The sequence below is a fragment of the Aspergillus homomorphus genome (genome assembly GCF_003184865.1).
Source record: "Aspergillus homomorphus CBS 101889 unplaced genomic scaffold BO97scaffold_49, whole genome shotgun sequence".
Classification (NCBI taxonomy): Eukaryota; Fungi; Ascomycota; class Eurotiomycetes; order Eurotiales; family Aspergillaceae; genus Aspergillus; species Aspergillus homomorphus.
Genome location: NW_020291935.1, coordinates 165,270 through 237,358, shown reverse-complemented (window position 1 = coordinate 237,358; position 72,089 = coordinate 165,270). Strand labels below are relative to the sequence as shown.

At 15.8% G+C, this 72,089-nt stretch overlaps 5 protein-coding genes across 5 annotated transcripts; 3 read left to right on the top strand and 2 right to left on the bottom strand.

The window, feature by feature from the left end:
- The first annotated feature begins 30,438 nt into the window (after window positions 1-30,438).
- Window positions 30,439-31,596, top strand: BO97DRAFT_408386 (uracil phosphoribosyltransferase). The gene is made up of 4 exons (XM_025695852.1): window positions 30,439-30,681; window positions 30,761-31,119; window positions 31,168-31,339; window positions 31,391-31,596. The coding sequence occupies exons 1-4, from the start codon at window positions 30,527-30,529 to the stop codon at window positions 31,440-31,442; spliced, it is 738 nt and encodes a 245-aa protein (XP_025547560.1). The 5' UTR covers window positions 30,439-30,526; the 3' UTR covers window positions 31,443-31,596.
- Window positions 31,407-32,275, bottom strand: BO97DRAFT_408385 (transcription elongation factor 1 family protein). The gene is made up of 4 exons (XM_025695851.1): window positions 32,181-32,275; window positions 32,072-32,116; window positions 31,880-32,018; window positions 31,407-31,817 (listed from the first exon to the last, which is right to left on the bottom strand). Exons 1-4 carry the CDS (start codon window positions 32,181-32,183, stop codon window positions 31,624-31,626), a joined length of 381 nt encoding a protein of 126 aa, XP_025547559.1. The 5' UTR covers window positions 32,184-32,275; the 3' UTR covers window positions 31,407-31,623.
- Window positions 32,276-32,945: 670 nt separating this feature from the next.
- Window positions 32,946-34,241, top strand: rps1 (40S ribosomal protein eS1). The gene is made up of 5 exons (XM_025695850.1): window positions 32,946-33,070; window positions 33,154-33,238; window positions 33,287-33,312; window positions 33,427-33,928; window positions 33,986-34,241. Exons 1-5 carry the CDS (start codon window positions 33,057-33,059, stop codon window positions 34,127-34,129), a joined length of 771 nt encoding a protein of 256 aa, XP_025547558.1. The 5' UTR covers window positions 32,946-33,056; the 3' UTR covers window positions 34,130-34,241.
- Window positions 34,242-34,518: 277 nt separating this feature from the next.
- Window positions 34,519-36,791, top strand: BO97DRAFT_480654 (purine-nucleoside phosphorylase; the record flags this gene model as incomplete). Its single annotated transcript, XM_025700766.1, has 10 exons — window positions 34,519-34,569; window positions 34,687-34,695; window positions 35,093-35,161; window positions 35,264-35,609; window positions 35,669-35,747; window positions 35,810-35,889; window positions 35,980-36,044; window positions 36,106-36,305; window positions 36,351-36,630; window positions 36,683-36,791. The coding sequence occupies 10 exons, from the start codon at window positions 34,519-34,521 to the stop codon at window positions 36,719-36,721; spliced, it is 1,218 nt and encodes a 405-aa protein (XP_025547557.1). The 3' UTR covers window positions 36,722-36,791.
- Window positions 36,773-37,906, bottom strand: BO97DRAFT_460794 (Fcf2 domain-containing protein; the record flags this gene model as incomplete). Its single annotated transcript, XM_025699352.1, has 3 exons — window positions 36,773-37,262; window positions 37,489-37,645; window positions 37,731-37,906. 3 exons carry the CDS (start codon window positions 37,904-37,906, stop codon window positions 36,888-36,890), a joined length of 708 nt encoding a protein of 235 aa, XP_025547556.1. The 3' UTR covers window positions 36,773-36,887.
- Between the last annotated feature and the right edge of the window lie 34,183 nt (window positions 37,907-72,089).

Genomic DNA, 72,089 nt, shown 5'->3' with positions numbered 1-72,089 from the left:
TCTAAGCATATCTTAATATTAGATTTTTTATACCAAATATATTATTTATCTATTATTATATTTATCTTTTTAATAGATATTAATACTTATTATAAGTATAGTATTATTAAATTAATTAAATATATAGGTAAAAGTTAACTAATAATTCTCTAAATATTTTTATACTAAGACCAAAATATATTATAAAATATTCTAAATATTTAATATATAAATTAGAGTGGTTAACAGCCAGGCCAGGTCAGGTTAAACAAAATTTTTATACCTGACTGCAGGTTAATGGTCAGGTATAAGAAATATATATTCCTGCCCAGATTAATTAACAGTTAACCTGCGGGTCAAATTCCTCAGCAATTAAGCCTATTAAAGAAGGCGGTAGGCTTAGACAGACTATTTCTGCCTAATCCTTGCCTGATTTGTGCCTAATCCTGCCTGATTCTGCCTGATTCAGGTATAACGGTTAACCGCGGTTAACCGTTATACCTGCAGTCAATCTGATTTTTATACCTTAACCTGACTGCCAGGTTAAGGTCAGGTTAAGGTTAAGGTATAACAGTCAGGTTAAGCCACTCTAATATAAATTATATTAATTCTGTTATATTAATATATTTAATAATATTCTTATTAATTTTAATTAATTTTAGTTGATTATATTAAAAATTATATTAATTAATATTCTTACTTAGCTTAATAGTATAAGTATATAATTTGATTGAATAATAAATATTAATATTTTATTTGATAATACTAGATCTCCTAGTAGTAGTAATAATAATTATTATATTTATAATTATTGTAATAATTATATAGATTCTCGGTATTTTAATATAGATGATAAAAATCTTTATTATATAAAGAATTTCAAGTTTAAAAAAATTATTAATTATTTTTTATTCTAATTCATTATTACATAAAACTAAAAAGTAAACCAATAAAATAATATATTATAAAAATATTAATATTTTTATTAACTATATTTATAATATTATTTAATACTTTAAAAAACTTAAAAATAAAATTAAATTTATAGGTTTATATATAATATCTTATTAATCTTATTAACCAAGAATAATATCTTATAATTAATATACTATTAAATGATTAATATATTATTAAATACTAAATAGTTTAATAAATTAACAAAATATCTCAAATAAAACTTTTATATTATAATAATAATATTAAGTATTTTGTTTTATAAAATAAATATTATATGAACTAGTAAATATATATGACAGGCACCGCAGGGCTGCTATAGCGGCCTGGCGGCTCCTACCTCATGGCTTCCGCCTTCCTTATTCGTATCGCGTATTTGACCTTCATGTATTTAAAGCCTGGATACGGCATACATAATCATCAATCAATCAATCAACCTTACCATAAGTTATACGTCTTCTGTCTCCAGACCCAACAATATATTAATTAATTCATTTAAAAAAAAGTTTATTATACTTATATTATTTATATAATTAATTTAGATCTAGAATTATCTGAATTTATATTTTTATATATAATTAACATATTTATATAAGAATATCAATATTACTAAGTTTATTAAATAATTTAATTGATAATAATATAACTAGAAAATCCTTATTTATACTATCTATTATAAAAAGTATTTTGAATTTAGATCTTAAAAATTTAGAAAGTTTTTTTTATTAAAAATCTCATAGACTTTTTAAAAAGTTTTAGATATATAATAAGAACTATATTAATAATTATTATTCTAAGTGTAGTAAAAACTCTAACTAATAATTATGTTAGAATCAATAAAGTAACCTGAGCCTGAATCAATAATTAAATAATTATTATTAATCTTAGTAGTAGTAATAATAATAATTTTATTTCTATATTCTATATTAATTGTAGAATATATAAACTCTCTAATAAATTATAAAAAATAATTTTTTATCTATTTTAAATAATTATTAATCTTAAAATAATAATAATAAATTTGAAGAGGATCGATAATATATACATTGTAGAATTGAATTCTTACAAAATCATAAATAAATTAACAAATATATATATAAATCTAATAATATAAACAAAAATTTATATTATATTTATATAAAATAAGAAGTATTATACTTAATACTCTGAATAATAACTAGAATAGTTATATAATTAATTATATAATTAATCTACATATGTTAACTATTCTAATTAACTATAAATTAAAGAATACATCTATAATTAATTTAATAATAATAATTACTTGAAAAACTATAATAATACTTATAATAAATATAATATATATATTATAAATACTAGTAATATATTATTATAAATACTAAAATTAAAACTACTTCTATATAGATCAAGGTTTTATTCATATAATAATGATAATATTTTCTTTATATTAAGTAATAAACTATATAAATATTTATAATATATTATCTAGTTATTCAAATCTATATTATTTAAAATTACTAATTCTTCTAAGACTTTATTTCTTAATATCATTAAATTTAACTATTATAAGAATACTAAAAATAATTATCTAAAAAATTATTATATATATAATATTCCACTACTATTATATATAATATACCACTACTATTATATATAATATACCACTACTATTATAGTTAATCTCAAAATTTTAAATCTTAGATACTAATATATAGTAATACTTATAATTCTATAATAATTACGAATATTAATTTTATTTATTTTCTTAGAACTGAAATATAATTTATATAAATATTATCAAATAAATCTAATATTAGTTCTTAGTACTACATAAATAAATATATAATAAATAATTTTTTTTAAAAAAAGGTTACTTAATCTAATTTTTTTAATATTTTTTATTTATAAATATTATTATAAATATATATATAATTAACATCTTATAATTTAATTTACTTATTTAAACTGATATAATTATAGATAATAATATTATTATTAATTATAAATATCAAGTAACTATTTTTTAAGAATACTAATATTCTATTTTCTTATATAAATTCATATATAATTTAACTATATTAGTATATTTATTTATATTATATAATTAATTATAGTATTATTATATTCAAAAGTTTATTTATTTATTAAGATATATATTAATTTTATTACAATCAATTATATATCTAAATTAAAAGAAAAACAGAAGTATTTAGATATAGTAATCAAATAGGTCAGGTAAGTTTTAAGTAGTTATATAATAACTTAGCTAAGTTTTAAGTTCTAGTTAACTAAAGCTTAATTTAATTTAAAGCTTAAGATTAGATAGTTCAGTTTACTTAATAAATTCTATAAAATTTTTGAAATAAATAAATGATCCTAATTAAGTCTAGCTTTAGCTTAAAATAAGTAACTTAATATATGTTTATTTATTTTAATATTTAGTTTAATATTAATAAATATCTTCTTTATTAAATATATATCTTTAATTCTAATTTAACTTAAGTTAATAACTAATCTAATTAGAAAGATTAAAGATTAATAAAATACTATTGAATATATATTTATATATTAAATCTAAATCTTTAATTAGTTTGTAAATATATTAAGAATTTGTAAAGTTATTAAAAAAGTATTAATTTTTTGATTTAATATATTATATAAATTTATTACTCTATATAACAGCTGTACAATATTATAATAAAATAGAAATATAATTAATTTATTTAATTTAAGAATACTTAGTTAAGTAAATTAAGAATTAACTAAAACTTATTTATTAAGTAGTTAAATAAGACTTAATTTACTTAATCAATAAGCTAAGCTGGGTAAGCCTTGAGTTATCAAGCTAGTTCTGCCATGTGTAGAAGTATTAATATATATATATATAATTAATATTTTGTTTATTTCTTTCTATAATTATTAGTTATTATACCTGAGTAAGATATTTATAAATAATAAGCATATTATAATATATATTATAAATAATTCTATTACTAAGTTTGATTATTTTATTAGCTATATTAAAGTACTATATTCTAAAAATGCTAAAATCAATAATAAATCTTATGTTTTAATATATTTCTAAAGTATTTGTATATACTACTAATCTAATACTTTTTAAGTAAAATCTATTAGATATTTATTATACTAAGATTATTTTTATTTATATATCTAATTTTATAGTCTAGTTTTTATAAGAATAATTTTAATTAATAATATTATTATCTTTACTAATTCTAAAACTATCTACTAATTAAAAAAGTATATTATATAATATATGGATTCTGCTAAATAATTCAAATATTAACATAATTAACATTTCTAAGAATTAATAGTTATAAATCCTTTTTAAAGAAAAATAAAAGAATTATATATTTAAGTCCTTAATATACTAAGTTTCAAAATATAATTAAAAATTAAGTAATAATATATTTAGTTCTTTATAAATATAATAAAAAATATTATATATTATAAATTTTTTCATTTTACCTAATATCTATAATATAATATATTATAATTAATATTTCTAAAGATTATACTATAATTAATATTCATATTATGAATAGAGATTATATTAAATTACTATTCCAGTCTATTTTTATGTAGAAAGAAATTTTTTGAATAATTTAAAACTCTTATTCTATCTTAGTTATTAATATTATTTATTTTTTAAATTAACAATTAATTTATTATAATTATTAAAACTATTTTATTAAGATTATATATTATAGTTAAAAAATATTTTATTAAGATTATATATTATAGTTAAAAAATATTTTATTAAAATTATATATTATAGTTAAAAAATATTTTATATCACTATTATAAAATATATTAATTTAGTATTATATATATAACATTAGATAAATCTTAAACCATCAAAATCTAAGAATTTTATTTTATTTATATTAATAATTCAATTATTACTTTTAAAAAATAAATAAATATTTTATTTATCTTATTACTATTCTTAGTCATCTTAAGAAAATAAACTAAAAATTTAACTTTATTAGAATTTTTATTATTTCTATTTATAATACTTCTAGATTAATATATTAATATACTTTATCCTGATATATCTAAAGACAAATATTAAATAATTAAAAACTTTTTTGATAAATTTAATTAAACTAGATTATTCTTTTTAATTTTACTAAATGATTATATTATTATATATAATATTATAAAATATATTAGTTTATAAAATACTTATATAAAGTATAAAACTTCTAATCTGATAAATTAATAATTATAGATTATAAGAATTAAATTTTTATTTAAAGTTAAAATTAGCTCGATATATATATATAAATAAATAATTTAAATAAAATTTTAGTTTTTAGTATATCAAAAGTATATTATATTATAATACTATAACTACTATAATAAATATTGAAAGTTTATAAAATTATTATTTAAAATTAGAATAGGATATACTTCTTTAAATCTATAAATCTATATTATAAATTCTTAATAATTTTATATTTTTTATTTATATTATTGAATAATATATAGACAGTATAATTTTAAAAATTATTAGAATAATTTTTAAATCAGAAATATCTTACAGTTCTGTAAACTTAAAGTTTTTTTAAGATATAGATTATTATATTATTCCTACTTTCTATTGTATATATAGACTATATAAGTATTATCAATATATTTAAATAAATTATATTTAATAATATGATTTACTTATATTTTATTACTCTAGTATATTTAATATTATTATTAATATATTTTCCTACTTATTTTAAGTTGAAGATATTTTTATACTATTTTAAAATACAATTCTAAAAATACTTTGATTTAGATTTACTAAATATCTAAATACTATAATCTATATATATTTTTAATTAAAGTTTTTCAAAGTAATAAATCTGTAATAGTTATATTTTTATTTTTAGATTTTAGAGATTATTAATCTTTTATAATTAAATTTCTAATTTAATTTCTTATATTTTATAAAAGATAATTCTTTTTATATAATTAAGAATTTATTAATATATTTAGTAATACTATTATAGATAAGAGTATTGATTTAATAAAATAATTATAAACATTTTTATTTTATTTTTTTATATCTAAAGTTTTATATGTTTTTTATTATAATTATAATTAATAAGACTATAAGAAGTATTTCTATAATTAAAATAATTATATTATTTAAAAAGAATATAAATTATTTTATAAATATATTTTTTGTTATTTTATATATATTAGAAATAAAGTTGAAAATTTTGAATTATATAATACTTTATAATTAATTATCCTTCTTATTATATTATTCTATATAATTCTTATAAACTTTATTATAACTTTTTTTATTAAAAAATAATTAAATATCTTTAATCATTAACAAATTTATAAAATCTACTAGTATTATTAAAGAATAATCTATTAAGAAAATAAATAAATCAAAAATTATTATTATATCTTTTTTTCAAAAACATAATTAAAGTACTCTGAAGATCTTTATTTTTGATTTTAATATTTATTTTAAAAACTTTGTCTAAAGATATTTTTTATATTTTTTTTAATATTTTATTCTACTGTTTTATATTCTTAAATAGATAATTAATTAAAATATATAATTAAATTATTAGAAAAATAGTATACTATATTATAGTATATTATAGATTATAATCTTTTATTATTTATTTATTTATTTTAGTACTTAATTCTGTTTTAAATATTATAATAAATAAATTATTTCATTAATTAATTCTTAATATAGATCTTTAACAGCTCTGGTATCTTATTAAAAATAATTTATATTATATTTGATTATTTCAAGATAAATTTATTATGATTGCTAAAAGTATTAATATATCTAAAAATGTATGATTTTAGAATATTTAAATTTTAGAATTATTCTTTTTTTATGTTCTTCAGATATTTTAATAAATAAAAAAATACTCTAAATATTTTTAAAAATATTTATTAATGAAGCTAATATTGATTAAGATTTTTATTATACTTTTATATTAAGAAAATCCTTACATTTATAGTTATTTATATAAAGAAGATATATAATATATAATATAAATCTAAATTTTTCTATATTAATAATTATATATATATATATAAAACATATATTACTTCTATCATTAAAAGTATCAAGATTAAATTAATATAATAATATATTAAATTTTTATTATTATTAAAGTTATTTGAAGTTTTCAAATATTATATATATTATCTTAATCTTATTAAATTAGAAATCATTTATTTTATTATTTTAATTATATATAACTCAAGTTTATTTCTATAGAAATAGATCTTTATAATTATATATTATTTTAATTCTTTTATTTTATTAATAAAAAAACTTTTAATAAAAAGTATTATAAAATCTTTATTATTTTAGAAAGATTATTTATTTCATATAAATATACGAGAAAGCTTATTTTTAAATATTTTATTTATTAATCTAGATATAATCTTATTATTAATATTAAAATTTATAAAAGATATAATATAGAAGATAATCTAATATATAAATTCAAAAAGAATAATTATAATAATTATAATATATTATTTTCTTATATCTATATTTCTTTTTTTATCTTATAAATGTAAATTTTATTTGTTTATATCTTTATTATATAATTATTTATATATATAGTATTACTCTATAAGGATATTAAGTTTATTATACTACTATATATAGTATTACTCTATAAGGATATTAAGTTTATTATACTACTATATATAGTAAATCTTAGTTTAACTAAAGATTTTATTATTCTATTTTTCTATTATTTTTTGATATTATTCTAGTGGAGGGCTCTTTTAACCTCTAGACTTAAATTATTATTAGAATTTCTCCCTAGTTTAATCATTTTGTTTATTTACTTCTTGGCCTTTGCCATTAACTACTATAATAGATATTAGACTTGTTAGTAAACATAACTACTTTAATCTTAAAATAAATTTGCTTTTTAAAGATAATATTCATTAATTTATTTACAAAAAAGAAAACATGTAATGGATTTTCAAATTTATTTAAAATATTTAAAGTATTTAGATATTTAATATAATAAAAAATAAACTTTACTAAAGATTATAATTAATATAAAGCAATACTAAATATTAGTTTATATGGAGATTTACTAGTAGATATATTTATAAATTTAGATAATTTTTATAAGACATAAAGCCCTACTCAGCCTAATTTAGCTTAGTAAACCAGCTTAATAATTTTCCTTAATAAGCATAATAAATTACTTAACTTTATATTAATCTATTTTGAATGAGAAACTAGTTAAAATATTTCATTTTATCTAATTTCTTATATCAAATAGTTATAAATCTAGGAAATTTTAATTTATTTTTTCAAGACCTTTAAATTGCTCTAAGTTAAAGTATAAATTAGATTAATTTAGATAAAATAATTATATTTAATTAATATGTATTGATTAAAGTAGATTATTTATTATCAATGAAGATATATAAAATAAATAAATCTACATTTTTTTTAAAGTATTAATTATGTAATTTAATTTCATTTCTATTTTCTTCAATAAAATTTAATTTATAACAAATATTCTTTTAATCATACTAAATTAGAATGTTTTAATTATAACAGATTTTTTATTTCTTATCTAATTTCCTAAAAATAATCATATAAATATATAGTTAATATTATTTAATTTCTTAAAATTAAATAAGAATTTCAAAAATTCTAATTATTAAATCTATTAAATAATTAAAATTATTATTGAACCTAATAATAAGTTTAATTATTAGTCAAATAGTTAATAAGAAATATTTCCAGTAATTATTTAGTTTTATTGATATATTTTTTAGAGAAATTTATTTTTAAAGTTTTTAAATTGATACATATTTAATATTACCCCAAATGATTATATATGTAATGATCTAGAACTATTTATTCTTGATATGTTAGTTTAGAATAATCAAACTTAAATAAAAAATATTTTAATAATTATCTATAATTATTTATAATTATTTTCTATTTTATTTATTTCAACAAAATTTTAAATTCAAATTTATTAAAATTATTTATATTTCTACTCTTTATTTAAATATATATTTAATTGAAAAAATATAAAATTGATTATTTCTAATTAAAAGAATCTATATTATAGTTACTAAATAAAGAAAAGATCTATAAAATTAAATAAATTCAATATATGTTCTATATTCAATAAAAATAAGAATGATTAAGACTTTTAAAAGTTTTAATTTTATTTAATATAATGATTCAACTTTATTAATTAATCAAGGTTTTTAAAAAACATTTAATATCATATAGTTTAGTATGAAAATATTATTAGGAATTAGAATATTTAAATTTTAATATTTTATCTTATTTTTTAAATCAACTTAAAAGTATAGTATTTCTAGAATATCTATATTCTGCTATTTCTATAATACTATATTCATAACCGCTAAGAAAACTTTGGGTCAATTTATTAATCTCTTTATTTTTTTAATTTCTATATTATCTTATATTAATTTATAAAATCTATATATAGTTCTTCTTTATTTTTGTAATATATAATAGTATAGTCTAATTATCTAATATATTATTTTTGAATATTTAATTAATATTCTTTTAATTTTTCTAGTTTTCGGTATCTATTTCTATCTTTATTTATTAATTATTAAATATCTTTATGATATTTATCTTTTTTCTTATATTTTCTATTTTCTAATTATACTTTTTATTTTCTATCTAGTATACTTATTTTATAGATTATTTATTATTTCTAATTCTAATCTAGTATTTTAATTCTAGTCTTACATTTTATAACTTACTTTTATTTTTATTAAATAATCTATTTAATATATTATTATTTATATTAAACTAAAAGTTCTAATTACTTATTTTTTGATATTTTCTTTATATTAATTAATATATCTTTATACTACTTATTTTTCTTTTGATCTATTTTGTATATAAATCTTATTTTATATCTTATATTTTCTTATATTTTTTAATTAAATAATTTATCTTTAAATATACTAATTATTTAATAGATAAGCTGTCCAGATATTCTTTGGATTAATATATTAAGTTATTAAATATTATAATATTAATCCAAGTATTTATTTTCTCTAAAAATATATTAATAATAATATGACAGGTGCTACAGGGCTGCTACCTAGTGGCCTGGCAGCTCCTACCTTACAGCTTCTACCTTCCTCTTCTGTATTATATATTTAACCTTCACGTATTTAAAGACCTGAAGTGAAGTATACAGAATAGCTAATTAATTAATCTTATTAAGTCTTATATATTCTGTCTCCAGGATCCAATAAATAATATATAATATTTATATTTATTACCTCACTTCTATTACTTTTTTTATTTTAGTTATAGAAGAATAATCTATATCTATTATTTCAAAACTTTAATAAATCTATAGTTTGTAAACTATTTTATATTTTTATTAATTAGATTAAAGATAATATAATCGGTAAGTAAGTAGTGTGTAAGCTAGTAGCATGCTGCATTTTCTATATGAAGGAGCAATTTTCAATCCTTTATATCTCTACTAATTCTGGATATTATTCTATAAAATCTTATATATAGTTTTATATAACTATAAATTAGTACTTATATCAAGGATTTCTAATTTAAAGCTTAATAAGACTTAATACAGAGAAATATAGTATATTTATTATATTTTATTCTTTTTCTAAAATAACTTCTTTAAAAAAAGATATAGATATTTTTAAATAAAATTTATAGAAAATTAACTTACTTACTTCTATAATATATTTATTTAAAATTTTTAAGTATTCTTGTTCTTGAATTATATAAGTTTAAAATATCTAATTCTTCTCCTAGGCTGGATCCTCTGGATATTATATAATTTTTCTTAGATATTTTAATAATATAAATAATAATAATATTACTTAAAACTATACATGAAACAATTATAATTATAATTATAATTCTTAAAAGGTTAATTAGTATAATAAAAGTAATAATACTAAGAATAATATTTATATTATATATATAAAGACTTAAGTGTAAAGATATTAATTTTTTATTTTAATATAAATAATAATAAATTTATTAAGTAACTTAGTTATGATATTTATGATAAAAATATCTATATATATCTATTAACTATATCTATAACTTTATTAAATATTATAATAAAAAAATAATTAAAATAAATTTTTAAATCTACTAATATATAACAATCTTAATATAATTTATCTCTAGTTTTATTAATATAAAGAAAATTTAAATATTAAAGTAAATGTTAAAAATAATTAAATTAAAACATTATATAACCACTTTTATTTAAATATATCTTTGATAATATTAAAGCTTAATTATATATCTTATAAGTTTAATAATAAAAATATTAAGCTGATTAAAGAGTTTTTTAAAAATATAATATATTATATTTAAAATATATATATAAATAAAATAATTCTTATAATTAATTAATTAATTTATTTGTAGAATTAAATCAATAGTTATTTATATGTTACTTTAATTAAATTTATAAGGTAAAAAATTATTAATATATTGTTATATCTGTTTAATAAATAATGATAATAAAAAAAAACCTTATTTACTTTATTAATAAATATAATTATAATTGATAATATAATAATATCTCTTATAGATTTAATATTAATTTTTATAATTAAAATCAAGAATATAAATCTTTCTACTTCTGTAGAGATTATTAAGACATAGATTATATTAATAATTAGAAATAACTTTACTATTTACTAAAATTTTAAAAATATAATTAATAGAAATATTCATTTATCTTATATTCAATATATCTAAAGTGATTAATAATAATACAGCCTATGGTTATAAAGGTAAATATTATAAAATATAAATTTCTATTAATTATAAAACTATTACAGGTGCTGCAGGGCTACTATCTAGCAGCCTGGTAGCTTCTATTTTATAACTTCTATTTTCATCTTCTACATCAGAGATCTAATCTTTATATATTTAAAAGCCTAAAGTAAAGTATACAGAATAGTAAATTAATTAATCTTATTAAGTTATATATCTTCTGTCTCCAGGATCCAACAGTTCTAATATATTTTATTATTATTAAATTATCTATTTTTATGTATATAAACTAGTCTTATTGAGACTATGCTAATAGGATATTAGTTATTAATCTAATATTTAAAGAACATTATATTTATTAAATAATTTAAGAGAAATTTAATAATATTAGAAAATTTATTTATTTTATTTTATTTAAATAGATTTACTTAGATCTAGATTTATATTATAAAACTAGAATATAATGTTCTATTATTTAAACAGTAATCTAGAATATAATGTTCTATTATTTAAACAGTCATCTAGAATATAAATATATTTAATTATATTTTTTAGTTAAGTTTTTATACCTGTTAAAGAAATTATCAATTATTTATATTAAAAATCTTCTACTTTACTTAGGTCTTTCAAAAACTAAGATATATAATTTAAATTATATATATATATATATATATATTTTCTACTTATTTATAATAATTATTTAAATATAATTATTATTTAAATACTTAAATTTCTGGCGGGTTTAAATAAACTAAATATTTATAATAATTCTATTTTATAATATATCATTATCCTAGTATTATGAATATTATTCTAATATTCTTTTTAAAAAAAAGAGGTCTAATATATTCTAGAATATAATTTTCGAGATATTTTTATAAATATATTTATTATTATTTATATATATCTTGAAAATTATAATTAAAATCTCTAAAGACTTTAAATGATAAATTTATAATAACATTCTAATAATTCTTATATATTTAAAATTATTAAGATATTCATTTAATATATCATATAAATGAAAGAAAATATTATATATGAAAATATATACTTTTACTAATCATTCTGTATTTATTAATTTAATACATAATAATAGAATTTGAGTAATAAAATCAGTCTACTATAAACCTTTAAAAATATAAATATAAAAATAAAAAAGTATTTATATAATATTACATCTAAGAATATTTTTGATTAATATATATTATTATATTTCTACTAATAATTCATAAAACAAATTATGGAAATTAATTAATCATTATCTTTTATAATAAATATAATATTCTTTATAATTATAATAAATTAAATTTATTTAATCTTACATATATAAAAACAAATATATTTAAATTCATAAAAATTTTATATTTTATATAAAATATATATTGATAATTTAATTAAATTTACTATTATCTCATTAAAAATAATAAAATAAGATCTAGATATTTCTTAATTATATAGAAAGATAAGTGTATATTTTATATATTTAAAAATATTATTACTAAGCTGGATAGAAGTAGATAAATATTTAGAAGCTATAATTATATATATTAAAATTATTTATTTCAGGATAATCAAAATATAAATAAGTTACTACAGGTCTAATAATATCATAAATAATAATTAAAATATATGATATATTACTTTTAAGGAATTAATTTATTTCTCAATATTTAATTTTTTTTTCCTCTTCTATTAATATTCTTATTTTTTGTTTTTTAATAATTTTATAATACTAATCTTATAAGTCTTTATTATTTTCTTATATTTTTCTTTATTTTATCTCTTTTCTTATCTTATTAATAATTTTTTTATATTATTTCTTTTATCTAATTTTCTTAAACTAAATATTGTTCCTACTAATTGTAAATAAGAAAGAGAAATATCCAAAGAATTATATAAAATATATAATTACTATAATAGAAAAATATTATTATAGATTATATAAAAACATAGTAATCTAATTCTAATTAAATAATTTATTTCTTCTAAGTAAATTACTAAATTAAAGATTAGTATAATAATATATAAATTAAATAAATTATATACTATACCTAATATAGTTTTTCAATATTTATTTTTTAAAAAAGAGACTATAGATAACTTAATTCTTATGTAAATATATTATAAAATAAGCTAATAATTGTTTATATAATCAGATCCTAGCTTTCAAAAATATAGATATTATACTTACCTTACTAATCTAAATAATAAAAAACTATTACCTAAATTAAAAATAACAAACAAATATTAATTATAGTAAATATTCTCTTCTATATTAAAAATAACCTATTTTTAATAAGCAAGACTTTTTATACATACCGTATACACTACTACAGGAAATCTTAGTTATTATATATATTATTTTTATTTATATTAAGATTAATTTCACTATGAAGAATCTTAAAATATTGATATTCTACTAGTATAAATTTTAGATAAGTGATATATTATATATTATACTAGATATATTAAAAAGATATATTCTAGTATAAACTTGATAAATATTATAACTAATTTTCAGTGTACTAATCCTACTTCATATTTTGATTATAGGTATAATTATAATATATTTCAATAAGATTTATAATATAATATTTCTTATTATTTATAAACACATTAAGAGAGTCCTTATAATTTTAGATAAAAATAATTAATTATATTTTATTTATTATGAAATAAAAATTTTATCTTAATTTGATTCTTTTTAATATAATTATGAAATATAAAATTATATTTCTTTATAAAGAATATTCAAATTAGAAAATTAATCTAACATATTCATCAATAATAATTAAAGATTATGAAATGTTTGATTAGAAAAACACTTATAATTAATTATTTATTATATAAATTTCTTAATAAAAAGTATAATTAAAGCTAATTCTTTTCATAATTTAAGATAAAGATAGTTCTCTAATTAAAATTAATAAATACTAAAAAAACTAGATTAAATAAATCTAGAATATCTATCAAAATAATTAAATAAAAGATGATAAAATTTCAAATCAATAATTCTAGAATTCATATAATTCTACTCAATAAAATTCTTATAAATAATGAAATAATTATTTTTAGATTATTTAATAATCATAGAGTTGTTTTATATCTATATTTAAATAATTAATATTTTAAAATATCTAGAAGTACAATTATAAATATAATATTTTTTTATTACTTTTCAAAATAAGTCTAAGACTATCAATAAAATTTTGATCAATAGGAATATTCTAATGTTTTTATTAGTACTTATCTAAATGAATAGTTATTCTTAATTAGATAAAAATATGATTTTATTTTTCTTCATTCTTTTTAAAGATAAAATCAACTTCAATAAATAAATTATTTGTAAAGTAAAATATATAGAAATAAGAATAAAAAATATCTCAATAATTATTATTGTTTTTAATAAATATATATAGTAAAAATAAATAAGTAAAAAAATACATAAAAATAAGTTTTCATATAATTTCAATATATATTATATTTTTTAACTTCTAATTAAATCGTAATAGAATTAGAAATGAAAAAAATAAACTATATTCTAATATATATTTTAATTTTATATATTCTAAAGAAAATAATATATATACCTCTAAAAGTCAAATTTATAATAAATGAAAATATTCTAAATATTCTACTATAAGGATTATATATATAATAATAATGTAACTAATTATATTAATCTTATATATATTACTATTGAGAAATAGAATCTTATTATTAAATATAAATATAAAATAATATTTACATCGAATAATATCTATATCTAATGATATTTGATACTTTTATTTATTTATTTATATTTTTAAATCTAATAAGTTCCTAAATATTATACTAATAATTATATATATATAATTGATATAATAATTTCAAATAAAAAAAATAAATTGAAATATATTTATATTTTATACTTCAAAAATAGTAATAATGAGAATTAAATTTAATATTATATAACTATATCTAATCCTATATCTAAATACGAATTATTTTTTTATATTGATTAGTATTATTATTATCTATGAAATAAAGACCAAATTAATAATACTAATCATTTTCTTTATAAAGAAAATTACTTTATCATTAAATATAAATCTATATAAAATTCAAATTTTACTTTGTATAATTTACTAATTATACAGAAAAAAATAATTTAACTTTATATAAATTTTTTAATTAAATTCTTGTATTATTAAGATCTTTATATTTTAAATTAATTTATAAATTAATATAAATATATCTTGGAATAAAAATATTGTTTTTAATTATATCAATTAAAATATGTATTTTGACATCTCTAACAATTTTCTAATATTTATCTAAATTTAAATTAGGTAATAAATCAATAATCTAATTTGAATTTAAAAAGGAATTTAATTTTAAATATTTAAAAATTCTATTTAAAGTTAAGACTAGTATAATATTAATGAAAATTATAATTATTTTTTTAAATTTATTAATAATATAAGTCTTAATATTATAATTATTTCGTTAATATAATACTCTTATTTATTTAAATAATAAATAATACATCAGCCCTGATAATAGTATTATTTTATATAAAAATAAAAATATTAACTATAAATAAATATATTATTATATTTATAATTAATATAATAAAATATAATCTTGTATATAATAGGAATCATAATATAAATATTATAATATTAAAGAATATAGTTTATATTCTTTAATTAAATTATAATACTATATATTTTTTAAATTAATCTTTATGTAATTAATAAACTTATTGTATATATAACTAAATAACTCAGATAATAAGAATAATCTATACTTTACTTTCATATTTATTTTTGGATATTTATAGATATCTAGGGAATATAAGAAAAGAAATGTAAAAAGAAATACTAATATAAAAAATAATAATATTTTATATATACTATAGAAGTGTAGTCTTCTTTGAAAAGAGATTACTTAAAAGAATAGTAAGCTTCTTTGAAAATGTAATATACTAATAAATATTATATATAATTATTAAATAAAAGTATAATATATAATAAAAATTCTAATATAATTTAGAAACTAATCAAAATATTTTTTATAAATAATATATAAATTCTTTTGGATAATTTAAATACTAGATTAATTCATATTTCTAAAAAGAAATAAATAGAAATATTTCCTAGAAAAGATTGAAAAACTTATATTCTAAGATATTATATATATTATAATTCGAAAAAATTATAAAATTATTAAAGATATTATATAAATTGAAAGTAAATTTTATATAAACATATATTACTTCTACTAGTTATTTTATATTTATTATCTAATATATAATAATATATAATATTAAAATTTCAATAATAAAAAAGACCAGTCATAGATCTTAAAATTATAAATATAAAAATATTAAAAATATATGTTAATATTATTAGTAAAAGTATTTATTAAACTAATTTAAATCTATTTTTCTTTTGATAGAAGATATTAATATATTCTTTACTGATATTTTACTAGAAAAGACTATTCAAATTAATTAATGGTTATCTACTATTATAAATAGAAGATTATTTATGTTAAGTATAATAAATTTTATTTGCTTAATATTATATATAAAAATAAATTAACATAAGTTTATAAAAGTTTTATATTTTTTATAAAATTTATATTAATAATACTAGACAAGAGTATATATTATTTGAATATAATAAGTAAAAAATATTATATTATTGAATATTATATTTAGTATACCAATTCTCTATATAAAAGGAACTATTATATTTGAATTTATTTTTTTAATTAAGAATTATACTAGAGAATATTATTTAAAGATTATAGAACCTTTATTAAATAAAATTAAATTTAAGTTATTGAAATTTTTGAATTCTAATTAATAAATAAAAAGTTTCGATAATATTTTAATAAAACATACTAATTATATATTAATCTAGATAGAAAAGAAACTTTATAAAATAATATATTATCTAGATAAAAAATGTATTTATAAAAATATATTAAAGTTTTTACTATAAAAAATTCTACTTAATTCTATATCTAAGTTATTATTTAATTAAGATAAAATAAAAGTATTAGATTATAGAACTAGAAGCTTTTTATTTAATCTAGATTGTTTAGAAAATTCAATATATAGTATAAATAAAAGAATTTTTGTTTTAATTTATATGAATTATATAAATATAATTAATTTATTAATAAGGACTTTATTCAATTTGATTATATTAAAATAATTAAATCTTAGATTAACTAGAGGTTTATATGTATAATAATATAATTATTAATAATTTTTATCTATTTTATAAAAATACCTAATTTATTTCAAAAAACTTTAATCTAGATAAATATCTAAATTTAGATATTTATATAAAGATAATACTAATTGAATTGATATTAATATCAAAAAAGTTTATTTAGATTATATGTTAGTAAGATTTAGGAACCAAAATTATTTTAAAAATATTAAAATAAAATCTAAATATTTTTTAAGATAAGAAAAATAATCCTATATTTTATATATTTAAAGATATTATTATTTGGTTAAATAAAAAGTAAACAAATTTTTAAAAAGTATAATTATATATATTAGAAAAATACACTTTAAAATTATTTAAATTAATCTAGAATATCTAAAAAGACTAGAAATATAATAAATATATATAAATCTTTAAAAGTTGAATATTATATTGACAAAATATTTCTTATATAAATATATTATATATTATCTAATTTATTTAATAGATAAATATATTAATATAAATTATATAATAATTTATAATTTAGAATTATTTACATGATTTTATTCTATATTATAATAATAAATTTTATTCTTAAATTTCTAGAAGTTAACTAGTTAAACTAGATATAATAATTATTACTAATAAACTTTTAAGTTATGTTAGTATTGATTTAGAAAAGGTAATAGAAAGTAAATAATTAAGAATGGTGTTTTATGAATTATTTTATATAATTAAAGGATTTCTTATTAATTTATATTTAATTAAAATCTAAGACTCTTATCTAATTTCTTAGAAAGGATTTTAAGGGGTTTAGTATCTTAAATATTAATTAATATTATTCTACTATATACTACTTATAATCAAATAAATAACTTAAGTAATCAAAACAAAATTTGAATATTTATTTTTTAATGTTATTTCATATATATAAGTAAAATATTATTAATATTCATAAATAATTTCTTTAATAATATATTATTTAGTATCAAGTTATATTATTTATAATCTTTAATAAACTATTTTTTTAAAAATTAAATCATATATTCTTGTAATTAAATATAACAGAAATATATAGACTTATTATAATTAATATAGAATACTAGTATGATATTTAATATAAATTTTATTAAACTTTGAATTAAATATAAAATATATTTGACACTATTTAAAAATTATATTATATTAACATTTGAAATATATATTATTTTAAATGAGTTTTACTAATAATATACTAGTGTATTGAAAAGACTTAGATATATTTATTATTTAGTTTATAAATTTGAACTTTTTATAATATAATAAATATATAATATATCATTAATTATTTAATCAAAATTTATATGTAAAATTGGCGATTTTTTTATTATGAATATAAAAAAGTACCACTAGTTTAAAATAATTGATAAAAAATTAATTTTATTATTATAAAATAACTAATTAAAGAAAAATAATAATATATATTTTAGGAGATATCTAGTATATTATACTAGATATAAATCTTAAAAGATAATCTAGATATAAATAAGTTATTACACATCTAGTAATATTATAAATAATAATTAAAATATATAATATATTATTTTAACATATTTATTTTTTAATACTAATTCCTTGATTTCTTATTATATATATTATATTAATATAATCAATATAATTAAAATTTTACATTTCTTTATATAAAAATATTTTTATTTTTATTTTTACTATTTATTTTATAATTTTTTATAATTTTTTATAATTTTTTATAATTTTTTTCTATTATTCCTATATCTTTATGATATTATTCTTTTTATTTGAGTATTATCTCTAAAAACTCTAAATTAAAAAAATATTTAAAAAATTATAAAAAATATATAATTATTATAAAAGAATATTATTATAAATTATATAAAAATATACAATTTTCTTTTAAATGACTAATTTATCTTCTTTAATCAGAATATTAAAATAAAAACTAAAATTTCAAATAAATAATATATTATAACTAAGTAGTAAAATATTATATATAACAACTTATCTCTTAAAATATTAAAGTTTTTAATTATAGTATTAATTTAATTAACTTCTACTAGTCTATTTATTTAAATAATCAAATATCTAAATATTAAAATATTTATAATATTATATAGTATAAATATCGTAATAAAATCTATAATAAAAAACTATTAGAGAAGATAAGAAACTACTACTTTATCTAATTATAAATAATATTTAGTATTATGAAATAAAAACTAATAAAAAATAAATATAAAATTAAAAATCAGAATATTATTATAAAAATAAGATTATTTTCTAGAATAAAATATCTATCTCTATAAGAGAAATAATATAATATTTAAACCTAATATTATCTTTATTAACATTATAATATTTATTAATATTAATCTGTCTACTAAGATTAAGTATAAAAATAATAATAAAAATTAATTAATCAATAATTTAAAAAAACTAGATAAACATAAAATCTAGTATTTATAAAAAATTATATATCTATATTAAAAATATTATAATTTTTAATATTAAAAAATTTAATTTATTAAATACTTTATTTTTTAAAATATTATATTAAATATGTATAATTAATAATTATTATCCAGAATATTTTATTAATTTTTAATTCAAAAAATATAAAAATACTAATATTATAAAAATGATTAAAAAATTTATTTAAAAATAATAAATAATTGTAAATAATATAAAATATAAATTTAGATAATTTAATTGATTTAAAAACTAGATAATAATTATATTTCTACTTATTTTGATTTTAGAAATTTTAAAATAATAAAATTAATTGACTATACTTAATCCAAATTTTTTATAATTAAAAAAACTTTTAATAGATTATTATAATTTATAATAAATTATCTTAATTAGAAATTAGATCTTATTATTATATATATTATTAAAAAAGTATATATAAAATTTAGTTAAATATTTATAAATAAATCTAAAATTAATATTTTTTAAATTTCTATAATCTTATATCTACTATAGTTTTAAATTATTTTATAAATAAAAATATATTTGAATATCTATATATGAAAAATAAATAGAATATATAAAATATATAGTAATCTATTATCTTATATTACTATACTTCAGTGATATATTTAAAAATAAAAATATTATTTACTTAATTGATACTTTTTCAGATAGACCTATTTAATAATACCCTGTAGAATATTATACTACTATAAAATAATATATTTTAGAAGATTATTTAAGTTATTTAATAAATCATTTATTTGAACTTTTCTAAAAAACTATAATATCATTTATTATAAAATAATATCTATTATCTAAAACATTTAAGGCTAAAAAATAATATAATAAGTATAATATTAATAAAATATTTAAATATTATTTTTTTATATCTTTTTTTTATTAGAATAGTATTTTTTTAAGAAATATTTTAAATATTCTAGAATATATATGTATATGTATATATTATACTAGTAATACCTTCTACTCTCTGGAGTACAGATGTAGTAAATCTTAGCTTACCTAAGGATTCTATTATTTTATCTTTCTACTATTTTTTATACTACTCTAATAGAAGATTTCTTAAATCTCTGAATTTTAACTATTTCTAAGAATTCTTCTTAATTTAATTTTTTTACTTGTTTATTTCTTAACTTAAATTATTAATTATTATAATATATAATAGTATATTCTGGTTCTCTAATATATAAGATATTATATTAAGATTTAAATTAATTATTTTATTATTTTATATTCTCTAATATCTATATTTACTTATTTTTATATTTATTTATACTAGATTTTTAATATTTATATTTTTTTATCTACTTAATTAATTATATAGTTTTTTATATTAGTATATATTTTATTTTTTCTAATTTTATATATTATATTTACTTCTATTTATTATAGAATATTTAATTTTTTAATTTTAATTTATTATTTTTATCTTAGCCTTTATTTATCTATTTTATTCTTTAATTTATTCTATTATTTATAATTTTAAATTAATATATTATCTTAAAACATAATATTATTTATATTTTTTCTTTTTTATAAATTTTTTTTATATTATATTAAATATTTATTTTATATTATTTCTGTTTATTTATTATTTATTATATTTATTTACTAATTATATTTTATATTATTAGTTTTTAGTATTAGCCTTAATATTTCTGAATTATTATTTAAATATGCTTAAAACTAGTTTATTAATTATTAATTATTATATATCTAAGCTCCGGTTCTTTTAAGAATATCTTAATATTAATTTTTTATAATAAATTTGTTATTTATTTATTATTTTATACTTATTTTATAATTTTAAAAATATTATATTTATTCTATTTTCTAAAATATTAATAAGTTTATATTATATAAAAATCTTAATTTCTTTATTAAGTTTATTAATTATTTTTATATATTTAAATTATACTTTAATTAGTTATTAAACCTAAGTTTCTAGTAATTATTAAAATTTTTTATTAAATTAGAATAATTATTAGAATATATATATTTTAAAATTTTAATTATATTAAAATAATTAGTTATATTTATATTATAAATAATAATATCTATTTTCATATCTTATTTTATATTAATTAAAGAATTTCTAATAATTTAATTATACTATTTCTAAATTTTATTATACTAGAGTTAAAATTAGTTAATTTTATTAATTTTAAATAATATAATTTTAGTATTATTAATCTAAATATATTTTGTATTATCTAGTATTTTAATATTTTAATTGAATTATTTATTAATTAGATATTCTAAATATTATTTATTAATTTTATTTCTTATTTTAATTCTGTATTTATATCCTGCTCTGGTTTTTTTATATTATATTTTTTTCAAAACTTATCTTAAGTTTAATAGTTTTTTTTTATTTATAGTTATATTAAATAGCTGTTATTTAGATATTATAAAAATATTTTTAAAAATATTTTTAAGAATTTATAAAGTATACTAAGTCGTATAAAAATATTATAATTTATAATTATTTTTATATTTTTATTATTTTTTTAATTAATATTAATACTAATTATAAGTATAGTATTATTTAGTTAATTAAGTATATTAAAACTAAATTAATTAATAATTCTAAAAATATTATTAAGAGTAATTCTAAATATTATAAGAATATTTTTATATTAATATCTAAATATTTAATATATAGATTATGTTAATTTTAGTGTATTAATATATTTAATATTATAAGTATTATAAAAGTATTTAATAATATTTTTAGTAATCCTAACTAGTAGTAGATTATATTAAAAATTATATTAATTAATATTTTTACTTATCTTAATAAAATAGATATTTACTTAAATTAAGTAATAGATATCAATACTTTATCTAGTAATAATATATTTTTTTAAATAATAATAATAATTATTATTATATTAAAAATTATTTTAATAATTATATAGATCTTCAGAATCTTAATATAAATAATTAAAATTTTTATTATATAAAAAATCTTAAGTCTAAAAAAATTAATTTATTTTTATTCTAATTTATTTTTATATAAAGTTATGAAATAAAGGAATAGAGAAATATATTATAAAAATATTAATATTTTTATTAATTATATTTATAATATTATTTAATACTACAGAGAATCTATAATTAAATTAAATTTATAGATTTATATATATAATATAGTTTTTATATAGTATACTATTAATTTATTAAATAAGAAAAATATTTTATAACTAGTATATTATTAAATAATAAATAATTTAATAAATTAAAAAAATATTTTAAATTAAGTCTTTATATAGTAATAATAAATAAAATATTTTATTTTATAAAATAAATAATATATAAATTAATAAATATATTAATTAATTTATTTATAAAATAATTTATTATACTTATATTATTTATATAATTAATTTATTTTAATAATTAATTTATATCTAGAACTATCTAGATCTATATTTTTATATATAATTAATATATATAAATAAAAATATTAAAATTAATAAATTCTTTAAATAGTTTAATTAATAATAATATGATTAGAAAAATTTTTATTTATATTATCTAATATAAGAAGTACTCTAGATTTAGATTTTAAAAAATATATAAATTTTATATTTATTAAGAATTTAATAAATCCTATAAAAAACTCTAAAAATATAATAAAAATTATATTAATAATTATAATTTTAAATATAATAAAAACTACAGCTGGTAACTATATTAGAATTAATAAAATAATCTAAATCTAAATTAATAAATAAATAATTATTAATAATTTTAATAATAATAATAATAATAATTTTATTTTTATATTTTATACTTATTCTAGAGTATAAAAGTTTTTTAATAAATTATAATAAATAATTCTTTATCTATTTCAAATAACTGTTAGTCTTAAAATAATAATAAGTTTTATAAAACTAATATTAATATAAATTTAAGAACTTAATTTCTAGATTATTCTATTCTGATTAATAAAATTATAGATATATATATATATAATATTTTTATATTTAAAAACTTATTTATTTATTAAGATATATATTAAATTTATTAATATAAACTATATATTTAAATTAAAGAATAATATAGAAGTATTAATATATATATATATTTAATTAATATCTTTTTTTATTTATTAAAATAATAAATAATAGATTTATTTTAATAATTATTAGTTACTATATCTAAATAAAAATATTTATAGATAATAAATATATTATAATATATATTATTAAAGATTATATTACTAAATTTAATTATTTTATTATTTAGTATTAAAATATTATATTCTAAGACTATTAATATTAATAATAAGTTTTATTATAAGTATATTTCTAGAATTCTAATATATATTACTAATCTAAATACTTTTTTAGATAAAATAAAACTTTTTTAAATATTAATAATACTAAAATCTTTTTTATTTATATATCTAGGTATATAGTCTAGTCTATATATTAATAATTTTAATACTAGTAATATTAATATTTTATTTAATAATATTATTATTTATAATAATTCTAAAATTATCTACTAATTTAAAAAATAATTATATTATATAATATATAAGTTCTTCTGGATAATTTAAATATTAGTATAATTAATATTTTTAAAAATTAATAATTATAAATTTTTTTAAAAAAGAATAGAAAAATTATATACTGAAACTCTAAATATATTAAATTTTAAAATATAATTTAAAAATAATTAATAGTATATTAACTTCTTTATATATTATAAAAAAATATTATATATTATGAAATATATTTTATTATTTTATTTAATATATATAATATAATATACTATAAATAGTATTTATAAAGATTATATTATAAGTAATCTTTATAATATTAATAAAAAATCTAAATCTAATTATTATTTTATTTTTATATAGAAAAAATTCTTTAAATAATTTAAAAATATTACTTTATTTTTATTATTAATATTATTTATTCTTTATTAATAATTAATTTATTATAAGTACTAAAATTATTTTATTATAATTATATATTATAATTAAAAGATATTCTATATTATTATTATAAAATATATTAATTTAGTATTATATATATAATATTAGATAAATCTTTATTTATAAAAATTCTAAGAATTTTATTATACTTATATTAGTAATATAATTATTATTTCTAAAAATCTAGATAAATATCTTATCTATCTTAATTTTATTCTTAGTTATTTTAAGAATATAAATTTAAATTCCAAATTTATTAAAATCTCTATTAATTTTCTTTTTATAATACTTCTAGATTAGTATATAAATATATTTGGTTTAATATACTTAAGAATAAACTCTAGATTATTAAAAATCTTTTTTTATAAGTTTAGTTAAACTAGATTATTTCTTTAATTTTACTAAATAATTATATTATTATATATAATATTATTTTTAAAAGACTTTAGTTTTATAAAATTATAAAATATTTTTAAATAAAAATTATTTTAATAATTATTAAAATTATACTACTTATATAATATTTATTAATATTAATTAAAAATATAAGATATTTTATATAAATTATATTACTATTTTTATCTTCTGTTATTTATATAAATTATATAGATATTATTATAATTAAATATTTTAATTTATATTTTATTATTTTAGATTATTTTACATTATTATTAACATACTTTTCTATTTATTTTAAATTAAAGATATTCTTTATACTATTCTAGAATATAATTTTGAAAATATTTCTATTTATATTTATTCAGTATTTAAATATTATATTATATATATTATTAAAGTTAATAATTTTTTTAAATAATAAATCTATAATAATTATATCTTTAATTTTTAAATATTAGAAATTATTAATATCTTATAATCTAATTTTTAAGCTAATTTACTATATTTTATAAAAAATAATTTTTTTATATAATTAAGAATATTAATATTAGTATATCTAATAATATTTAAATAAATAATTAATTAATTTAATAAAATAATTATAAATATATCTATCTCTTTTTTTTATCTATAATATTTTATATTATTTATAATTATTATTATAATTATTAAAGCTATAAAAAGTATCTTCTAGAATTAATTAATCTTATTATTAATAAAATATATAAACTATTTTATAAATATATTTTTTATTATTTTATATATCTTAAGAATAAAATCTAAAGATATTAATTATATAATATTTTATGATTAATTATTTCTACTACTAAATTATTTTATATAATTATTATAAATTATATTATAACTCTTCTTATTAAAAATAAGAATAATTAAATATTTATAATTATTAATAAATTTATAAAATATATTAGTATAATTAAAGAATAGTCTATTTTAAAAATAGGTAAATAAAGAATTATTATTATATATTATTTTTAAAAATATAATTAAAATCTTTTAAAAATCTTTATTTTTAATTATAATATTTACTTTATATTCTTTTTTTAAAAAGATTTTTTTATATCTTAAATTTTACTAGTTCTATTCTACTATTTTATATTAATAAATAAATAATTAATTAAGATATATAATCTAAATTATTAAGATAATAATATATTATATTATAATATAATAAAAATTATAATCTTCTACTATTTTTTTAATTATTTTAATAATTAATTCTATTTTAAATATTATAATAAATAAATTATTTTATTAATAATTTTTTATTATAGATCTCTGATAGCCTTAATATTTTATTAAAGAAATCTTAAATTATTTCTAATTATTTAAAGATAAATTTATTATTATTCCTAAAAATACTAGTATAACTAATTATTTCAAAAATATAGTTTTAAAATATTTAAAGATTAAAGTTATTATTTCTTTAGATTATTAAAATATTTTTATTAAGTAAAATAAAGGAGATTCTTAATATTTTTAAAAAATCTTTATTATTAAGAATAATACTAGTTAAGATTTTTTATTATATTTTAATATTAAAAAAACCCTTAAGTTTATAATTATTTATACAAAAAAATATATAAAATATAAAATTATAATTACATATTAGTAATATATATATTTATATATATATAAAAAATATATTATTTCTATTATAAAAAATATATTATTTCTATTATTAAAAATACTAAGATTAAGTTAATATAATAATATATTAATTTATTTTATATATTCTTTAATATTTTTATTATATTATTATTTATATATATAGTATTATTCTACAAGAATATTAATTTTATTAAACTAGTATATATAATAAATCTTAGTTTATTTAAAAATTCTATTATTCTGTTTTTTTACTATTTTTTATACTATTCTAGTAGAAGACTTCTTAGATCTCTGAATTTTAAGTATTACTAAGAATTCTTCCTAATTTAATCTTTTTACTTATTTACTTCTTGACTTAAGCCATCAACTACTGTAATAACAGCTTTATAAAAAAACTTTCTTTTTAGATAACTTTATAAATACTATATCTTTCTACTTATCTTATACTATAATCTTTTAGAATTAAATAACTTTATTATTTATGAAATATTTCTATTAAACAAAATAAAAAGATATTCTAGATATTGTTAAAAAATATTTATTATTAGATTAATACTACTTAAGATTTTATATTATATTTTAATATTGAAAACTTTTGAAGTTTATAGTTATTTACATTAAAATTATATAATATAAAATATAAATATATATTTTCAAAATTAATATTTTAATATACTTATATATGATATATATATATCATATATTAATTCTGTGATAAAAATTTAAAATTTTAGTAATATATTATTATATTATTATATCTTTTATTATTACTATTCTTAGATATTTTATATATAACTTTTTTCTTTAGAATTATAGATTATCTATTTAATTATTCTAAATATCTACTTTAAATCTATTTTTATAATACTATTTTAATTCTTTTATGTTATTTATAAGATATTTTCTGATAGAATATTCAATTATTTTATTTAGAGTAGCTAACGGTTAAAAAACAGGTTAAAAACTGAATATTAAAAAAATATATTTAGACTAATTAAAATCTGTATATTCTTATTTTTAAATTAGAATCTAATAAATATATATTATATATATTTATATTATATTTATATTATAGTCTAGTACAGCTAGATCATATTTAATATATAATTAATTAATTTTAGATTTTCTTTTATAATAATTCACAACTGTCTAGTATTTTACTATATTAAATAAATAATATATTAAAAATAAATTAATTTATAATATATATATTTAGTTTATAATATATTTATTTATAATATATTTTTATAATTATTAATTCTTATAAAATATTTTAATTACTAGCTGTATTTTTTAACTATTACTATTAACCTAACCTGGCTGCTAGCTACTCTAATTTTATTCTTTAGAAAAAAATATATGATTCTATATAAATATATTGTTTTGATAAGATATATTATAAAACTTATTACTAAGTATTTTCTGTCCTAATTTAAATATATTTTATTTATAAGATATATAAAATTATCAAAAATATTTGATAAATAATCTAATCTATCAATTTTTAAAAATATTAAAATTTCTAATTATTGTCAAGGTGCAGGCTGGTGGAAGTAGTAGGTATAGTAGTTCAGGCTGGCAGGTCTCAATAATAGTTCTCTTGATTCTTAATAGCTACTCAGGTCAGGTTATCCTTAGGTTTATAGACAAGATAAAGCTCAGAGAGCTACAACAGGATCAGGGATAGAGTAGCTAACAGCCAGGTCAGGTTAATAGTAATAGTTAAAAAATATAACTAGTAATTAAAATATTTTATAAAAATTAATAATTATAAACTAAATATTTATATTATAAATTAAATCTATTTTTAGTATAATATAAACCTAATATAATAAAATACTAGATAATTAAAAATTATTATAAAAAAATCTAGAATTAATTAATTATATATTAAATATAATTTAAGTATACTAGACTGTAATATAGATATAATATATATATATAATATATATATTTATTAGATTTTAACTTAAAAATAAGAATATATAGATTTTAATTAGTTTAAATATATTTTTTTAATATTCAGTTTTTAACCTGTTTTTTAACTGTTAGCTACTCTAGTCAGGGATAAGTCAGGAGGTTAGGTAGGCTGTACGTCACGTGTAAGGCGGTCAGGAACAGCAGTATACCTGGGTGGGCAGGGTAAGCAGGGTAGACAGGGTGCTCTAAGTCTGCACTGTGACAATTATAATATATTATTTTTTTATATTTAATCTAATTTTCTAATTAAGAAACATATATTATTTCTTTATATACTTATTAATATATATATTATTTTATAAAATATTAAACCTATTAAACTAGTATATATAATAATTCTTAGTTTATATAAGAATTTTATTATCTTATTTTTTATGATCTTCTATATTATTCAATAAACAATTTTTAGATTTTTAGAATTTAATTATTCTTAAGGTTTCTCTTCTAAATTAATCTTTATATTTATTTACCTCTTAGATTTTGCTATTAACTACTATAATAATATTCAAATTATTAAACCTTATAATCTAGGTTAAGAATTTATTTTGCATATATTTAATTCTTTAGAGTTTAATTTGACTTATATAAATAATATTTGATAAAATTATTATTGATTAAATAATATTAATAATTGTAGTTTATTTAATTAACATTTATTATTATTTTTATAAGGTCTCCTGTACTAATATAAGCTGAATTAGGCCGAATAGGCCCCTGTATCTGATATAATCAATTATTTCTATTATATTAATTATTGTTAGAGATTTCTCTAGGATTACTAGTTAAAACATTAAGATGAATAATCATTATTTTATCCTACAGTTTTTACGAATAATCAGTATAGTTTCAAAATTAAATAATATTAATTATTTTTTAGGGAAAAAAACCCATTCTATTTAAAATATTTTAATTAAATAACATAATATAAGAATATCAAACTGTACTGTTCCCCTTGCATGTTTCTCACACTAGCCTAGTACTGTATATTAACTACTCAAACCAGTAGCAACAAAGGCCCACTGCGGACACGAAGACACACCCCAGCCGTGGGCTTTTAGGATCTTTGCTCTCTCTCCGAACTTCATAATTCTGGGTAACCCGTTCACCACAGACAAAATGGGCAAACCGGAATCCGCTCCTTCTCCCGCTCAAGGTGTAGGCCCTTTCTACAGGCCGGAGGACGAGAAGCCCACAGCAACTGTGTCCAAGGATATATCTTATGAGAATGTCCATGTCTTACCCCAGACCCCTCAACTTATCGCCCTTCTGACGTAAGATATAGTATTCGAGATGACTCTGTTTCCGGGGCATCGCATTTGTTACATGCTATGGCGGGCTGACTCTTTATAGCATGATCAGAGACAAGAAGACCAGCCGTGCCGACTTCATATTTTATTCTAACAGGATAATCCGCCTTCTCGTCGAAGAAGGCCTCAATCATTTACCGGTGGTTGAGCAATCTGTCACCACACCCGTAGGGCGTGTTTATCTTGGAGTTAGATTCGAGGGCAAAATCTGTGGCGTTTCTATCATGAGGGCAGGAGAAGCGATGGAGCAAGGCTTGAGGGACTGCTGTCGATCCGTCCGTATTGGAAAGATATTGATCCAGAGGGATGAGGAGACCTGCAAACCGAAACTCTTTTATGAGAAGCTCCCAACTGATATTTGCAACCGCTGGGTACTTCTGTTGGATCCTATGTTTGCCACAGGTAGGTCATGAAAACACGACATGTTTGAACTAAACTGATGGTTTCTAGGTGGCTCAGCAACACTCGCGGTTGAGATTCTGAAGGCCAAGGGTGTTCCAGAAGACCGTATCCTCTTTCTAAATCTTATCGCAAGTCCCTCAGGAGTTGCAGACTTTGCAAAACGTTTTCCTAGACTCAGGGTTGTGACTGCATTTATAGACCAAGGCTTGGACGAGAGAAAGTAAGCACTGCGTATCCTTTCGAGTCCGACATCATCGCTGACCACTATCAGGTATATCATCCCGGGCCTTGGTGACTTTGGTGATCGATATTATACGTTGTGATCGGGGGCTCGTACTCCGATAAAAGATTTTGAGGTGCCTGGGCTATATCGATCTATTCTCTTTAAATACCATTACATTTATCATGCCTATTCCGGTGGAATGGAGGTGTCAATAGAGTCATCTAAAGTTTAGCAATGCAGATTTGGCCATAACTCATACTCTGCCAATTGCTCTAGGCACGTCAGTAATCATCAGTGTATTCATCACCAACGTCCGCATCATCAGCATCAAAGTTCCGAGCACCGGGTGAAACGACAGACTCATTCGAGTGTCGGACACGGGCATCACTTTCTTGATAATCATGTGCAGTGTCCTTTGCAACCGCGTCACAGGCATCAACCCAGTCGGAGTACACATCAACAGCGGCAGAGAGATCTAGATCGTCGGTTAAGAAGGCTCGGCATACTTGACGGATGCTGCGCGAAATGCAGACTCACAATTGATCCCTGTTTGGAACCTTTGCCCGCACACCTTGCAGGTAAGGTTTCCCAAACCAAGCTTTTTGTCTAGCTTCACTATGATCGAGTTTTCGTGGTTGCAAAAGAGGCATGCAAACGTTGTGGGCAGTGGTTCCTTCTGTCGCCAGGTTAATACATTGATGGCTACAGGTTCTCAGCTTAACCAATCACCTTTCTGGTTTGTTGGGGCTGCCTGCTCGACTTCTTCCGCTTACCCTAAGTCATAGGTCGAGTGTCAGCCTGGTGGACAATGATAGTTTCATGTAAACAGAAAACATACCATGATTTAGATTCCTTTGTATTTCACTGAGGTGATTGAAGCCAGGAAATATGCATCAGCTCAATCCTGATTAATTGTTCATGGGTGGTGATCTGATGTCAGCACCCGAGAACAAGAAACGCTGTAATACTTCAATACTGCCGCCCGCTTATATGTTTTCGGTACGGGTATAATACGCATGCAGCTGGCCGCAAGAAAGACGCCACTTCGCCTACGCGGCGCCGCCCGGTTTGGGTAATCCATAATTGAAACATATCCGGGATGAATGCATAAAGCCTGAGGTAAGACGATGTGGCCGGGGTTAGTCTACCAGGTCTACCAGATACCATGTGACTCCACCTAGTGTGACACAGATTGTATCCTGGGTTATGTATTGTAGGTATGAGCAGTTCCAACAATGGCTCTAGAAGGCAATGGCATGCTTGAAGATTATATGTCAACCTAGAAAATGTTCTTCACAGTGCAAAATAAGTGAGGGCGTTATAAATGCACAGGCCAAGTGTACGAACTCAATTATAAGTATTCGACTACAAAGAGTGATGTATGAGTTACTTTGCTTACTCCTGGTTTACAGTCACCTGTGCACTCAACTTAAAGAGTATAAGCCTACCGCGAAGACACCAGTGACACGTGATATTCAGTGCAAATAACCAATCATAAGCCGTATCATACCTGTTTGTGGGGGCTGATATTATGTAATTTGGTGATAGGGCCGACGGCTCGCTTAGCTGACTTTTCTGTGGGATTTGGATTTCTACACTTTTCCGCGATCGAGCAGCAAGCCAGCGACAATCGAATCGACTCCCTCCACCAGAGCGCTTGGTGTGATATTCCAGTCTGTCTTCAACTGTTGCGGGATAGACCTGAGTCGCAATAATGGCCGTCGGAAAGTATGCCAAATTACGTCCCTTCTGCCAACATACCGGACATAAGACTATGCTTTGCAACGTTCAGTAACTGATTTACCTGATAGGAACAAGCGCTTGTCGAAGGGCAAGAAGGGCATCAAGAAGAGGACTGTTGATCCCTTCTCCAGAAAGGACGAGTACTCCTTGAAGGTAGGCTTGCTGATAGGTTACATTGTGGACTTGACTGACCATCATTAGGCTCCTTCAACTTTCCAAATCAGAGAGTATGCCGCCGCCCCAACGCTCCAGTTTCTGCTTGCCTCTGCGATTTGATCTCGTGCAAACTTTTCCTACTGAATTCGGCTATTCGGCAAACTTACTAATTGGCTACCATGAAGTGTTGGAAAGACCCTTGTCAACCGTACCAGCGGCTTGAAGAACGCGAACGACTCGCTTAAGGGCCGCATCGTCGAGGTCTCCCTTGCCGATCTGCAGAACGACGAAGACCATGCCTTCCGCAAGGTCAAGCTCCGTGTCGACGAGATCCAGGGAAAGAACTGTCTGACCAACTTCCACGGACTGGACTTCACTACCGATAAGCTCCGTTCCCTCGTGCGCAAGTGGCAGTCCTTGATCGAGGCCAATGTCACGGTCAAGACCACTGATGACTATCTTCTCCGTCTGTTCGCCATCGCTTTCACCAAGAGACGCCCCAACCAGATCAAGAAGACCACATACGCCCGCTCCTCCCAGATCCGTGCCATCCGCAAGAAGATGACGGAGATCATTCAACGCGAAGCCGCCAGCTGCTCTCTCGCCCAGCTGACTACCAAGCTGATTCCCGAAGTCATTGGCCGTGAGATTGAGAAGGCTACCCAGGGCATCTACCCTCTGCAGAACGTTAGTCAAAAGTGACTCAGTATCAGCGTCGCCCTTGATTCACTAACTTTAATCTAGGTCCACATCCGCAAGGTCAAGCTCCTGAAGTCCCCCAAGTTCGACCTCGGTGCGCTGCTTAACCTGCACGGGGAGTCTACGACTGATGACAAGGGCCACAAGGTTGAGAGGGAGTTCAAGGAAACGGTTCTCGAAAGCGTTTAAGGTTGTCATCACTCGCTGATCCTGGATGCTGTTTCCTCCTGTCATCTTAAGTTAACCGTGTCACTATTTCAATCATGACAAAAATGAGTTAAAATCTGTATTACAATCAGCCGATGAACCGTATCTTCCATCTATCACTCAACGATTTATTTGAAGTAAACATTCGATTCAGTACATCCCTATTCTGGTCGATAAATTATGCTTTTGACGCAAGCACTGCTCTTTGTAAAGAATAACTGATGTTGTTCTAGAAGTATCGTACCTGATAACTAATCATTCAATTATGGTACGTATGTTTTTGGCAGCACGCATCCTTACTGTACTATGCACAAAACCACGTTGGTAGCGATGCTTGTACCAGTAGATTGGACCATTATGTCTGGAGAAACATGGACTCGATTGTGACGAAAAACCGGGGAAATCGGTTTGTCCCGGTCAGTGTGAGTTTCCCATAAGAAGCTGCAGTTGTTGCACATCGCGCTGTGTCTGATCCTATGACAGCAATGATTGATCGCGCTGCTAGTCGACATGCAAGTCATGATATTGATATTTAGTAGACTCCGGGTGTAAGTGATATGAATTTGAACCCGAAGCTCTTATGACTATATACCATAATCTGGGCTCTATCGCATAACTTACTGTGGCACTTGATGTATTTGCTCGATGTCCTGGTAAAATATCATCAAATCAGAACGTTATGAGTTATGCAAACATAATGACTTGCTCGCTTCTCTAGTACCTGTTAGCTATCTAGCCAGCAGTAACTTGGCAGGAACTTAGGACGTTCCTTTCTGATACATTGCCTGGGGAAACATCATGATCCCGACACCTACAACTCGTACAAAAGGACCAGTCGTGTTTTCCTCATCTACGTATTAAGTATATTAGAACCTGAGGTTGCCAGGGCACAACAAGCCGGGCCTGGAGTCGTAGTTACAAGAGCTAGTGAATAATGTTTAGCAGTTCCTTGATACATCAGTCCGTGAGACTGGTAGTTGCGATACGGCCAAGATCATTCCGGTTCAAGAGACGGTACGCCCCATCTGAGAATGAGGAGACGTGACGATCATTAACTATGCTCCATGAATAATTAGCTAGTTAGTTGGTTGATTGGCTAACTAGTTAACATTGTAGCACATGACTAATCCAGTGCGAGTTGGTCGGCTATCTAGTCTATACCATTTTGCTAAGCTTGTCCAACCTTTATCCCTCTTATTCACGCCTCGTCGTCACAGACTTACAGCAGCCCAGATTCCCTTATCACTCGAGAACATGGCACAAACTTCCAACACTCCGTCAGTACTGGAGCAAGCGCATGAAGCGGTCACTTTCCTACGAAATCACTTGCCATCCTCATTACAAGCTCCTCGCATTGCCATAATTTGTGGCTCTGGCCTAGGAGGGCTCGCCAACACGATTGATAGCGAGCCACGTGCCGATTTCGACTACACATCAATCCCTAATTTTCCACATCTTACAGGTACTCCTCTAACTAACAAGCTTTTGAATGTTGTAGCTCAGGGCTTATATTGTTCCAAGTTGCCGGGCACGCAGGAAAGCTGGTCTTCGGAAGCCTAAACGGCCAGGTCCCTACAGTTTTGATGGTCGGCCGGGCTCAGTGAGAGACAATCTTGAACACATTCTTCGATAAATGGCCAGCTTGCTAATAATTTCCAAAAGTTATTACGAAGGCCATACTATTGACCGAGTAACATTCCCCATACGCGTTTTCAAGCTACTAGGCATCCATGCAATAATCTGTTAGTTTCTCTCTTGACCCACCGAGGCATGAAAGTGTGGGAGAAGTGATGGAGCTTGGTTATTGATATTTACACGCTCTGAGGGTGTAGTGACCAACGCTGCGGGGGGGTTGAACCCAGACTATATGGTAGGAGACATTGTGTTATTGAACGACGTAAGAACAGGCACCCTTATTTGCCCCCTTGGATATTTGGCTTGTTCTGATACGTATGCAGCATGTATTCCTTCCCGGATTGGGAGGTATCCATCCTCTAAGGGGACCTAATGCCGAAGAGTTCGGTCCTCGATTCCCTCCTCTATCGGATGCCTATGATCTTGATTTGCGTCGCCAGGTTCACAAAGCCTGGGCTACCCTGGATATATCGGGTAACAGAAGTTTGCATGAAGGTGTATATGCCTTCGTTGGTGGACCAAGGTGAGTACAAGACCCAAAATTCTGCAACACAGCTAAGAAGGATAGTTATGAAACTAGAGCAGAATGTCGTATGCTTCACAGGATAGGCGCAGACCTGGTTGGCATGTCCACAGTTCCAGAAATTGTTGTTGCGAGACATTGCGGCATACGAGTCCTAGCGTTCAGTCTAGTGACAAATAGAGCTGTTCTTGATCCTGTCCCTCGAGGTGATAATGATCTCCTCGACGGAAAGGAAGCTAGGGAGCTGGGTGCAATCATGCAGGAAGGGAAGGCGGATCACCAAGAAGTCCTCGACGCCGGGCACTCTGCAGCAATAGACATGCAGGTATGCATCTTCCCTCTTTCACCAGATTGACAGTCAATGACATGTTTCGCAGAGGTTGGTGATGAAGACGGTTGCGTTGGGTTTAAGCTGACCGACAGTCGGTAACCGTACGGTTTCAGGACAGAGAAGCCTGCCTGAAGAGCGCACTAGAAAACTCGAGCCAACTCCTAGACTGATAAGCCTGGAGTAATATCAAGTATACAATAGCCACGAGTTACCCTTCAGATGAGCAGGTAGCGTGAAGCCACCAAACCATGCTACTTCCCTCTAAAATTTCTTTTCGAGCGCAAGTTTTTGTAGAATGCCTTCTTACCACTTTGTTTAGCGCTCTGGATATTCCTATAATTAGCCTCAAAGCGTTTCGACTCCTTCTCGATTGCCAATGCTTCATCCACGAATGTCTTCTTTCGGTCCCTTTTCGCGATACGACCGCTGAAGAACTCGGTGGGTCCTTCGACGACAGTACCGATTTGAGAGTATGTGGGAATCTGTGATTTGCCGTTTTCTTTTTTATAATGCCTTTTGGGATCCAAGACTGAGCGCATCCGAAGAAGTTGGAGGTCTCTTCTTAGCTCTGCCGTGAGTTCGGTCTTGGGAAGGTTGAACCAATCCTTGCCTGCCGTAGGTTTCGTCTAACAACCGGGGAGATTAGCTTCTAATCCCATACCTCCGTCATAAGGAATATGCAAGTGGAAGAAACCGATGCTCAGAGTAACTATGAAACAGATAAAGGCTCTCATTCATACAGCGCAGCCCAGTACGGGATGATAAGCTGTATCAAGCGCTTACGCGAAATGATTTTCCTCATTGCAAGACAAAGATAGAAGCCGAACGACGGCAGGGGCCAAAAACTCTTACCTTATACTTAGTTGATTCTGCGAGTCGGCTCGACTGTGGAGTTTGCAAAGCGTTGGCGACTGCATGGGGTAATAACTTGCCAGTGTCGACCAACGCAAGGTCAGCCTGTGCACGCACATACGGCTCGACGACTGAACCGCCTGAAAGGTTTGATGTTCTACAGAACGCAGATTAGCCTTCCTTCCATGTAGGAAGTATAATTTCATGGATGAGAAGATGGAACACACCTGATCGAGCTTGACTGAGGAAGTTTAGCCGGGATCTCAACTGATTTAGACCCTTCTCTGATGTTGATGTCAGGACAGCGCAACCGGTCTTCAGCTTCAAGCAGGAGCTGCTCAATCTCCCGATCCGTCAAGCTAGTCCCATCGTGCAACGCTGGGAGAACATCTAGTTTCGAGCATCCTGCCCCTGTCATGGTCCTGGAGACTGAGGTTTGGAAGTCGGCCTTTGACCTAGACTGATATAGCAGGGCGAGACTGGAAGGAGATAGCATGCCTATCAAGTTGAAAATTTTAACAAGAGCATGGTATTTATGGGAGAGGAGAAATTAGCTATTTTGGCACTTTGGAAATTAGTCGGCTAATATGAGGATTTTTTCAGTGGGACCCGCAGTAGGGTCCACAGGGGATTGGTTCACTGGCCAGTATGTTACACTGTATTATTACATTCCTTGTCGTTCCACCAACCCACCCACACCCCTGACAGGTAAGGGAAATTGTTAGGAAATTGTTATTCCCAGGCCGTGTATCACTATTCTCAAGCCTCTAATAATATAGGATAAGGCGGTAAGATTCGGGCGTTAGCCTAACTAGGATGATGTATTAGCTGTCCTATTTAAATCTATATATACATATAACTACTTCTAAAAACCGGCAGAATTAGTCTTACTTAGCAACTCTCTGCCCGGGTAATATAATCAGTAAGCGAGTGGTGCATGTAAGTAAACAGTGCAGAGCTGTATTTAATATTAAATGTAGATCATTTAAACTTATATATTATAATAATAAGAATACTTAAAAATTCTAAATAAATATATTATAGAAGTAAATATATTAATTTTTTTATAAATCTTATTTAAGAATATCTATATCTTTTTTTGAAAAGATTATTCTAGAAAAAAATATTAAAAATATACTATACCCCTTTATACCAAATTTTATTGAACTTTAAATGAAAAATTCTTTATATAAATATTGATATATAGCTATATAAAATTATATAGAATAATATCTAGAATTAGTAGAGATATAAGAAAATAAAGATTACTATTTTATATAGGAAATTATCATAGTGCAGGTTTAGAACACCCTGTCTATTTTATCTACTCTATCTACTTTATCTATTTTAATTATTCTATTTATCTTATTTACTCTATCTACCTAAATATACTACTAATCTCAACTATTTAATATATAATATATAATTTATCTAATCTTATAACTTATTCTTAACCCTATTATAACTCTTTAAGTTATATTTTATTTATAATTTAAAAATAGCTTAATCTAAGTAAGTAGTTAAGAATTAAAAAATTATAATTAAAATCTATTAACTTAAATTATTATATTTATTACTTCTATTAATCTATATCTTAATATTATATAACTTTTATTTTTAAAATAACAGCCTAAAAAGATACTAGTAATCCTATAATTTTTTATAATTCTAAATATATTAAAAGAGTTTACTTAGTATATTAATAAATACTCTAAAGAATAGTTTAATTATTATAATTAAATTTATACTTATACTATAAAGATACAGAACCAGTTAAACATAAAAAAAATATTTTTTATTTTTTAAATTAATTAAGTCTAATAAAAAAAATTAGAATAATCTAGTAACTTATTAAAACTACTACTACTAAGAAATTATCTTTAAAAAAAACTAAATTATAATTAAATATACTAAAGTTATTTAGATTATTATTTTTATAATAAATATTCTAATCTAGATTTCTAAATTTATTACTAAAAAACTATTAGCTATTCTAATAAAAATAATTATATTAATTAATTTTAAATCTTTTATCTCTATTCTTTTCTCTAAGTATATATCTAATTTTAATAAATTTAAAAATATTTAAAAAGATTTTTTTACTTTATTTTTTAAATTAAGAATAAATTAATTATTAATATTAACTATTTCCTAACTGCTAAGACTTATATTATTTATATTATTAATTATTTATCTGGATTTATTTATATTTAAATATTACTTTATATCTATAATAAATATTATTAAACCCAGGATTATACTAATATTTTAAAATTATTTAAATAAGGTTTTAGAAATTTAAATAATATTTATAATATTTATAATAAACTATATTATCTGAATTAGAAAAATAAAAAGTTTATTAGATTTTTTATTAAATTCTAGTATTTAATTATAAAAGCTAAGATATTAAATATAATTTTATTATTTATATTAAAATAAATTATTAATTAAAAATTTAAAATTATACTGCTTTACTATAATTCTTTAAATCTAAATTATTTTTATTTTAAATTTATTATCTTTTTATAAGGTTTAGAGAATAAATAAGTTTTTATATTTAATAAGAATTAAAATTATTTCTAGAGATCTTCTATTAATACTATTTAATATATTATTAAAAACTAGTATAAATTCTAGAATAAAAACTCTATAAGAAGACTAGTAATCTTTAATTATAATTTTATAAATTTATTTATCTTCTATTACTTATTACTATACTCTAAATTTACTTATAAAAATTATAGTAAAAATTATTATTATAAATTAAATTATTACCTAATTAGAGACTATCTGGAACTTAATATATATATTTTATATATAATATCTATATACCTATTATTATTAAGCTCCTGTATTTATTTATCTTTCTAATATTATTTATTCTTCTAGTAATTTATAGAAACAGTTTCTAGTAAAATAATCTACTTTTAGATTCTCTAAGTATTATAACCCTACTTCCAGCTCCAGCCAGAATGCCTTTACCCCCTGGTGTAAAGGGAAAAGGTCAGCTAGGTGTAGAATCAAAGTACTGGTATTATATAGATATAGACTAATTCTTGTTTTTCTAGTATATAGCAAAATCTAGATATTTAAAATATAGATTTTATTAAATTATTAATATTATATCTATTTTATAAATAAAATATAAGTATTCTATTATAATAACTATTTAATTATATAAATTAATTATAATAATTTAATTTATTCTTAAAAGCAGCTGTTCTTAAATATAAAATAATAATATAATACTATTAGTTTAATAATTAAATTAATTATTTTTATAAATATAATAACTAAATTAATTATTTTTATAAATATAATAATTAATAGTAGAAAATAATAATACTAATTTATATTAAATTAATATATTTTAAATAGTATTTTTCTATTTTAAAAATATAATATTATTTCTATTATAATAATAATAATTTTTTTATATTTTTTTTTCTTTTATTTTATTAATATTAGGATTTTCTAGATTTTATTATTTTCTATTATAAAATACTTATTTTTAAACTGTTTTTATTAATAAATATTTACTAATAAATATTTATTAAAATATATATAAATATTATTTTATATTTTTTATTACTTAGTAATACTAAGAAATTGATAAATAAGTATAAAATTTATTATTTATTATAATAATTATATATATAAATTATTATTTCTTATCTATAATATTTCCTAATCTAAAAATCTTATTTTATTTAAAATATTTTAAAAACTTTAGTAAAATAATTTGATATAAAAATAAATAAATTCTTTAAATCTAATTATCATTTCAATATAATATTAAATATAAAATATTATTAATATATTAATCAAAAAATTTAAGTAATTATATTATAAATTATAGCCGGAATACTTAAAAATATTAAAAAATAATTAATAATTTTTAAATAATTTAATTTTTTTTAATATAATAATAATAAAGAATAAGATCTTATTATTTATAAATTATATAATTTTATTATATATGCTTTTATTTTAATATTTATTATAATTAAATTAAATTTTATTATATTTTTATATTTTAAATTAGAGATAATTATAAATTTCTAGTATTTTTATTAGATAATATTAATTATTTATTTTAAATTTATATTATTATTTTTTATTTAAATATTATAATTACTAAAATTATATATTATTTTATTAATAAAATAAAATAAAAAAATTATAATTAATAAAATAAAATAAAGTTTTTTTTATTTAAATTATATATAATTTATAAATATTTTTTTATTTTAATAATATTTTACTAGTAGTAATATCTTATTATATAATTTTTTTATTATTATTATTAAATAGATATTAATTATATTTATATCTTAAATTATATAGTAAATATAGCTATAGTCTAGTTAAATATAATATATTATTATTTTATATTTTTTTATAACTGTATACTCTGGGTTTTATATTATATTAGTTTATTATTAGTTTTTATATATATTATATATATATCTACAACTTTAATAGCTGGATCTAATTAAAATAAGAAAGTATATTAAGAAGACTAATATTATTAGTAAATACTATATTAAATATAATATTTTCTTAATTTAATAAGAAAAATAGAAGTATTCTATTATATTTTTATTTTTTATTAAAAAGAAATTATTAAGTACTAGGCTACTAATATCTAAAAATATAAAAATTAAAAAAAAATTATTATTAATAATATTTATATTATATTATCTAATTTTACTATTATTTTAAAAGTAAACGATATAAATATTATATAATAACTTATTTATTATTTAATTTTTTTTTAAACTTTATTTTTTTAAATTTATATATTTTTTATAAAATATTTATTAAGTTTCTATTTATTAATTATTAATTATATTCTAAAAATTATTTTTTTATATTATAAAATAGAATTAATTATCTTATAATATTAGATTATTTGATATTTATTTTATTTTCTATTTATTATTATTATCTAAATTAAATAGAAGTAATATTTTAATTTTAATTTTTTTAATTTTTTAAGAATCTCGAAGAAAAATATGAAAAATATTATATAAATAATTATATTTTATTAATAAATATAAATAAAATATTTATTTTCTAATTATATTTATAATTTAAAATAATTTAATAAATTTAAATATTAATTTATAAACTGTCTTTTTAAACTTTAGATTTTTAATAAATAATTTAATTAAATTATTTTTTTTTAAAAAAAATAGAATATTATAATAATTATTATAATAAAATATTTATTTTTTAATAATATTTTACTAATTTTATTATAAATTTTTCTAAAAATTATTAAGTTTTTTGAATTTTTTTATAATAAATAATATCTTTATTATTATAAAATTATTTTTAATTTATAGTTAAAACTCTAGTATATAATTTATAAAAATTTTAAAAAAATTATCTTAATATATTTTTATAATTATTATAAATAAATTTAATTTTAACTAGTATATTAATCTAGTAATCTTAATTTTTTATAATAAAATATTTTAAATAATATTTTAAGATTTAATTCATTTTTCTTAATTTAGTTATTAATTTAAAAATAAAATATTATTAATAATCTTCTTTTTATTTTAATTTAGAAATAGAGATTAAATTAAAATTAATTAATAAATATAAATTTTTTATTAGTAATATTCTAATTTTTTAATTTTAAAAATAATGACTTTATATTATATAATATCTAAATTCTTAAATTATAATTATTTAATTAAAATTTTTAAATCTTTATTAATTTTATTATTATAAATATTCTTAGTTTTATTAATTTATTTTATTATTAAAATGTTAATAATTTAGATTAGATTTAATATATAAATTATAGTTTAATTAGTTAATTCTATAATAATATATTTTATAAAATTATTTAATATTATATAAATACTAGATTTAAGTCTTTTTTCTAAAAATATTTTATTATATTTAAATTATAAATTTTTTTAAATACTATTAAATAATAGACTAAATAAGTATAAAATATTTATATAATATTATTATTATAATTATTATTTATTATATTAAAAAATCTAGATAAAATATTAATAGATTTAGTTTTTTCTAATTTATATTTAATAATAAAATTATAAGATATTAATTTTATATATTAATATATTTAGTATTTATTTTATTATAATTAATTTATAAAAGCTTAGAGATTTATATAATTTAATAAGATTTTAATAATATATTAAACTTTTTGTAAATATTAATATTAGTATTTAAATAAGTAAATAATAATAAATAATTTTTAATTTAGAATTATTTAATTTAATTTTATTTTAATAAATTTTCTTAATTAAATAATAATTATATAAAACTAATTTATTAATTTTAATTATATAAAAATTTTATTATTCTTTAATTATAGATATTAGTTTTAATTTAGATTAGTAATTTAAAATTAAAAAAATAAAGTAATAATACTCTTTCAAATATATTAATAAATTATTAAAATACTAGTTATTTATTAAATCTAAGATAATATAAATTAGATTTTTTTATTATTTTAATTATTTTTTAATAAATTAATTAGAGGTAAGGTAAGTAATAAAAAATTATAAATAAATTATTAATAAATATTATAGAATCTAAGAAAAATCTATATTTTATAAAAGTTTTTTAGTAATAATTAGAAAATAATAATATTTATTTATTAAAATTTTATAGTAATATCTTAGAAAGATATTATATAATTAAAAAACTTAATTTAGGTCTAGAGTAGCTAACAGCCAGGTCAGGTTAATAATAATAGTTAAAAAATACAGTTAACAGTTAAAGTACTTTATAAGAATTAATAATTGTAAAAATACCTTATAAATAAATATATTATAAGCTAAATATATATATTATAAACTAAATCTATTTTAAATATATTATATATATAATATAGTAAAATACTAGACAATTAAAAGTTACTATAAAAAAAACCTAAAACTAATTAGTTATATATTAAATACAGTCTAGCTGTACTAGACTATAATATATATAATATATATATATATATATAATATATTTATTAGATTTTAAATTAGAAATAAGGATATATAGATTTCAATTAGTCTAAATATATTTTTTTAATATTCAGTTTTTAACCTGTTTTTTAACTGTTAGCTACTCTATTTAGGTCTAGAAGAAAAAATATTTTAAAACTTTAATATATAAATTTATTTTTTTAATCAGCTTAGAACTTATGTAATATAGTTAATATATTTAGATTTTATTATTAAAAAAATAAGAATATCATCTAGATAAATAATATAAATAATATTAAGAATATTATATAATATAAAATAAATATAATTTTAAAAAAAAACAGAAATATTAATTAGACTAAATAATATAATTAAATATTTAAAATAGTTATAACATATTTAAAATATAATTTTTTACTTATCTTTTTTCTTAATATAAATTTAATAATAAATATTTTATATATTAATTTTATTAAAATATTTATATTCTATAAGATAATTAAGAATTTTTATAATAAATAAAAAAATATTATAATTTTTAATTCTAATTTTATTAAAATTATAATAATCTATATAAAAATATAAATTTTTATTTTTTTAAATATAAATAAGATAAATAATTCTATAAAGTTTTTAGATAATTAAATTCTTTTATTTTTTAAATTTTTATTAATATATTACTCTAAAACTAATAATTTTTTTTAGATAAAAGATAAATAAAATTAAATAAAAATTCTTTATTATTAATAATATTAATAATATAATTATTTTTATTATAATTAAATAATATTTTAAACTAGTTAAAAAAATATTCCAAAAATTCTAAAATTTTATTAAAATATTATTATTTTCGAAATATTTTAATATTTTATTTTTTATAAATAATTATAACTTCTTAAGTAACTTAATTAAAATATATATATAAATATAATTTTAATATATTTTAATAAATTTTTAGAAATATAATTTTTATATATTATTAAATTTAAATTATTATATCTTATTTTATAAACTTAAATAAATTTTATAATTATTAATAATAATTATAAATAATAAAATAAGAGTATTATTAAAATTATAATAAATTTTTATATAAACTCTAGTAAACTATTATTAAATTTTTTTAAATTAATTATTTTTATAAAGATATTCTATATTTTATAATTAAAAATTATTTTATTATTAATAACCTTTAAATTTAGAGATTATAGTAAAGTTTTTATAAAAGAAATATTATATAAACTAGATATTAATAATAGTATATTTAATATTAATATTTATATCTATAAATATTTTATTAATATTTAATATTTATATAAATATCAAGAATTTATTAATTATATTTATTTTAAAAAATTAAATTAAGGGAAAAAATAAAATTCTAGTTTTAATTAATTTTTTAAATTATTTTCTTTAATATATAATCTCTAGATTTAATTAAATTTTTTATTTTTTTAGAGTATTAATTTATAAGATATTTAATATTATTATATAAATAATAATATAATTATTTTTAAATTTAATTAAAAATATAAAATTTTAGAGACTATTATATTTTTTTATTAAAATAGAATTATTTTTATATTATATTTAAACTTTTTTATTTTTATTTCTATTTCTATTACATAAATATAGATTTTAATAATAAATAATAAATAATATTATTTTATTATATTTTTTAGATAATTAATAAATATATTCTTTATTATATTAGTTAAAATCAGAAAATAGTTTAATAAAAAAATAAAATCTTATTTTTTTTTATTATTTTAGAAAAGTACTATTTTAGTATATTAAAATAAATATAAAATTTATATAAATCTTAATTATTTTATTATTATATTAAATTAATTTATTATATTTAATTTAAATATAATAATATTTCTTATAAAAAAAGTTTATTTAAGAAAAAAAATTATAAATAGTTAATAAACTTTTTTTTATTTTAAAAATAATTTTTTAAGATATTCTTGTTATTTTTATTAATAAATAATACTTATATAATTAATAACTTTAAGAATTTTTTAATAATTAATATTAAATTTAGAAATTATTTTTTAAAAATTATAATTTAGAATATAAAACTATTTTTATTACTTCTAGATATTAAAAAATAATTTAAATTAAAAAAATTCTTAATTTTAATATCTAATTTTAAAATTACTTAAAGATAATAAAGTCTTTTATTAATAATCTAATATAAAATTAATATTATATTATTAAATTTCTTATTTTAATTTAATAGTTTACTACTATAATTTTTAATAATTTTAAAATTTATTAATAATATTTTATATTATAGTAAAATCCTTTATTAATTAATTATATATAATTAAAATAAAAGATTTAATATTTAAAGAAAAATTTTTAATTTTAAATTATTTTTAGAATATAATTATTAAAATAATATCCTGTATTTTTTTTATAAATAATTAAAAAAAAATTAGAATTATAAAAAGAAAAAATTAATTAGATATAAAATTAAAGTATTAATATTATATAAATATAGATTAATTTTTATTTTTTTAGTATATAATAAAATCTAGATATTTGAAATACAGATTTTATTAAATTATCAATATTATAATCATTTTATAATTAAGATATAGGTATTCTATTACAGTAATTATTTAGTTATACAGGTTAACTATAACACCCGGACCCTAATAAATAGTTAAAAGAAGTAAGCCTACTTTAAGCTACTGATAAGTTAAATTCCTGGTATAATTATATATTATTTCTAGAGCCGCTATTAGAGGACTCCCTGTTAAAAAAAATTTTAAAAAATTAACTTAATAATTACTTCTATTAATCTAAATCTCTGAGACTAGAATATTCTGATATATATTATAATTAATACTAGATATTTAATATCTAGAGTAATAAATAAAAGCTAAATTAAAACTTATTAATTAATTTTATATTTTCTAAAGATTTATAAAATAATTATAAGATTTAATAATTAGTAAAAAGAATTAGATTATATTATATATTATATCTAAATAACCCTGAAGATATATAGTTATATTAAAAAAGATATATTTTTTTTAATTATTTAATTTATATTTTATCTAATTATTTTTAGACTTCTATAACTAAATATTTATAATTTATAAATAAAGTTTATAAAATATACTTTCTAGTTTATTACCTTATATTATTAAATTTATTATAATATATTTTTAAGATCTTTAAAAATCTATATATTATATAATATTTCTTTAAGAATATACTCTGGGAATATTATTATATTAATAATTTTAAAAAAATATTTATTTTATTTTAGTAATAGCCTATACTATTTATATCTACTAGGAATATTTTATATTTATTATGTTTATAATATAGATTAATAAAGCTCCAGAAAATACTAATAAATCTAAAAAATCTATATTACCTAAAAATTTAATAAATTTATAAATATTTTTTTTAAAAAAGCTAAGAAATTATTACTATATTAAAATTATAATTATATAATATTTTTAAGAAAAAATCATCTTTATTTAATTTTTTATATAATATATCCTAGAAGAAGTTACAGATTCTTTAGAAATAATTAATAAATAATTTAAAAAGAATTTATTTATTCTAGTTTATTACCAGTAGTATTACTTATATTATTTATTAAAAAATTTAAAAATAATTTATAATTTTATATAAATTACCAGGTTTTAAATACTATTTTTATTAAAAACTAATATTTATTTTTATTTATAAAAAAATTCTAAATAACCTAAAGAAAATAAAATATTTTATTAATATTTTTATTATTAGTATCTTTAATAATATTAAGATTAAAAAAAACTAAAAATATTTAATTATTTTTTAAATTTATTTAAAATTTTATAAAATATTAATAATATTATTTAGGTTTACTAGAATCTCTATTATATTCTAATATTATATTAATAATATTTTAAAAAATTATCTAGATATCTTTTATATTATATATTTAAATAATATCTTAATCTATAGCTGTATCTAATCTAAATATTCTAAATATATTTATTAAATTTTATAGAAGTTATAAGAAGTTAAATTATATATTAAATTATTAAAATATAAATTTATAATATCTGAAACTAAGTTTCTAGATCTATTTATAAATTATAATAAATTTTAAATAGATTCTTAAAAGATTTAGATAATAGCTTAATAATAATTTTAATTTATATAATAAATATATAAACTTTTCTAGACTTTAATAATTTTTATAAATAATTTATTTAGAATTTCTTTAAATTAATAATTTTATTTATATACTTAATTAAGAAAAATATTATATTTAATTAATTTTTAGTCTACTAAGAAGTATTTAATAATTTAAAAAATATTTTTATTAAAATATTAATATTATAATTTTTTAATTAGATCTAGAATATTATTTTAGAAATTAATATTCTTAATTATATTTCTAGAGATATATTATCTTAGTATAAAAATAATAAAATATTATATTTCATTATATACTTTTTTAAGAAATACTCTTTAACTAAGTATAATTATAAAATTTATAATAAAAGATTATATTTATTATTATCTACTATTTTAAAGAATAATACTTTAAATTTAAAAAACTTTTATTTTTAAACTGGATTATTATAGACTACTATAATCTAGAATACTTTATATTTATTAAATTATTAAATTATTACTAGATTTAATAATCTAAATTCTTATTCTATTTCTACTTTAAGATTATATATAGATTAGATAAATATAAAATTAAGTTTAATAATCTAACTAGAAAATTAAAAAATCTTGTTAATAAAAATATTTATAATATCAGAGTTATATTATTCTAAAAAAATCTAGATTTAAAATTATTAACTTTATTAGAAAATTTATAAAAAATTTTTATAAATAATAAATATAATTCTACTATAAAATTAGAAGACGAGAAACTTTTTATATTAATTAAATATAAATTTTTTTAAGAATTAAAAAAGAAAATATTAGTACTAATTATTAGAAGCTAATAAAATATTATTTTTAAAAATAAATAAAATTTTATATTATCTCTAGAGATATAAGCTAATTTATATATTATATATAAATAAAATAAATAAATTTATAATACTTAAAAATTCTAATTATTAGTAAAAAATACTACCCAGAAATATTATTAATATTATAAAAAAAACCTTTTATTCTATAAAAACTATTTATAAATATCTAATAATAAGTAGATTAAGATTAATTTAATATAATTAATCTATAATAAATCTACTTTTGTATATTTTAAAAAAGTTTATATATATAAGTTTTTAGTCTAAAAATATTATTAACTTAATATCTACTATTATATAAATTAATAAACAAAGAATTATTATATATATTAATAGATTATATCTTCTTAAGAAATTAAATAAGAAATTCTAAAATTATTATTTATTTTTAAATAAGTTTAATAAAATATATTTATAAATTTTATTATATATTTACTAGAGAGCTAGAGCTATAATATTATATTAATTATTATTAATTATTTAATAAAAATAAAGTATTTAATTTTCTATAATTTAATTATTAATACTATTATTATTATAATAATATATATATAATATATATAGAAGTTATATAATTTATTATAATTAATTTTTTTTAATAAAGATTTTTAGTTTATTTTAGAATTTTAAAAATATATAATTCAATAATTAGATATTACGAGTAAACTTTCTATTATATATTATTTTAAAACTAATAATTAAATAAAATAAATTAATATTATACTTAAATAATATTATATATATATATAAACTATTTATAAAATAATTAAAACTAATAATTATTAATAATTAAATTTATATTAAATATAATTTATTTGATTATAATTAAGATAATTCTATTCTTTATAAACTATAGATTTTATTTATATTTAAAATTTAAGCTAATTCCTGTTATTAATAATTTTATTATTTAAAATATAAACTAGTTTATTATAAAAATATAAACTATTATTAAATTTATTAAAATAAAGATAATTACTATTTAAATCTAATATATAAAATAAATTAACCAGAAATATAAATTTATTAAAAAATTTAAAAAAATTCAAAAGTATAATTAAATATAATTAAATATATATTATATTAAAATCCTAAAATTAAATAAAAAAATTTAATTAGAATATCTTAGAACTATATAAAATTAAAAAATTATTAATTTATATATATATTTAATTAACTCTATTATAAAAAATAAGAATATATTTTATATTTAATATTAATTTTTTAATTTCTATTAATAAATATTTCTTATTTAAATAATATTAACTATTATTACTATATATAAAAGTTAATAAATTTAAAAAATTAAAAATTAAATTTTTTTTAATTTTATATAAAATTATAGAAAACACAGCTACTCTTAATTAATTTATATAATAAAATAAATTAAATATTTAAATCTAATAATTAAACTAGTATAATATCTTATAAATATTTATTAAATAATTAAAAACTTTTATTATTATTATATTAATAAGTCCTGGACTATACCTTAATAGAACTCAGTTTTAAAAAAAATATATTATTATAGTATAGATTTAAAATATCTTATTTATCTTATTTATTTTATTTATTTTATCTATTTTAACTATTCTATTTATTTTATTTATTTTATTTATTTAAATATACTACTAGTCCTGACTATCTAGTATATAATATATAATTTATCTACTTTTATAACTTATCTTTAACCTTATTATAATTCTTTGAATTATATTTTATTTATAATTTAGAAATAACCTGACCTAAGTAGCTAGCTGAGAATTAAGAGAACTATTATTAAGACCTGCCAGCCTGAACTGCTATACTTACCACCCCCGCCAGCCTGTACCTTGACAGAAATACAGTATACGGAGCCGTGTCCCAAAAGTTATGGAACAATGCCAATTCTCTTAGTATATTACAGGTGTACAGCTTACTATACTAATTTATATAATGTATTAAATATATACAAATCTTATAAAAAAAATAATAAAAATTTTTAAAATAATTATTAAATAAAGCTGGAAATTAGTTATCTAACAGGATATCTAATAAGTTCTTAATATTTTAATATTATAATTCTTACCAGAGAAGCCCTTTTCTAAAATCTTAATATTTAAATAACTTATTTTTAATATATTTATCTTATTAAGTTCTTAAATCTATATTAAAGTATTTTTAATATAACTATTTCTACTGTTAAACTTAATAATCTTGTTAATATAATAAATTAAGTATTTAATCTAGAGTTATATATATTTCTGAGATAGTTTAGCCAAACTTTTTTATTATACTAATTCTGTAATCTTTTTATTTTTTATCTTATCTTAAGAGGTTATATAATATTTAAACTAGAGTTAAACAGCTTTAATTATATTTAAATTAGGTAAATTTCCTAGTTATTTAAGAAGCTTTTAAAGCTTCTGTATAAAAAATAATATATATATATAAAATAGTATTAATAAGCTAGTACCCTGTTCTTAAGAATTATAATATTAGATTAACTAACTTTATATTACTTTATAAAAAGCTAAAAATATAGGATTAGAATTTTTTAAGAAAATAATTAGTCCGTGTATATAGATTAGTATAAGAAAGATTATTTCTATTTTCTAATATTAATACTAATTAATTCTATTTTTTCTTTACTGAATAAGCTTATTTTATTTTTTTATAAAATACTATACAGGCTACTAGCCTAATATTCTTTTTAAATAAAGCTATATATATTTAAAGTTGTTATCTAACTTTTATTATTCCTGGTAGAATATCTTATATTAATTATTTAAAGTCTTAATTTTTTTCTCAGTTTTCTGTTTCTCTTTTACAGTTTTAAATCTAAAAATATATATAGACTTTAACTAAATCAGTAAATCTATAAACTAGCTTAAAGAAACTTATTTTTTTAATTATATAAAAAATATTCTAGACTATAAAATCTGTCTTTTTTTTAATAGTATTAAATATATAAGTTTTTATACTTCTTATAAGTACAGTACCAGATTCTTTAGGTATTATAGTATTAATCTAAATAAACTATTATTTTGTTTAATAAAAATAAGATTTTTTAAGCTACTATTTTATATATAATTCCTAAATTAAAGATAAAAATTAAAATATTATTTTTTATCTCCAGAGTAAGACTAGGCTTTTTAGTAGATTTAATTAACTTAAAATTATACTTTTTTAAAATACAGTATACTAATATTGTTGAAATATCTAGTTTAAATATTATTATCTTATATATTTATAATTAAGAAGCCTAATTCTTATAAATTATATTAATAAGCTGATTCTCTGTAGAATTAATAATTTTTTTTAGATATTTAGAATAAGGTATATTTTCGATATATCAGAGAAGAATTTATAAATTATATTAAGAATTAAATCTATATTTCTTAACTATTTTTATCTACTGGTAAATAGAATTTCTAGATAATCCTATAGTTATAATAAGTAATAGTATCTTAACTCTAGTATAATAGAGAAAAAGTATTTAAATACAGTAGCTAAGATTATAATATTCCTATATAATTATAGCAGCAGCAGTATTAGCTGGCTAGCTAGGCTGGCTAGCTTAACTCTATAGATTTCCTATACTTATCTTTCTTTCCCCTTTTTAACAACCTTATTTTTACTTTTTTTAGATTAAAATAAATGAAATTTAATATATTATCCTTGTCTAACTCCAATTTATAATCTATTATATGAATTTGTATATAAGTGATAACCGCGTGTTATATTAATTACAGCCAAGAGAATTAGCGTTGTTCCATAACTTTTGGGACACGGCTCCGTACTACTGGTTCATACACACTACTTACTGATTATGTTATCTCAACTATCTTATCTACAGCTCTCGCAGCTACAGTGGGAGGAAATTAATATGCACCCCCCCCTCAGAAAGAGTTCAGCACTTTCCCTAATCAAGTCTAGCCTATGGCTATTCTGCCAGCTTCTTCCCATATATTTTAGGCGGTGTGTGAGCGCTTCAAGCAGGCGGTATCTCTAGAACCAAACATTGGGGGAGAGGGGGGGGTGCAAATTAATTTCCTGCGACTGTAGTCCTCCTAAGTAGTCCTCGTAAGTAGCCCTTTTGTAGCAGCTTCCTTAAGCAGCCCTCGCAGCCCTTGAAGCAGCTCCCCTAAGCAGCTTTTACAGTTCTTTGTAGCCAGCCCATCTGAGTAATAGATTAGTTAATAAACAGCTCTTATAAAATAATTGATCTTAACATAGTTTTACACTAATCCTTTTATATATTATACAGTAAATCTTATATATGAATTATTATATCAATATTTCGAGCATTGGTAACAAGACAGCTGGTTAACTAGTCAACTAGGTAGACTATAACCACCTTTAGGATATATTTATTTTTATATATAAAATTATACAGAGCCGGTAGTACACCCCTTGATTATATATAGTAATGGAATTATAGGCTTTTCCTAGTTAGCCCTTAGTGGCTTAAGAATAGTGATACAATGCTTGAGAATAATAACTTCTAATCATTATTCTTAAGCCTAGTATTGCTAGTCTCAAGCCTTTAATAATACTTAGTTAAGTAGTATTTCTACAGATGCTTAATAATTCATACTAATTTATATATAAATACTTATAATATTCAATATATAGCATTCTTCCCCTTCTTCATAATTCTCTTCATATATTCTACTTCCTATACTATCCTCAGCTCCTTTCCTTTTTATGTATATATACTATCTATAGTTATATATATATCAATAGCAGAAGTTAGTAAGCTATCTAGTACTAGAATATTCTATATTATAGCCTATCTAATTCCTTTGTTTATATAAAAAAAATAATAAGGAAAATACTAGTAAAAGTTCTTTAATAAATATATTATATGTAATCCACACAGCCCCATGGTTGCTATAATAGAATACCTATACCTTAAATATAAAATAATTATAATACTAATAATTTAGTAGAATGTATATTTTAAATATCTAGGCTTTACTATAATTTAAAAAGTAAGAATTAGTTTTTATTTATATAATATTAGCACTTTATTTTATATTCAGTCAATTTTATTTTTTTTTAAATTTAATTCTTTTTTGTAATTATCTTTAAAAGAATATAAGATACTATTTTAATAACTATTTTTAAAAATAATTTAGAATTAGAAACTTTTATTATTAATAATCAATCTTCTATTTTAATTATCTATAATCTATTAATTCAAAGTTTTACTATAATACAGGGTATTATTAATAAACTCTATGTAGTGTAAGATAAGTAGAAAAATAAGATGTTTATAAAACTATTTAATGAGAAACTTCTTATGAAGCTATACTCTAGGAAAAAAAGGTATTATTAATATAATATATATATTCTAGAATATTAATAGGCATTTTTCTAGGAAAATTTTAATTTAATAAAAAATATAGAAATGAAATATTATTTAAATATGCTATTATTATTATTTTTCTATATTATTTTTTAGTTTTGAATATGTTAAGTAATTATTTTTATTTTATAATAAATAGTATTTTTATCTATAAGAAGAATTAAAAATTAGTAATTTATTAAATAATTTAAATAGTATTTTAAGTTATATTATCTTATAATAATATAATATTCTAGAGAGTATTACTAAGTATAAATTAATCTAAAAAATAATAATTAGAGTAGCATCAGGTATATTATTAAAAAGAGATATTAGATAAATAAATAATATTCATATTTTTAGATATATTACTAGTGTATAATAATATATGATAATAGATTGTAATATATTCTATATACTTTTAGCTTAATAGAGTTTAGATAAATTCTTTTTATAAAATAATCTAAAATTAGAGCAGATATAAGATTATATGAATTTAGAAATATTAAACTTTAATTTGATTATAAATATTTAATTAAATTTTATATATTTATTTTTATAGTATATATAATATTAAGATATAATTTTTATTAAAATAATTTATTTCATTATAATTTATAATACTATATTAATAAAATTTCTAACTATAGAAAATATAGATTAAATATAATTAATTAATCTTATTATTTTAAAGATTTTAAATATATAAATAACTAGAGATATAATTAAATTTTAATTTTAAATAAATAAAATTATCTATATTTATATCTTATATCATTTATAGCTATTTATTATTTTTAAATAAATTACTTAATTATATTTATATAATTAGTATCTCTATATCTCTTAAAATAAAAATTAACAAAATATTTTAAATAATAATTATTAACTATATATATATATAATATAATACTTGAAAATCAGAATATTTAATAAATTAATTTTTTAAATATAAAAAAGTTCTAATATATTTTTTATTTAGATATATGGTTTTTTTTAATATCAAATCTTATATTTATCTTGTTTTTTTATTATTAATTAACCTTTCTCTATCTTTATTTTTATACTTAATTTTAGTAAAAAGAATAATATTAGTAAATAGAATAGTATCAGCAGAAGAAATAATATTAATAAATATAATATTATTTTTTATTATAGAGGTAGATATATAGTTAACATCTACTCTAATAGAGTAGAAGGACGGGGATCAGGTAAGAAAATAACTAGTTCTTTATTATACAATTAATCCTTAGGGATCCTGTACTCTCTAAGACATAACAGTCTAGTTATATATATTACTTTACATATATTACTGTCAGAGCAAGAGTCTGTCTACAGTATGAATATACGTAGGAACGAAAGGATAAATCCTGAGAATTAATAAATTAATGAAGTAAGAAAGAACTAAGGAAAATTAAAGAAATAAGTAGATAAAATATCAGCTGTTTAATATTCTATCTAAAAGTAGTAATAAGTAGTAGTATTAACTGTTATTAATAATACTGTAATTAAACTAATTAATAATCTTATTAATTTTATTAAGTATAAAGTAAATAAATAAACAGATAAATATATTTATAAAAAAAGATTAGATATATATAAATTAAAATACAGGAAATTAAAGCGGTAAAGAGAAAAAAACTATTTAAATAAGTAAATAAAAATTATAAATTAACTTAAGAAGTAGATTTTTTTATTTAGTAAATTAGTAGATATAAGTTTTTATATTATTAATATATATAAATATATTAATATATTTAAAAGGATAGTTATAATTAAAATATTTAATTTAATATTTATATTAGTAATTACAGTAGTTGTAATAGAATAATAAATAATAATAATAAAAAATTAAATAATAATTATAATAAAAATTATAATATATATAATTATAATTATAATTATACTTATATTTATATTTATAATTATATAAATATTTAGTTATATATTCTGGAGTATAGAGATTAAGAATATAATAAAAATATATTAATTAAAATTAAGAAAATTAAATAAGTTAGAAAGTAGTAGAAATAAAGAAAATAATAAAAATTATAGAATTAAATAATTATTAACTAAACTAATTACTTTATTATTAGAATTATTAAATAAAAGATATATTTTTTTTATTTATTTATTAATTTAATTATTTATATATTTATATAAGAAAAAGAAGTTAAAGAAATCTAAACTAAATAAAATTTATAAAAAAACTTAAAAAAAAACAGAATACTTAATTAATATTAAAAAAATAAAAAATAAAAAATAAAGTCAGGAAACTTTAATATATTTTAATAAAAAAAATATATTATAAAAGTTTATATATATATAAAAAAAATTTAAATATTTAAATGATCTATAAATTAATTAGAAATAAAGAAATTAAGTAATAAATATATTATATTATAAAATTTATAAAAAAAAATAAAAATAATTAAAATATTAAAAAATAATTAATTCTTAGATTAAAATAAATAAATAATACTAGTAATATATTTATTAATAAAGAAAATTTTATTTTATTTAATTTTATATTAATTATTAAATTCTTAAAATTTTTATTTTTTTATAATATTTTAATTATACAGAATATAAAAATTTTTATATATAAAAAACTAAAATTTATTATATATTATATATAATATAATAGAATCTATAGATAAGTAGTAATTATAGATTATATTAATTAATTAAAATTAATAGAAAATTTAATATAATATTTATATATTTCTAGATATTTTATAATAAAAAAATAAAAGTATTATTTAATTAAATATTAAAAACTAATTACTTATTTTTAACTAAATTTTATATAAAATTAATAATAAACTAGTTATTTTTTAGATTAATTATATTAATATAATTATTTATTTTTTATTATTTAAATAAAAATTTCTTATTTAGCTATATAACCTTTTATAAATAATTTTAATAATACTTATTAATATTTTTATTTATATAAATATTTTTAATATTTATAGTATTTTATCTATAATTTTAAAAAATAATAAAAATTATATTATATTAAAACAGAGAAATAGAGAAACAGAGAAATAATTAAATAATTAAAAAAATAAAATAAAAAATAATAAAATAAGTAAAGTAAAAAGTAGTAGAAAAAATATAAAAAAAAATAATAATTAAATAATTATATACATAATTAGAATAAGAAAAAATAAAAATAATAAATAAATAAAAAAAAATAAAAAAGAATTAATAAAAGTCTAAAAAAAATAATATTAAATTTATTCTATATAATAATATATTTACTATTTAAATTCTTTAATTAAATTATTTATATTAATATTTTATTCTAAATATTATTTATTAAACTCAGGATTATAGTTTTTATAATATATAAAAAACTTTTTTATATATATATTATTATAATAAAAGTAGCTAATAATACTAATTTTAAAAATATATTTAAAAATATATTTATTATTATTTTTATACTACTAGTTATTCTATACTAGAGGTAATTATTTATATTTTTATTTATATAAATTATTTTATATTAGTATAGATTTAAATTAAATAATTAAAATAATTAGATAAATTTTCTAAATTAAGAATAATTTAAATTTATAAATTTATCTTTATTTTAAGTATATTAAAAAATTAATATATTATTAATTAAATTTATTCTTAATTATATATATATATAATATAAACAGTATATAATTTTTATATAAATATAAATAAATATATAAATTAATAAAAAATTTAATAAATTTATATATTTTATTATAATATATCTTTATTTAGATAATAATAAACTTAAGTATTTTTTAATATTTTTATATATATATATATACTTATTTTTATAAAGAATTTATCTAGTAAGTTTTTATAAAATATAAAAATTTATATTAAATATTAATTTATATAATATTTCCTGTATAATAGTATTTAGAGAATTATTAATTATTAAAATAATAAAATTAATATAATTAGTTTATATAGTATAATTAAGATATTAAGTATAAATATATCTAAATATAATCTTAATTATCTAGATAATTTATTTTATTTATTTATTTATTTAAAAATATAAAATAATATTATAATATTATAAAATATTTAATAGTTTAAATATTTAATATTTTAAATATTTTTTACTAGAATTTTAATATAAAATAAATATTATAATTTAAAATAAATATAATTAATAAATTCTAATTATATACTTATAAATATATAATAAAAAATTTTTTTTATTAAAATACTTTCTACTCAGATAAACTAGGAATTAAATTAATTTACTTAATAAATTTATTAATAATTATTAAGTATTAGTTATAGTTATATATAAAAAAAATAATAATAAAATTAAATATTAAAATATAAAATAGTATAAATATATATATAATAAATTATAAATTATTATATAATTAATAATATTAAATCTTATTAATTAAGTATATTAGATAATACTTAATATATTTTTTATAAATTTTTATATTCTTAATATAATATAATATCTTATATTATATTAGAATATTTATTAAAATTTTAATAATTATAATTATTATATACTATTTAAAAAAACTTTTAAATTAATAAATAAGAAATAAAAAACTAGAGTTTTTTAATTATTTTATTATTATTAATTTTAATATATTTAAATATATAAAATAAATTATTATTAATAATATATAATAAGAAAATATCTAGATATTTATTTAGAATAACTAAAATTTTTAATATATAAAAATTAGTTATATATATTATATATAAATAATTCTTAAATTTATTAAATAATTAAATAGATAAACTAATATATATTATAATATATATATATATATTATATTAACTTAAAAAAGTTCTTTAAGATTAAATTTAGAAATATAAGATATTTTTTTAATTAATAAATATAAAAATATATTTATAATTATATTTATAAAATCTAATTAATAAAAAATTTTAAAAATAAATATTTAAATAAATTAGAATATTTAGATAAAATAAAAGTTTAGGTATTTAAATATAATTATATTAAAGATAATTTATTTATTTACTATTATTATAAATATATAATTTATGTATATTATTAGAAATAATTTAGTAGTAATAACTTATATTATATAATAAAATTTATATAAAATCTAAATTAAATAATTAATTTTAAATTTAGTTAACTAATAATATTTCTTTATAAATATTAAAATATAATTAAAAAATATAACTAAATATATTATAATTTTTAAAAAAGATATAATAATATTAATATATTTTTTTAATATAATATATTATAATATTATATTTTTTCTAGAAAATATTAAAATTAATATATATTTATATATTTAGATAAAAATATATAAAAAACTATTTTTTAGTAAAATTATTCTATAAATTAATAAATATATTATATTTTATATTTATAAAAATAAATATGGTAATATTTATATAATATTAATAAATATAATTTTTTATTAAAAATAAATTCTTAAGTAATATTATTTTTTACTTTTATAAAAAATAATATATTATATATATTATAGAATTTAGTAATATAAATAATTAATTAAATCTAAATAATATTCTAATATTATAAAAATATTTAAAAATTTAAGTTTTTATAAAGTTATAAGTTTATTATAAAAATATTAAAATCTAGATTATTAATATATTAATTAAATAATTAATTAAATAAAAATATTATAAATACTTTATATAATTTAAATTTAATATTCTTATCTTATAAATATCTAAATATTAAATATAGATATTAAATATATTTATTTAATAATTTAAATATAATAATTAAATTATTAATATATATATAAAAATAAATTTATAAAATTTTATATAAATTAATAATTATATATCTTTTTAATATAAGTAATCTACTAGAATTATTAAAATTAAATATATATTTTTAAATAATAAATATTAAATAAATAGTTAAAGTATATATTTATATAAATAAAAGTTTATTTTATATTAATAAATAATTAAATATTTTATTAATAATCTATTAATCTTTTTTAGATATATAATAAATATAGAATTTAAAAATTCATTTTTTTTTATTTTTTTTTTAAAAAATTTATATTTAATTTTTTTTAAAAATATGAATAATATCTATATTAGAATTATCTAATTTAATTTAAATATTATATATTTTAAGAATTTTATAAAGATATATAATTATCTTTAAATCTTTATATATAATAATATTATTATTAAGAATTATAACTTTATTTTTAAATATTATAAAAATTAAATTTAAATATAAATTTTATTATTTTTTAATTTATTTTTTAATTTTTATTAGACTTTATATCTTAAATATAAATTAAATAAAAATATTATTAATATCTACTATTAATATACTATAATTAAATAAATAAGTATATTTAAACTATTTATTAATATATGTATAATAAATATTTATATAATATAATTACTAGACTTAATATTAAGTATAATTTAAATTATAAATACTATATTTATCTAGATATATATATATTTATTTATTTATTTATTTAAATATTTAGATTTAAGTATAATAATTTAGATATATCTTTATTAATATAAAAAACTATAATATATTTATTATTTATAATTATATCTATATATAAATAATATTTAATTATAACTAATTTAGATATTTTATTAATTACTTATATAAAAGAAAAATCAGAATTAATTAAATATATATATATAAATAAACCTATACTATTATATAATTTAAAAATATAATTAAAATTATTAATTAAATAAATTTTAACTTTAGTTTTAACTAGTATATTTATTTTTATATATAATAAAATAATTATATATTTTTTAGTATATACTAGAATATTAATATAATTATATTTAACTTAGATTTATATTATAATAAAGAAATTATTATATTTATTAATATAAATTATTTAAATATTATAATTAAAAATAATATTTTTTTAGTTAAATATATTTATATTAATAAATAAACTAAATTTAAATTTAAAATTATTAATAATAAAACTCTTTACTATTATATAAATAAATATTAAAATATTTAATTAAATATTTAATAATATATTTATTTACTTATATAAAAAATATATATTAAAAATTATATATAATATTATTTTATAATAGAAATTAATATCTAAAATACTAATATTTTAAATAATATTCTTAAAAATTATATTTTTAATTAATAAAATATTTATTTTATTAATTATAATTAAGTTGTAATCTATATTAAAATATATATTATTATAAATAATAATAATATTTATATTTATTAATATAATTATAGTATATTATATTTTTAATATATTATAAAATATTTATTTATTATATTAATTAAATATGATAATATTAAAAAAGTTAATTTTAAAAATAATAATTTTTAATATTATAGATTTTATAATATAAAAAATATATTTATATAATTAATTATAGAATATAAAGATTATATCATAAATATTATATATAATAATTATTTTAGAATTAATAAAGATAATATATATATTATTATTATTTTAATTATTTTTATTATTATTAATATAATTATTTTTATTTTTATTAATATTATAATACTTTTTTTTATTATTATTTTTTTAAATAATAATATAATTATCAGGATTTTCTAAATTATTAAATTAAAAAATAATAAGATCTTGTAGTATTATATATATATATTTAATTTTTTATTTAATATAATTTATTTTTATATAATTTTATAATTATTAATTTTTTATTTTATTTTAAAATTTATTTAATAATACAAATTAATTAAAATAAAATATCTAGATTTACTAATATAATTAATTATTTTAATTTTATCAAAATAATTAATATTTATTAAATTTATTAATATTTTTACTCTGCTATTTATTTTTATAATTTTTAGAATTAAAATAGTTATTTTTATATAAATAAATTTAAAAAAATTTATAATCTTAGACTTTGTATTTCTAGGATTTTTTAATTTAAATATAATAAAAAAATTTATTTTATTAATATTATTAGTAATTTTATTTTTTTTATTTATTTATTTATAAAATATTATTATATAAATATAATATTATCTAATTTAATTAAAAAATTATTTATAATAATATTTTTTATTTAGTAATAAATATAAATAATAAACTCTAGATATAAATAAATCTATATAATAAATAATTAACTATAAATATTAATAAAAAAATTATTTTATAATTTTAAATAATATTTTATATAAAGATTTAAATAAATTTTTTAGTATAAATATTTTTTATAAAATATTATTTAATTTTACTAAGTAAATAACTTTAAATTTAATTAAAATCTAGAAAAAAATATATTATAAAATTATAAAAATTTTATATATATTAATTTATTTATATATAGATTCTTTAATTTAAATAATAAATATATATATTAGTTAAATATTATTTTCTATAAATATATTTATAAATTATAATAAATTATTTTTTTATTATAATATTATATATTATTCTTTATTTATTTAATAAAAATATTAATATTTTTATATTATATATAATTTCTATATTATTTATTATAAAATTTATTTTTTATATTAAAATAAAAATATCTAATTTCTTTTAATTTTAATATATTTAAATTATAAAATTTAGAATTTTATTATTTTTAATTATAAAAATAGTTATATAAATATTTATATAAATATAAATATTTTTAATAATAATAATTATTTAATAATAAAATAAATTATTAATTATTTTTTTAATAATTTTATTACTACTAATTTTATTATTAATTTTATTATAAAAAATATATTAAAATTTTATATTCTTTAATATTAGTTATATATATTTTAAAAATAATAAAATATTTATTTATTTTTTATAATTATTATAATAATTATTATATAATATTTGATTATAAATAATTATAGATAATTTATTATATTATTAATTAATATTATAATTCTAGAATATTTTATTTTATATATTTAAACTAGTCTTTAAAATATTTATTTAAATAATTATATAAATAATTAGTTTATATATTATTTAGATTACTATTCCTAAATAGACTTAGATTTTTATTTTTATATTATTATTTATTCTAGTATTTATTAAGGATATTATTCTTATATTAACTTAGATAATTATTCTAATATTTCTTTAGATTCTAGAATTAGATTAGATATTTATTCTAGTATTTCTTTAGATTCTAGTATAGATACTTACTCTAGTATTTCTTTATTTTTATATAAATAAATTATATATTCTTTTTTACTTTTTAATTTACTTTCTAATTTAATAGTAGGACTACAAAACCTTTATTTAGATAGTTTTAAAAATATAGTTAGAAATATAGAGAAGGGTTATACTATTTATAAGCAGTATTATATTATTTACAGGTTAAATGATGTCTTATGTTTCCTGGGGGTTTCCGGTTACTCTCTTATACAGTTCAAGGGATCGGCTGATGAAGGTGTGATGGTTCAGCCAAGTAAGATAAGCGAGTTCGCTTGTATATCCCTCTGTCAGTTCACAAAATTTATAAACTGCTTTATTCAAGGATAGCTTATAAATAGGCTAGTCTACTGGATATAAGAACTTAACCTATAATACTAAAAAAATATTTATCTTAAATATATAAATTACTTTTTATATTATATTCTTATTAAGATTCTTCATAAATAGTAAATTAAATATATTATAGAATATAATAAGTTAATAATCTAATTTAATTCTTTTTCTATTAACTATTATAGAAATAAGAAAATTTAAAATAAAAAAATTAACTTCTAATTATATATAATTATTCCGGTATAAAAATATTTATATATTTTATTTAAATATAAATTCCAGGAATCCTAGAATTAATAATAGATATACTACTAATATTAAAGTAAAACTCTATCTATAATATAAATATATATAAGAGTAAAAGAATAAATCTTAAGAATTAATAAATTAATAAAATAAAAGAAAATTAAGAAAAATTAAAGGAATAAGTAGATAGAATATCAGTTACTTAATATTATACCTAAAAATAGTGACGGGTAGTAATATTAGCCGTCATTAATAATTACTAAGAAAAAGAAGTTAACTATAAATAATATAAATAAATAGATTAAGAGCTTACTAACTTAGTAGAGACTAGAGATACTAGATATAGCTACCCCAGATATCATATAATATTATATTATTCTAAGTAGAAAAATTAATGTTATTATTTTTAAATATATTATTTTAAAAAGTAAATTTATTTTTTATAGAGATATTCTAATATTTAGATTTAGATTTTTTTACTAGTTTTTATCTTATAATAAATATTATCTATAAACTATAAAGAAAAAAGGCCAGCTAGGTATAGAATTAAAGTACTAGTATTATATAAATACAGGCTAATTCTTATTTTTCTAAAATATAGTAATGTCTAGATATTTAAAATATAAGTTTATCAAATTAGTAATATTATAACTATTTTATAATTAAAATATAAATATTCTGTTATACTAACTACTTAATTATATAAATTATCTATAATAATTTAATATTTTAAATAACTATTCTTAGCTGTAAAATAATAATATATAATTATCAATTTAATAAGTAAGATAATAATATATAATTATTAATTTAATAATTAAATTAACTATTTTTAAGAATATAGTAACTAATAATAGAAAAATATAATATTAATTTATATTAGATTAGTATATTCTAAGTAGTATTTTTCTATTTTAGAAAATAATACTATTTTTATGATAATAATAATTCTTTTCTATCTTTTCTATTTTTATTATCTTATTAATATTAATTTTATTATATTTTATTATATTTTATTATATTTTATTATATTTTATTATATTTTATTATATTTTATTATATTTTATTATATTTTATTATATTTTATTATATTTTATTATATTTTATTATATTTTATTATATTTTATTATATTTTATTATATTTTATGATATCTTATTATATTTTATTATAATATATTTATTTTTGAAAAATTTATACTATTAAATATTTATTAGAATATATATAAATATAAATCTTGTAATTTCTTATAATATTTATATATTTTATATTTTATTTTTTAATAAAATCCTGTTTTCTCCAGAGACTTATTTAAATTATTTAAAAATATTTATAAAAAGTTATACTAAAAAATCGATAAAATTATTTATATATAATTATATACTCAATATTTCTTTAATAAAATATTATTAATATATATGATAAAAGACTAATTACTTTTTTATAAGTATTAGTTTAAAATAAATATTATATTTATTAAATAATTATTAGATTATTATAAATATATAAAAAAAATATTACTAAATTAATAAATTTTTTTAATTAATTATTTTTCTGCTAGAAGAAGAATATTAGATATAATTATAATTTTATTTTTAAAATTATTTTTAAATATTTTTATAGTAATAGTAATTAGTAGATTTATTAATATTTAAAAAGATATATAAGATTAAATATAATTTTATAACTTTTATAAAGAAGTTAATAGTTATAAATATTTATTATTGATTTTTTACTTTATTAATTATTCAATAAACGATATTATAATATATTATAGAGAAATTAAACTTTCTTATATTCTAATAATCTAAGTTAAAATTAATTTTAAATATTTATTATTAATATTAGAAAATATAAATTATGTATTATAATATTATATTATAGTATTTTATTAAAATAATATTATCTTAAAATTAGTATATTTTTATATAAATAAATTAAAAGAATATTAGTATATTATAAATATAAAATATTTATTTTTTTATAAATAATATCCTATCTCTTAATTTTTTTATAATTTATTTTAAATAAATATTAATTAAGTCTATATCTTAAACTATATAATAATTATAATTATAGTAAAACTAGATATATTATATTATTATTTTATATTATTCATATTTATAATCATAATTGATATTAGTTTATTTTATTATTATTCTAAGTATATTATATATATATATATCTATAATCTTAATAGCTGGATTCAATTAAAATTTTAATAATTAAATTCAACTAAAATAATAAAATAGAATAAGAAATTATTATTACTAGTAAATATATTATTAAATATAATATATCTTTAATTTCATCAGAGAAATGAAAGTTTTTATTATATTTTTATCTTTTTATAAAGAAATACTGTTGAATACTAGATTATTAATATTTAAAAATATAAGAATTATAAAGAAAATTATTATTAGTAGTATATATATTATATTATCTAATTTTATGACTATTTTATATATAAATTATATAAGTATTATATAGTAGTCTATTTATTATTTATATTTTTTAGACTTTATTATCTTAAGTTTATATATTTTTATAAAATACTTACTAAGTCTTTAATTAACAATTATTAATTATATTCTAAAAGCTATTTTTCTAGTTTATAAAATAGAATTAATTTTTTTTATAATATTAAACTATCTAGTATTTATTCTACTTTCTATATTATTATTTAGACTAAATATGAATAATTTATAGGGTTTTATTTTTGTTAATCTTCTAAGAAAGAAATATAAAAAATATTATATAAATAATTATATTTTATTAGTAGGTAGTAGGTATAAGTAAAATATATATTTTTTAATTATATTTATAACTTAAAATACATTAATAAATTTAGATACTAGTTTATAGTTAATTTTTTTAAACTTTAAGTTCTAAATAGATAATTTAATTAAGTTATTCTTTTTTAATGAACAAATTACTTTATTTTTTTAGTATAGAATATTATAATAGTTAATATAATAGAGTATTTATTTTTTAATAGTTTTTTATTAATTTTACCATAGACTTTCTTAAATATTATTAATCTTTTTTAAACTTTATATAATAAATAATATTCGTATTTTTATAAGATTATTTTTAATATATAAATAAAAGTCTAGTATATAATTTATAAAAGTTTTAAAAAAGATTATCTTTATTAATATATTTTTATAATTACTATAAGTAAATTTAGTTTTAGTTAGTATATTAATCTAATAATCTTGGTTTATTATAATAAAATACTTTAGATAATATATTAGTATTTAATTTCTTTTAGTTTAATTCTTAGTTTAAAGATAGAATATTATTAGTAATTTCTTTATTTTAATTTAAAAACAGAGGTCTACCTAGAATTAATTAATAAAAATAGATTTTCAATTATAATTATAACTTTAAATAGTTTATATTTTAGTTTAATTTCTTTATAAAAATATCAGCTAATTATCTAATATCTATTATATATAATATAAATAAAAATAATTTATTTTTATAAAATAAGTAATAATAATAAATAATAAATTAATTTAAATTTCTTAGTAATAGAGCTTTAGTAATTTAATAATAAAATATATAATAATTTGAATTTAGAATTATAATAGAATTAATAAACTTTTAAGTTTTTTATATTATAACTAGAATCTTAGTAGTTTAAATTATATCTAATATATAAATTATATTTTAATTAATTATTCTATACTAGTAAGTTTTGAAAAATTATTTAATATTATATAAATATTAGATTAAGAGTTTTTTAAATATTTTATTATATTTAAACTAGGAATTTTTTTGGATATTATTAAAGAAGAAATTAAATATATTTATAATATTTATATAGTATTATTATTATAATTAATATTTATTATATTAGAAAATCTTTTAATCTATATTTAATGATAACGTTATAAGATATTAATCTCATATATTAATATATTTAATATTTACTTGACTATACTTAATTTATGAAGATTTAGAGATTTATATAATTAAATAAAAATTTAATAATATACTAAATTTTCTTCTAGATATTAATATAAGTTATTAAATAAATCAATAAGAATAAATAACTTTTAATTTAATATTATCTAATTCAATTCTACTCCAGTAAGTTTATTTAGTCAAAAAATATAATTATATAAATTTTAGTTATCCTCTTCTTATAGTACTAATTTTAATTCAAACTAATAATTTAAAATAAAAAAATAAAATAATAGTACTCTTTGGAATATATAAATATAAAAATAAAATATTAGGTATTTATTAAATATAAAATAATATAAACTAGATTTTTTACTATTTTAATTATTTTTTATTAAATTAATTAAAGATAATGTAAGTAATAAAAGATTATAAATAAATTATTAATAGAAATTATAAATTTTAAAAAAAGCCTATATTTTATAAAAGTTTTCGTAAAATTAATTAAAAAATATTATATAAATAAAAAATTTAATTTAGGTCTAGAAAAAAGAATATTTAAAATATTAATATATAAATCTACTTTTCTTAATTAATTTAGAATATATTTGATATATTTAATATATTTAGATTTTATTATTAAATAACAAGAATACTATCTTGATAAGTAATATAAATAATATTAAGAATATTATATAATATAAAATAAACAAAATTCAAAAAAAGAATAGGAATATTAATTAAACTAAGTAATATAATTAAAATTTTAGAATAATTATAATATATTTAGAATATAATCTTCTACCTATCTCTTTTCTTAATATAAATTAAATAAAAGATATCTTATATATTTATTTTACTAAAATATTTATATTTTATAAAAAATTAAAAGTGTCTATATTAGATAAAAAAAAATTTTTTTAATATAATTTTATTAAAAATTTAGTAATCTATATAAAAATATAGATTTTTATTTTCTTTAGATATAAATAAAATAAAGAATTTCTATAGGACTTTTAAATAATTAAATTTGTTATTCTTTAAATTTTTATTAATATATTATTTTAAAACTAATAGTTTCTTTTTAAATAAGAAATAAATAAGAATAAATAATAATCCTTTTATTATTAATAAAATTAATAATATAATTTAATTTATAATAATTAAATAATATTTAAAATTTTTTAAGAAAAATGTTTTCCAAAATCTTAAAATTTTATTTAAATATTATTATTATATAAAAATGTAAAGGATCTTTTTTATAAATAATTATAAACTGTCTAGTAACTGAATTAAGATATATATATAATTATAATTATAGTATATTTTTATAAACTCTTAAAGATTTGATTTATATATTTTATTATATTTAAACTATTGTATCTTCATTCTAGAAATATAAATATATATTATAATTATTAGTAATAATTAATATATAAAACCTAATAAACTATTATAAGGTTTTATTCAAATAAATTATTTTAATAAAGATTTTTAATACTTTATAATAAAACATTATTTTATTATTAATAATTTTTAAATTTAAGTATAATAGAAAGATTTTTATAGAGAGATAATATTATATAAATTAAATATTAATAGTATTATATTTTATATTAACATCTATATTTATATATATATTATTAATATTTAATATTTATATAAATTTTAAGAGTCTATTAATTATATTCATCTTAAAAATTTAAGCTAAAATAGAGATAGAAATATAATTTTAATTACTTTATTCAAAAAATCAATTTCTTTAACTTCTAATCTTTAAATCTAATTAGAATTTTTATTTTTTTAGAATAATAATTAATAAAATATATAGTGCTATTATATAAATAATAATATAACTATTTTTAAACCTAATTATAAATATAAAAATTTAAAAAATATAATAATTCTTCATTAAATCAGAATTATTCTTATAATATATTTAGATCTTTTTATTTTTACTTTTATTTTTACTACTGTAAGTATAGGTTTTAGTAATAAATAATAAATAATATGGTTCTATTATATTTTTCTAAGAATTAATAAATATATTTTTTATATATTGATTAAAATTAAAAAATAATTTAATAAAAAAATAAATTCTATTTATTTATTACTCTAGAAAAATATTTTCTTAATATATTAAAATAAATATAAAATTAATATAAATTCTGATTATTCTATTACTATATTTATTTATATAAATTTATTATATATAGTTTAAATATAGAAATATATTTTATAAAGAAAGTTTATTTAGTAAAAAGAAATTATAAAAAACTAATAAGTTTTGTTTTTAAAATAATTTCATAAGATATTAGTCTTATCTCTATTAATAAATAATATTTATATAATTAAATAGCTTTAAGAATTTTTTAATAAGTAATATTTTAATTTGAAAAATATTTTTTAAAAATTATAATTTAAATTATAAAACTATTTCTATTACTTCTAGATATTAAAAAATAGTTTAAATTAAGAAATATTCTTAATTTTAATGTCTAATTTAAAATATTAAAGGTAATAAAGTCTTTTCCTAATAACTTAGTATAAATTTAAATTTATATTATTAAATTTCTTAATATATTTCTTATATTAATTTAGTTCTTTACTATTATAAATATTAATAAAGTTAAATTTATTAATAGTATTTTATATTTCTTTCCTACAGATAACTAAAATAAAATAGAATTATAGATAGAAATCAGTTAAATATAGAATTAAAATATTAATATTATATAAATACAGACTAGTTCTTATCTTCCTCGAATGTAGTAAAGTCTAGATATTTTTAAAATATAGATTCTACTAAATTATTAATATTATAACTATTTTATAACTAAAGTATAAGTATTCTATTATAGTAACTATTTGGTTATATAGATTATCTATAATATAAATAAATAAAATAAAATTTCTTATTCTTTCTAGTAATTTTATTATTATAGATTTTATTAAAATAGTTATATTATATTATATTACTAATATCTTATTATTTAAATACTAGATTATTTATATAAATAGACTAGTAAAAACTAATTAAACTAATATTAAGATAAAAGAGTTTATAATTCAACTCCTAAATTTTATATTATTACTATTATAATTTTTACTAGGAATATTAAAAAAATATAAAAGTTAATTTTATAAAAATATTACTATTATTAAATAAATCTTTTTAATGTTTCTTAATTTTTATAATAGTTAAAAAATATACTTATTTGTGTTTAATATAAAAATATGATTATATTTATAACTAAATATATATAATATAGGAATTATTATAGTTATTAAACTATATTCTTCTTATATATATCTAGTATTTCTCTAGTCTATTAAACTAATAGTAATATTATATATTATATTATCTAGATAGTATATATAACAGAGATATTAAAATAGATTTTATTTTTATATTTACTAAACTAGAATATTAATTACTTAATAATCAATGAAATTATATAGAAGTTCTATTATTTAAATAATATTTCTATTATCAGGTTAATTCTTGGCTATTAATTATTCTTTTTATTTCTTAAATTAATTTTCTCTATAACTATTTGTCTGGGTTATACCTGGATTCTTAATAAAAAACTAAATAAATATATTTTTAGATTATTTAATCATATAAGA

Bases quoted from the DNA above. Each gene is read 5' to 3' on its own strand.
- BO97DRAFT_408386 (XM_025695852.1), top strand. From the start codon at position 30,527: ATGGGCAAACCGGAATCCGCTCCTTCTCCCGCTCAAGGTGTAGGCCCT. The intron at 30,682-30,760 runs GTAAGATATAGT...GACTCTTTATAG, and splicing joins CAACTTATCGCCCTTCTGAC to CATGATCAGAGACAAGAAGA. The intron at 31,340-31,390 runs GTAAGCACTGCG...GACCACTATCAG, and splicing joins CAAGGCTTGGACGAGAGAAA to GTATATCATCCCGGGCCTTG.
- BO97DRAFT_408385 (XM_025695851.1), bottom strand. The intron at 32,019-32,071 runs GTGATTGGTTAA...ACCTGGCGACAG, and splicing joins AGCCCCAACAAACCAGAAAG to AAGGAACCACTGCCCACAAC. The intron at 31,818-31,879 runs GTGAGTCTGCAT...CCGACGATCTAG, and splicing joins GTTCCAAACAGGGATCAATT to ATCTCTCTGCCGCTGTTGAT.
- rps1 (XM_025695850.1), top strand. The intron at 33,313-33,426 runs GTATGCCGCCGC...GCTACCATGAAG, and splicing joins TCAACTTTCCAAATCAGAGA to TGTTGGAAAGACCCTTGTCA. The intron at 33,929-33,985 runs GTTAGTCAAAAG...ACTTTAATCTAG, and splicing joins GCATCTACCCTCTGCAGAAC to GTCCACATCCGCAAGGTCAA.